This window comes from Pistacia vera, unplaced genomic scaffold (assembly GCF_008641045.1).
Source record: "Pistacia vera cultivar Batoury unplaced genomic scaffold, PisVer_v2 Contig1140, whole genome shotgun sequence".
NCBI lineage: Eukaryota > Viridiplantae > Streptophyta > Magnoliopsida > Sapindales > Anacardiaceae > Pistacia > Pistacia vera.
Genome location: NW_022195183.1, coordinates 145,380 through 217,468, shown reverse-complemented (window position 1 = coordinate 217,468; position 72,089 = coordinate 145,380). Strand labels below are relative to the sequence as shown.

At 35.0% G+C, this 72,089-nt stretch overlaps 3 protein-coding genes and 4 pseudogenes across 5 annotated transcripts; 2 read left to right on the top strand and 5 right to left on the bottom strand.

Moving 5' to 3' along the window:
- The first annotated feature begins 17,083 nt into the window (after nucleotides 1-17,083).
- On the top strand, nucleotides 17,084-23,470 carry LOC116144549 (hydroxyproline O-galactosyltransferase GALT2). Of its 3 annotated transcripts, none has more exons than XM_031430001.1 (8): nucleotides 17,086-17,355; nucleotides 17,517-18,500; nucleotides 19,087-19,319; nucleotides 20,085-20,375; nucleotides 21,322-21,450; nucleotides 21,610-21,783; nucleotides 22,778-22,885; nucleotides 22,968-23,468. In XM_031430001.1, the coding sequence occupies exons 2-8, from the start codon at nucleotides 17,597-17,599 to the stop codon at nucleotides 23,172-23,174; spliced, it is 2,046 nt and encodes a 681-aa protein (XP_031285861.1). In that variant the 5' UTR covers nucleotides 17,086-17,355; nucleotides 17,517-17,596; the 3' UTR covers nucleotides 23,175-23,468. The 3 variants fall into 3 exon arrangements, with proteins under 3 accessions (XP_031285869.1, XP_031285861.1, XP_031285856.1); XM_031429996.1 differs by having other exon boundaries at nucleotides 17,086-17,374; XM_031430009.1 differs by lacking the exon at nucleotides 21,322-21,450 and having other exon boundaries at nucleotides 17,084-17,374; nucleotides 22,968-23,470.
- A 4,429-nt stretch (nucleotides 23,471-27,899) lies between these two features.
- On the top strand, nucleotides 27,900-51,037 carry LOC116144504 (annotated as a pseudogene).
- On the bottom strand, nucleotides 38,037-39,256 carry LOC116144524 (annotated as a pseudogene).
- Nucleotides 43,940-45,385, bottom strand: LOC116144514 (annotated as a pseudogene).
- Nucleotides 46,847-48,900, bottom strand: LOC116144497 (annotated as a pseudogene).
- Nucleotides 51,038-53,962: 2,925 nt separating the features above from the next.
- On the bottom strand, nucleotides 53,963-55,540 carry LOC116144534 (phospholipase A1-Igamma1, chloroplastic-like). Its single transcript, XM_031429979.1, has one exon. It carries the CDS (start codon nucleotides 55,538-55,540, stop codon nucleotides 53,963-53,965), a length of 1,578 nt encoding a protein of 525 aa, XP_031285839.1.
- Nucleotides 55,541-56,873: 1,333 nt separating this feature from the next.
- On the bottom strand, nucleotides 56,874-58,581 carry LOC116144599 (phospholipase A1-Igamma1, chloroplastic-like). The gene has a single exon (XM_031430043.1). It carries the CDS (start codon nucleotides 58,498-58,500, stop codon nucleotides 56,926-56,928), a length of 1,575 nt encoding a protein of 524 aa, XP_031285903.1. The 5' UTR covers nucleotides 58,501-58,581; the 3' UTR covers nucleotides 56,874-56,925.
- Between the last annotated feature and the right edge of the window lie 13,508 nt (nucleotides 58,582-72,089).

Sequence of the window (72,089 nt, the reverse complement as noted above, 5' to 3'; positions counted from 1 at the left end):
CCTTAGAACTAACCGGGGAGAGATCACACCATGTTTGCCTCATGGAAAAACTAAACTTTTTCCCCTCTTTAGTTCTCCAAAAGACTACATCCCCAAACGGTAACTAAAACAAGGTGGGGTAAGGTGGACACATGAGGGAACCTTTCATGGATAACATGACCAATTCCATTGACCATTAAGGATGATATCACTGACTTTAGCTTATGGCCTAGTCTTGAAGCATAGATAGATCTATGAGGAATAAAATCAATAATGGACCCAAAGGGTGCCACGAGTTCAACCATAAGGAAGTGGACAGGCTATCTCACATTAATCCCAATATACCTCTAACTAAATCCCTTAATCCTAGAATCTTACACTAACGCAACTAATGTCCTAGGAAACTTTTGCACTCTAAAAACTTCACCACGAAGATGAGCTGAATGAATCCATTTGACTCAAAGCTAGTCCTTCCTAGAAACAATACTCCAAAAGTGATAGGTCATCAAAGAAAGGTTCCATCTTTTTAGCAGTCTAATCTCTAAAGCACCATCAGACTTTGGAATGTGAAATCCTTTTAGGCAATTTTAACTTTACCTTTAACCAGGTCATTCCCCGTCCATAAGAAGTTACGCATAAGGAATCCATAGCTTTAGTTATAGATTGAGGGAGAATGAACATGGATTCCCAAAAAACTTGCATGGACGTAAGAACTGAAATAACTAACTGGAGACGACTAGCATACGAGAGGCAACGATTAGTCCAAGAATGAAGTCGTTTCTCCACTTTATCAATAACAGGCAAGCAATCACATGGCGAAGCTGGACGAGATCAAGGGAACCCCAAGATATCGGACCAAATATGACCTTCCTCAAAACCCATGATATTCTCGATAAATAATCTCTAACATTAAGGCAAACATTGAGCTTCAATAGTTAGGGCATAGGCCCAACAACTCAGCAAACTCTTGAAGGGCTTCATGGATAACCTAGTCAACAAATCATCCCCATGACAGAATAAGAACAAATCATCAACAAAACAAAGGTGACTAATCTGTTAATTCTCATATCTATGACGAAACTTGAACTCAGGCTTTTAGCAATCCTCCTATAAAATATAAGAGAAGCACCTGCATCACAAGAGTGAACAAATAGGGGGAAATGGGTCACCCTATCTCAAACCTCTTTTCCTAGGGAAGAAGCCATGATCTCTCCATTAATAGCAACTGAGAAAGAAGGCGTAGTAATACACTCCTTAATCCAATCACCCATTGGTGGGAAAACCAATAATCTTAGACAATTTAAAAGGAAATTCCAATCAACACTATCATAGGCCTTCTGGATATCAACCTTGAATGCACATCTAGTTGGGCAAACATTTCTCTGATGGTTCTGAGATTTCCTAAGCCAAATCACATTATCGCTAATTCTTCTACTAGGAAAATGCAGATTGGTTGGGTCCATACATCCTTAAAGCAATCCTTCAATCGGTTAGAATAATCTTAGAGATACACTTGTACACCACGTTGCAGCCAGAGATAGGTCAGAAACATAGATTTGTAATTTATGTTATCTCATTAATAAAGTCTAAAACTTGACACCTAATTGATAATATCCCCATAAGTTAATTAAATATAACTATATCACTTCCCACATTACTCATCATTATCCCGATGTTAAATTCTATAAATAAATTTTGATATTATTTCATAAATGATAATATTATTGTATATATTATACAAATAGATAATTATATGATTTTTTCTCTATTGTATCCAATTAAGTTATAGTAGTATATGTCAAAATGTTGGGGAAACTTATATTATAGAGGACGTTTGGATCATATAATGTTTTATTATAGGGAGAGTTATATTAACAAAAGATAGATCACCTTGAAGATTATTGAGAATGTTTAAAAATGTGTTTGGTTGGATCGAATAAATTGATGAGTAATATGTTTGGTCGGGAGGAGAAAATAGGTGGGTATATATTAAGATTACAATTGTCCTCATTTTTAAATATTAATATAATATTATTTTTTATTATATTTTTGAATGATTTCGCTTAACCTCCTACATTTGAAATTTGCTAAAACAACCCAGCCACATAAAACTTTAATTTGTAGCAAAATCACCCTCACCACTGCCAACAGCCACCCCCCACGGTCGCCGCCGATAGCCAAAGGAATGGCGTAGACTAGTCGTATATGACGGCCATGCAACCGACAAAGCCATTTCCAGACATGAATCACAAATCCATGGCCGTTTCACGACCATAGATCTAGTCGTGAAAATGCCAGATTTATCGCCATGAAAAGGCATTCACGGCCAGATCTATGGTGGTTTCGCAACCAGATCTGTGGCCATTTCACGACCACATTTTTAGCGATGAAAAAGCCAGATTTGGCCGTTTCCGGCCATGGATCACAAATCTATGCCGAAAAAGGCCCTATCGGCGCATGACCAAATAGATCTCACTGGTGTACATTATAGCGACTGGCCCCAACAGCTATATATATGTGAAGCTTCCAAAGGTGTTTCACAAACATTTATCATTACTTATTTATATCAATATAAAAATGTCAAGATGACAATAAATCATCTCCCCTCACATGTAGCCTCGCTGCTCTAGCATCCTTCGCTTCTGGTCTACCTACAAAGACAACAATGAAATGGTGAGCGTAATCGCTAATAAGAAATGATCCATTGCATTCAAATGTGCTATTTGACCCTTATTTAAACATATTTGTTAACACACAACTTATCTTTTACATCTAGGGATACTTTCCCTTTTTTTTTTTTTTTTTTTTTTCTTTTTCCTTTCTATTTCATATGTCTTTCATCATTTTATCCCATGGCTATATAAACATCATGCATACACATACAAAAAAGTAGTAAACAAGTACACACACATACATGTCATGATAAACATCTAAATATCATCTAACATGAGTATAAATCATCTCATGATGTAAATAACATCATAACTCATGTAGTGCAACTAAATGCATATGAAGCATTTAACTGTAGTCAATGGACTTTTCTTAGCATCTAAGCACTTCATTCATCGGCCTCAAATTCATCTAGAGCTCATATCACGAGAGGCGTGCTTATGCGTTATTAACATCTAAAACATATATTATCTTTCTTCAATTGGTATACGAGGTATGCTTACGGTTTCCCATCATGTCTATATGCATCTAACATCTTATGGCATGTAATACATATTTTGGTGAGCTTAAACTTTTAATTCATCTATGGATTATCAATCCATTTACATACCTGTTGCTCACATACATCATCTTAAAATGTGTATTACATTGCATCTTCATGCCATTTCATAACATTATCATGCATTGACATCATGACCATGTATATCTTTCAAGTATCTCTAACTAATGGGTAAACATTAGTACATGGCATAACAATAATACATAATAATCAATCATAATCATAAGAATTGATCATGTTAAATCTTAAACTTAATAACCAGTTTATATAGGCAATTTTCCATCAATTTCTCAATCGAATTGGCTCTTGGCAAATATAAAAGTTATAGGGATATGTCTTAAGTTTCTAATTTCAAGAATCATCTCATTTGGATTTTAAATCAAGTTATGGTCAAAAACTAAAGCATGTTTAACTAAACCTAAGCTTACTAAATCCAAATTTTTCATATTAACTATGCCACATCAATTCCTATTGACAATTAACCAATAGGTCAACTTATGGACCAAATAAACCTCCCTTTAATAGTCTTTAACATCTAAAGGAAGTGTAAAATCATTCCCATAATCATCCATTATTGATATAACATTGTAAGCTAATGCAAACAACACCTCAACACTTCTAATAGCAACCATTCAACACCATGTGGCCTCCAATACTACAAGTTTTGCACAACCAGCATCCACACTTCATTTTCTTCAATCAAAACTAAAAACTCATAAAACATAAATAGCAATAACTCATGTATAATGAATAAGGCAATAAGTATAATAAATGAGTCAACCCTCCAAATTGAAGATCCAAGGCTTTCATCTGTTCTCCTTGAAAAATTATGCGAAACTCCTTTAAAACTTAGAGAAGAAAGCTTGTTCATGGAAGATTTGAGAGAAAATGGAAGAAATGTTGAAGAAATGCTCTCTCCCTTGGCTTGACGAATTTCATCTCATTTATAGGAAAAATTTCATTAGTTTTCCAAAATTATGCTATTGGCCCAATAATTTTAATTGTATAACTATAGTCCTTAATTCTTCAATAAGGGCATTTGGTCATTTCACACTAGACATAATTATTACTTAATTAATTCCATTAAATGAAATAAGCTCCTATTCCTTGACTTTTTCAATGCTTATCCATAGGCAAAACGACTATTTTGCCCTTAATACCTTTCTATAATAACGATTCATACCGTTCCAAATGAATGACTATTTAGCCCTTAGTTAGATTTTATGTTTTAACATAAAATTAACATCTAAAAGACTATTTTGAGTTAGGAACATACCTTTGACATCTTGGGTATTACATTTTCCTCCCTCTTACATAATTTGATCTCAAAATTATAGAAACAGCTTCAGGTATCGACTTCTCATATCTTGCTCCATTTCCCAAGTAGTTCTTCTATCTTGTGATCCTCCAAAGTACTTTAACTAGTGGAATTTTCTTGTTTCTGAGCTCTTTTACCTTTCTGTCAAGGATTTGAACTGGGCGTTCCTCATAAGCCAAATTATCTCTGTAATCCACTTCCTCCATCTGAAGCACATGTGAAGGATCACTAACATACTTACGCAACAAAGAGACATGGAAAACATTATGGACTCTTTCCATGCTCATTGGCAGCGCAAGTCTATAAGCTACTTTGCCTACCCTTTCCAATACTTCAAAGGGTCCAATGTAACGTGGAGTGAGCTTGCCCTTCTTTCCAAATCTCATAATATGTTTATAAGGCACGACTTTTACAAAAACCTTGTCACCCACTTGGAATTCCACTTCTTTTCTTTTTAGGTCGGCATAGCTCTTTTGTTGATCTTGGGCTAGCTTCATTCTTTCTCTAATAAGCTTAACATCTTCAATCATTTTCTGGGTCATCTCTGGTCCAACTGCTTGAATCAAGGAGTCTTTTTCTCCAATATTGTCCCAGTACAAAGGGGATCTGCACCTTCTTCCATATAATGCTTCATATGGGGCCATCTGAATAGTGGATGGGTAGCTGTTGTTATAGGCAAATTCTATTAGTGGAAGTACATCGCTCCATTTTGCCTTGTGATAATCATATTTTACACTATGATTTTACATTGAATTTTGATAGAATTTAGGATACTTTTCATACAATTTGGGTCATAATTGCTACCTAATTCTATTAATTTGTCTTTGCAGGCCTAAACGATGATTTTGAGCATAAATGACAGTTTTCAGCGTAAATTGTGTAACTTGAGCTTGGAAACTCGAAATGACCTGAATTTAGAAGCTTTGGAAAGCTAAGAAGAAGAGCTAAAACTTTTATGTTTGGGTTTTTCCTAATTCTGACTGGACAATGGTGAAAACGTGACTTGAAATCGTGAAAAGTACGCTAGGAACTGAAGAAAAATGTCTTTGGACGTGCTTCAGTATTTCTGCCATAACTTGAGCTATAGACCTCGGATTGTGCTGATTCAGGAATGACCAGAAATATAATGGAAAGGGCTACAATTAATAGGTTTAACACTTTTCCAGATTCAGAATCTATCATGCTAAAATTTGGCCCAAAAGTCCTCGCCGCGGCAAGGAAAAAGTTTCACCGTGGCAAAACCTGCATCAGATGTAAAAATAAAACGACACGTTTTGGCTTGCTAGAGCTTCATCCTTAAGTGAGAGAGGTATAAATTAGAGCGAAAAGGAAGAGAAAAGAGTCTTGGTTTGTCATTTGGAAGGCAGCTCTTGGAAGGAAAAGAGTATTGAAGATTTGGGCTTCAAATTAGAGAAGATTTCTCCATCTTTTGCTTGTTTTTCAATGATGAATCTTGATTCAGTTTGTTTTAGTTATTTTATTTCGTTTTTGAGTATGAACTGAGTTGTTTAGCTAGGGTTTGATGTAATCTTAATACAGTGATTCAACTTTATATGAATTGATTTACTTTGAGTTTTAATTTCATGATTGAGTGTTTATCTCTTCGCTTAATGACTTTTGGATGCTTGATCACCATTCAAATGTGTGTTGTTCACAATGAGACTGAGAAGTAATTTGTGATTGTGCCTTCATGGGATAAATACCATAGATTAAGCAAATGCTAGAGATAGGTTTAGCGATCTATGAAATCTAGATAGAATTCCATAAAGCTTAAAAGACTTTGAACTATTAATCTTCATTTTGTTGGGTGCGGAAGCTTATTAGGGATAAGTAGGGAAATGAAGCCTAAGAAGGTATGTTTTACAACTTAGGGAATTCGATTTTCAATCAAGGAATTAGAACTTGGGTAATAGATTCTATGAATTGGGTTAGCGTATCTAGGTGAAATCAACACCCTAGCATTTTTTTAGCATTATTTAATTAGTTAAGTTGTTGGGTTTTGCTTTAATTCCATTATCATTCATTTATATTTTGTTAATTTGTATTTAGTTTGTTAATTTTCCATCAATCCAATTTATTGTTGCTTCAATTAGGACTTAAACTAGAGAAATCGGTACTTAGTAACACTATCCTCGTGGGAACGATACTCACTCATCACTTTATTACTTTGTGCTACTAGTGCACTTGCTATTTATGCATGTTGTAGTAACAACGCATCACCTTGCGATCCATACAACAAGCTCTAAGCATGTCTTCAATCACCTGGTTAGTCCTTTCAGTTTGGCCATCAGTTTGAGGATGATAAGCCATACTGAAGGCTAACTTTGTACCCAATGCTCTCTGCATTCCAACCCAAAAAGCTGATATGAAGCTGGTATCTCTATCTGACACAATCGTCTTGGGTACTCCATGTAATCTCACAATCTCCCTAACATATAATTGCCCCAATTGAAATGCATCTATCTTATCTGTCATAGGTAGGAAATGAGTTGTCTTGGTCAATCTGTCAACCACCACCCAGATTGCATTATATCATTGCTAAACTTTAGGAAGTCTAACTATGGAGTCCATTAAGATATCCTCCTATTTCCATTTAGAAATCTTTAAGGGTTGGAGTAATCCTGATGGTCTCTGATGCTCTGCCTTTACTTGTTGACATGTTAAACATTTGGCAACATATTCGGCAATGTCTTTTTTCATACCTGACCACTAATAGCTTTTCTTCACATCTTGATACATCTTTACACTCCTAGGATGGGGTGTATAAAGTGTATTGTCTGCCTCACTAAGGATTTTATTCCTTAGTTCTTCATCTTGAGGTACACATATTCTATCTCTAAACATCAATGCTTCATTGACTATTTTAAAGTCTGTCTCTTTACCCTCTATTATCCATTGGCAGATTACCTTGCAGGTATCATCTTTACCCTGTTTCATCTTGATCTCCTCCACCAAAGTGGGTTTGATCTCCATTTAGGCCAATCCTCATTTGATCACAATTTCAATTCCTTCTTGGAGAATCTCCTACTGTAATTGCCCCTGTACAGTAATCTGAGATAAAGAGGTTTTTCTACTAAGGGCATCTGCTACTGCATTAACTTTCCTTGGATGGTATCTGATGTCATAGTCGTAGTCTATCACCAATTTTAACCATCTCTTTTGTCTCGTATTCAACTCTTTCTAAGTGAAGAAATACTTCAAACTCTTATGGTCAGTGTATATGTTTCATTTCACTCCATACAAGTAGTGTCACCATATCTTCAAAGCAAAAATCACTGCTGCTAATTCCAAGTCATGGGTAGGATATTTGCTTTCATAGTCTTTCAATTGTCTGGAGTCATAAGCAATGACTTTCACTTGCTGCATCAACACTGCTCCCAAACCATTGTGGGAGGCATCAACGTAAATATCATAATCAATGCCTACTTCTAGCAATGTAAGAATTGGAGCTGTAGTTAATCTTTTCTTCAACTCTTAAAAGCTTTGCTCGCCTGCCTCTGCCCATTCAAATGGTACTTCTTTCTTGGTGAGAGCTGTAAGTGGTCTAGCTTTCTTTGCAAATCCTTCCACGAACTTCCGATAGTACCCTGGTAAGCCTAGAAAACTTCTAACCTCTTTCACTGTCTTTAGCCTTTGCCACTCGAGCACTGCCTCTACTTTACTAGGATCCACTGATACACCGTCTTTAGAGATCACATGACCCAAAAAGGTAACCCAATCAACCAAAACTCACATTTTGAAAATTTGGCATATAGTTGTTTCTTTCTTAATCTTTGTAACACAAATCTCAAGTGTTCGGCATGTTCTTCTAAAGTCTTGGAATAAACTAGGATATCATCAATAAACACCACTATGAACTTGTCAAGGACATCATGAAAAACTCTGTTCATGAAGTCCATAAAAATTGCAGGTGCATTAATCAATCCGAATGGCATCACAACAAATTCATAATGCTCATACCTTGTTCGAAAAGTCATTTTCGGTATATCTTCCTTAGCCACTCTAACCAGTTGGGGCCATGCGATAAAGAGCCTTTGAAATAGGGGCTATACTGGGGGCTAGTTCGATACTAAACTCCTCTTCCCTCTCTGGAGGTAAACCTGGCAATTCATCTGGAAACACATCAATAAATTCATTTACCATAAGTACCTCATGTACACTTGGGCTCGAACTCTCTCCCTTACTTACTACATGTGCAATGTACCTAGAACACCCTTTTTTTAACATCTTCCTAGCTTTTGCTGCACTAATCATCATGTTAGTTGGGTGGCCTTCTCCAAAATGAAGTTTTCCCCGTGGTCTAGATTAAACTTGACTTTTTTCTTGCGATAGTCCATCTCTGTTCCATATTTACTAAGAAAGTTCATCCCGAGAATGATGTCAAAGTCTGGCATATTGAAGGCAATCAAATCTACCATCATATCTCGAACTCTAATAGTCACTAACTCCCCCATTAAGACTTCATTGGTCACTACACCCTCAACATCAAGCAATTCAATCCTAATGGCTTGTTCTACTCTAATATGCATTAACCCTAATCTCTTAATCAATAATCATACCATAGGAGATGAATGAATGAGCAGCACCAGAATCAATCAAGGCATACAAGGGAGTATCATGAAATAATAATTAACCAGTGATTGCTGAAGGGCTGGCATCTGCCTGCATCTAGGCCACATTATATACCTTGACTGTCGTGCCTCCAACTGCAAGTACTGAAGTTGTAAAACCAATGGGGCAATATCTAGCAATATGACCTGGTTGGCAGCAGCTGAAACAAACATTGGTCCCCACTAGACATTTACCCCTATGTCTTCTCCGACATTTCTTATAGTAACTGATCTCACGTTTCCTCTATTGGCCCTTTTTCTTCATGTCTTTCCTATTGGCTTCAGGTAGAACTCCTTTCTTGCTTTTACCTTTATCGTCTTTGCCAACAACTTGTTCTGCACTACTGGGCTAGCCAAGCTGGAGAGGACTACTTGCTACTATTGGGGGAATAGCTAATTTGGTCTCCTTCCTTAAGTACACCTCTGCTCTGATGGGTGGAATGAAGTCCACCTACAAATCTCTCCAATCGGGTCTGTGGTGTACTGACCAGTGTGGGTGCAAACTTAGCCAATGAGTTAAAGGATATCATGTCTGTCGTCCAGTACTATTCCTCAAACAATTCCTTGAACCTTGACCAAGTGAGAGTGGTGGTATCTTGAGTCTACTCCATAAGCTCCCACCATGTCATAGCATCTCTTCTCAATAGGTACGTAGCATACCGGATCTTCTCTTGATCTGTCATAGGAAATAGAGCAGTAGCTTTCTCCACCAACTTGATCCATTGTTCTGCTACTACTGGATCATTAGTGCCTCTAAATTCTGGGGGTTGATGTTTACTTGAGAGGCTATAAATCGGTTCAATCTGCTTTGAAGCAACCATTGCTTCTGGGGTACTCATCCCTATTGCTTGACTTGGTACCACATTGGTTGTCACTGTTGTCATCTAAGTACTTGTACCTTCCGGTGGGGTTCTCCTTAAAGCTCTATTAACAGCCTCCTGGATCATACGCTCTAATGTTGCAACATCTAAACCCAGAGCGCTTGAAGTAGCAGTTGCTGTGTAACGCCCCACTTGAGGTACATAGTTAAGATTCGCTGTATTGCTTAAATGTTCATTGATTCAGCTTCAATTAAGTTTATATGTTGTTATTTTTGGGTGGTTGGTCTTTAGTTGAATGGTATGTTGAGTAATTGCCTTGGAATTGCTTAAGATTTGAGGAAGTTTGGAGTTACAGGCTTCGCCAGGGCGAAGAGGTGCTACAACCCTTGGTGTAGCTGCTGTAAGTTTTCGCTGAGGCGAAGAAAGTTCTTCTCTACGGCGACGGGACAGCTAAAAAGTTTATTGAGTTTTAGATATTTTCTTCCCTAGGGGCTATTTGACCATTCTACCCCTAATTAGCAGGAAAAGTGGGGAGTAAAATGTAAGAAAATTTCGGGGAGAATATGTTAGTATGAGGGTGTATTTGTAATGAATCAAAGGATATAGAAGGAATTTCTAAGAAAGAGCAAGGGCAAAATGGGAAGAATGAGTATGTTATGAGATATTTAGGGGGATTAGTCTTATAAAGCCCTTCATTTCCCATTTCCACCGCCTCTTCCATTCTCCATTTTCTCTTAAGTTTCCTTCAATCTTTCAAAAATTCAAGAGGGCTTTTTGAGTAGTTTTTGGTAGAGAATTAATCTAAAGCATCTTAAGGTAAGGATTCTTGCTTTAGATGAGAATTTTCTTTGTTTTGGTTAAAGTCTTATGCTGTTGTTGTTGTGGTTTAAAGTTGTAGAGAGAAATCAAGCTACAAAAGGGAAGGAAAAGTGCTAGAGAAGTCACTTGTTCACAAGGTAAGTAAATCCAACTTAAGTTGAGGTTTAAGAATTCATTTGAGCTTTAGGAATTCATTTGAGTAGAGATTGTGTATGTTTTATGTTGTTGAGATGAGATGAGATGAGATTAGTAGTTATTTCTTATTGATTATGTTGAGTATGAGAAGTGTTGAGCTTCTATGATGTTGAGTTGGGTTGATAGAAGAAGTTGGAGAGAGTTTTTTAGTAAACCTATTTGGAAGTGTTTTCCTTGACAGGGTTTATGGTTAATTGAGGGAGTTTTCTCCCAATTTGGATGGTTAGAGAATGTAGTAAAGTAGTAATTATAGTAGAGATTTTGTATGCACATGAGTTGTTTGATGAAATGCCTAAAAGAAACATGAGCATGAATTGTGAACCTTAATTCTTGTAACATTGCATATTGGCATTTCCTAATTACATTAATGAGCATGAACCATCCATACGTAGTAATTGTGCGTTGAGAAATAGCTTGAGAAAGAGTTGAGAATTGGAGTGTGAGTTACTCCAAGAGTAGAGTAAAAGAGAGAATGAGCACTAGAGAATAAAAGCTAGAGTAGTGCTAAACAAGAGAATAGAGTAGGTTGTGTGATGGGGAACCTGTGGGTATGGGTAGAGTATTCCCGCATGTACGCCGCATTGAGAGAACGGCATGAGTATAAGAGAGAGAAGTGGTGTAGCCCGTGAGAGTGCATGCGGATGAGGGCTATACCCGAGAGTACCCGAGAGAGAGTTATACACTCACATGGCCAAAGGTTCTGAATCCATGCATAACCGAGTCTGATCGGCTAGAATGAGTAGAAGTCACGGAGAGCGGGAGCGAGTCCTGGCTGTGCCTCCGGTAAGATGGGGCCGTGACTTACTGAGCATTGTTTTGTGCTCACCCCCTTATTCCCTATGTTTTTGCAGGACCTAGGTGAGGACACAGTCGAATGGATGTCAGCACGCGAGGAGAAATGGCTACACTGTCCACCTTGTTTTTGATAGGTTTGTACATGATACAACTTTTTGTATAAAGAATGTATATGTTTAACAAAAGAAAATTTTGGGCCCAACTTTTTATGTTATTTTATATGTATTTTTACTATGCATAGTTTATGAGTATTTGAGTAGAATGGAGTCGTTAAATGCTGGGTTAGGAGCTTCAGGTGCAATTGGAACGTCTTGTGCATTCAAAGCATCACTGTGACCTGGATCTGTTCTCCTGGTTTTCCCCACATTTATTCCCTATCACAGTCACACATATAACGTTAATCATCTAATCAATCCTTACATAAAATCAGGTAAACATATACTTACAGCAATTCGACAACTTGAGCAGCAGAACTTTACATGAGGGATACTGTCATCAACTCTCATAAATGTTTGACTCCGCAATAGAAAACGTCTTAAAACACCCCTTTTTAAAGTAACAAAATACTAGCTCTGATACCAAATGTAAAACCCCTTCTCCAGTCAGGTATCCTCTGAATATCCCTTAATGAGAATCTCAGTGATACATGTCCGGAGAACGAGTTGTATTTAGAAAAAATCTGTGTAAGGACAATAATAATAATATCCAAAACATGCATATAAAATGTCACACAGGATCCAAACTTATAATTCAGAAACTTTAAGAATTTATCCGGAAATTACACAATCAAAACATATTTATCGGGTGGAAGCTTCCAAAGGTGTTTCACAAACATTTATCATTTACATTATTTACATCAAGATGACAATAAATCATCTCCCCTCAGGTGTAGCCCCGCTGTCTCTAGCATCCTTCGCTTCTGGTCTACCTACAAAACAATCAACAATGAAAGAGTGAGCGCTAATCGCTCAGTAAGCAATGATCTATTGCATTCTAAATATGCTATTTGACCCTCATTTAAACATATTTGTTAACACACCACTTATCTTTTACATCTAGGGATACTTTCCTTTTTCTTTTTTTTTTTTCCTTTATATTTCATATGTCTTTCATCATTTTATCCCATAGCTATATAAACATCAATGCATACACATACAAATAAGTATGTAAACATAGTACACACACATTACATGTCATGATATAATATCTAAACAGCATCTAACATGATTATAAATCATCTCTTGATGTAAATAACATCATAACTCATGTAATGCAACTAAATGCATATGAAACATTTAACGTCTAGCCGATCGGACCTTTCTTAGCATCTTAAGCACTTCATATCATCTAGCCTCAAATTTCATCTAGAGCTCATATCATCGGGAGGCGTGCTTACGCGTTATTTAGCATCTAAAGCATATATTCATCTTTCCTCAACCGGTATACGAGGATATGCTTACGCGTTTTCCATCATGTCTATATGCATCTCTATCATGTCTATTTGCATCTCTAACATCTTATGGCATGTAAATACATATTTTGGTGAGCTTAATACTTTTAATTCATCTATGGATTATCAATCCATTTACATTACCTCTTGCTCACATACATCATCTTAAAACATGTATTATATTGCATCTTCATGCCATTTCATAACATTAATCATGTATTGACATCATGACCATGTATATCTTTCAAAGATCATCTAACTAATGGGTAAACATTAGTACATGGCATAATTACAATAATACATTAATAATCAATTCATAATCATAAGAATTGATCATGTTAAATCTTAAACTTTAATAACTATTTTATATTTCATGCCATTTTCCATCCATTTATCAATCGAATTGGCTCTTGGTATAAATATAAAAGTTATAGGGCTATGTCTTAACTTTCTAATGCTTCAAGAATCATCTCATTTTGATTTTTATAACTCAAGTTATGATCAAAATACTGAAGCATATTTAACATAACCACTAAGCTTACTAAATCCGAATTTTTCATATTAATTATGCCACATCAATTCCTATTGACAATTAACCAATAGGTCAACTTATGGATCAAATAAACCTCCTCTTAATAGTTTTTAACATCTTAAAGGAAGTGTCAAATCTCACTCCCATAATCATGCATTATTGATATAACATTGTAAGCTAATGCAAACAACACCTCAACACTTCTAATAGCAACCATTCAACACCATGTGGCCTCCAATACTATAAGTTTTGCCACAATCAGCATCCACACTTCATTTTCTCCAATTAAACATAATAACTCATAAAACATAAATAGCAATAACTTCATGTATAATGAATTCAAGGCAATAAGTATAATAAATGAGTCCAACCCTTCAAATTGGAGATCTAAGGCTCCTATCTTGTTCTTCTTGAAAAATTATGCAAAAGTCCCTTAAAACTTAGAGCAAGAAAACTTGCTTCATGGAAGATTTGAGAGAAAATGGAAGAAATATTGAAGAAATGCTCTCTCCCTTAGCTTGAACAAATTTCATCTCATTTATAGGAAAATATTTCATTAGTTTTCCAAAACTATCTATTGGCCCAATAATTTTAATTGTATAACTCATAAGTCCTTAATTCTTCATATAAGGGCATTTTGGTCATTTCACACTAGACATAATTATTACTTAATTAATTCCATTAAATGCAATTAAGCCTACTCATCCTTGACTTTTTTAATGCTTATCCATAGGCAAAACGACTATTTTGCCCTTAATACCTTTCTATGGATAATTGATTCATACCATTCCAAATGAATTGACTATTTTGCCCTTAGTTAGATTTTATGCTTTTTAACATAAAATTAACATCTAAATGACTATTTTGAGTTAGGAACATACCTTTGATATCTTGGGACTATTTTGAGTTAGGAACATACCTTTGATATCTTGGGTATTACAAGTTGGCGGTGGTCTTGGGTGGCTATGGATATTTTGTTAACTTTTAAACTTTTTTGTGGCTGGGGCGTTTTAGCTAATTTCTCAAATGTAGGGGGCTAGGTAATTGTTATTTGGTAGACATTTGAAAGCAATTGTGTTTGAAATGTTATTTAATTAAGGGTAAAATAGGTATAAAAATTAGATTACCTGGTAATCTTTTAATCCCAAGGGTGGGGGCATTACCCTCTACATTACCAACAGTAAACACTATTTGCAATAAAAGATTCCTGTAATATTTTATTACTTGCAAACCAAAAACCAAATTCTTGTAAAATAAACGAAGATTATCCTGTCATCTTATATGTCCCGATCCAAACGCACCCATAAAGATATAAATATTAAATTTATCTTTTATCTCATCCATTTTTGTCTTAAGTCAATATGTAGCTTATATAAAAGGTTTGATAAAAGTTATCTACGTACATAGAGTAAGAGAGAGTACGTTCCATATATATATACACAACAGAATAGAAGTGTTTTTCCTTTTAATTATTAATGATGTCATTTTCTTTTTTTTTTTTAAATAAAATTTTTTCAGTCCTTGTCTAAATTTATATTAGAAAGAAAAGGTAATAATCCCAAAAATAAAGGGTTAATACCAATTTCACCCCGTGAAACTAACAAAACTAACACATGTATTCTAAAAAGTCCAGAAAGGCAGAAACTCTACTACAGTAAAACCTCTCTATAGTAATACTCTATATAGAAATAAACTTTACATAGTCATAAAAAATTTTAGTCCCAATTTAGGATAGTTGTAAATAAAAATAAACTCCACATTGTAATAAGCTATAATTTTTCTAATTCCTGTCTTAAGGAAAGTTGCCTCCACATAATAATAATTATCTTTATATTGCAAAAAAAAATATGCTACGCTACATTAAAGGTTTAAAATGAAATAAAATATTTATCTAAAGTTGTTTGGGGCAATGATTTATGCTTTAAAGTTGTTACGACACTTTTTAACCCGTAGGTATGTAATAATTCGTTAGCATAGACATCTTATTAAAACCACAATATTTCTAGCTTTTCAAGTATGTTTAGAGCTTCATGGTACGAAACTTTTTGTATTTCTATACTATCATCCTTGGGATTATTTCATTTCTCTTATTGTCTAATTGCAGCAATGATTTCTTCTTCAGTTAAAGCATATACGACTTGTTGCTCATTTGGATGATCGAGGAAGACATTATTATGCATTTGATTAATGTAGTGAAGTTGTCGAATCTGATCACTCAATTCTGCAATGAATCTTTTATTTTCCACATCCACTTCATTTGTAACTTGCAATTCATCGACACCGGGGGTCCTAATTGTGCAATGCTTAAAACAATTGACAATTGTCTATGGTTTCACATCAATTGATCATGCAGCAACTGCATTTACAATTTAATTAAGGATACTTTTCTTTTTTGGTTCTAATACATGATCTTCTATCCGTTTCAAAAATAGGCGATTAAAACGCTGACTATAATAACCTTTGAAATTTCTAATGATGCCTACATCACACAGCTGAATTTTGGAAGTACTCGCTGGTGGTAGGAACAGAACAGTTGTGTGATACTAATACTAATATCAATACTACTAAAGCAATTAATTGAAATCCTAATACACACTATTAAAATATGAATTATAAAATAAGAAATCAAAATATTAATTTTTGTAACTATACCTCTATTTAGTTATAACCTCCTTATAGTAATAAATTAGTTTGATCCCACTATTATGACTATAGAGAAATTTTACTGTATATAAAACTTTTGTCGTAAATTTTGGCTATTAACTTAGATGTTGACTTTGTTTGACCGTGAAATGCCCTAATTATTAACAGCAAAAATTAACAGCAGAGGCTCTGTATGGTAGTTTTTGGACTTTTTGGGGTGTTTCAGTTTCTTGAATTTCAGGAGTGAAAAAATATTAACCCAAAATAAAAGCGTGCTGCCACTCCAAGTCCAATTAATTTGGACACCCTACAGCCTATTTCGCACTCAGCCAATCCACAAATTATAAACGAAAACAAAAACAAAATTAATGCTCTAATTAAGGTTATGGGATAGAATTGAGTTTTCTATGGCTTTAGATTTACCTCTATTTTCTGTTAAGTCTACCCGTTTCATTGATTTTTACAACCTTTATCCTGTATCGCCATGTACTTATTCTAAACCGTAGGGTGTCATAAAATTTATCCCTAAAAACAATAATATAAATAAATGAGCAGCCATTCTAAGTCTTTAACTTGCATTCAGTCGACCCATTTTCCTTTACTTTTTCATTCCCATAAATCACGCTAAAATTTCTTTTTATTTTCAACAGTCCCTCTATTTTTACGTTATTATTTTCCTACGCGTGCTTGTTGCTTTACCTTACAAATACACGCTTTACATAGATTTTTGTGTTAATTCCATGTCTCCATCTCCGTATCTTCACCCACCTACCACATTCCAAATTCTGCTTCTTGATTTGCTCAACTCAATTCGGTTTGCGCTCAAATTCAACTACTCTTCGTTTCTATGTTGGGGTTTGTTTTGTTTTTGTGATCAAGTTTTGGAAGAATGCTTGTGAAATGGTAACCGATTTGGGGTTTTTTGTCGAGGATTTTAATGGGTTTTACTCATTTGGCGATATCGGTTGATCACTAAACTCAAGGTTTGAGCTTTCGTTTTATATTATGTGCTTAACTCAGTTCTTTAGGGTTTTCTGTACTGCAATTGGTTTTGTTCTGAAGAATTGGGTACATTTGGTTTTACTTTGTTTTGGGATTTATTTATTTTTATTTTTCTTTGTGTAGGTTTTGTTGTTGAAGGAATGTATTTGAGAGAATTTTGGTTCTTGTAAAGTATATTGTGTTGTTTTGTTGGATTTTGCAAGATGAAGAGAAGTAAAAGTGAGGCCAGTAGTGCTAGGAGGTTTAGGTTGTCACATTTGTTGTTTGCTATAGGCATATTATACTTAGTTTTTATAGCGTTTAAATTCCCACATTTTTTGGAGATTGCGGCTATGTTGAGTGGAGATGATAATTATGGTGGTTTGGATGGAAACATGGGGGATAATGTGGATTCGGATTTGGGTAAGCCTTTTTTTAGTTCTGTTTATAAAGATGCATTTCACCGGAAACTAGAAGATAATGAAAATCAAGAGGCACCGCTGATGCCAAGGGAAGTGCTTCTGGAGAAGGGAAAAGGTGGGTCGAAACCTATAAAGCCACTTCAGTTTCGATATGGTCGAATAACGGGTGAGATTATGAAGCGAAGGAATAAGACTAGTGAGTTGTCAGTGCTTGAGAGAATGGCAGATGAGGCATGGACAATAGGACTGAAGGCTTGGGAAGAAGTGAATAAGGTTGATGTGAAGGGGATTGTTAAGAGTGATGTTTATGAGGGAAAGCCTGAGTCTTGTCCTTCTTGGATATCTATGAGTGGAGAAGAGTTGGCAAGTGGGGATAGGTTAATGTTTCTTCCTTGTGGGCTTGCTGCTGGATCTTCTATTACAGTGGTGGGAACACCTCACTATGCTCATCAAGAGTTTGTGCCCAAGCTTACAAGGATGAGGAATGGTGATGGGATGGTTAAGGTTTCGCAATTCATGTTTGAATTGCAAGGATTGAAGTCGGTTGATGGGGAGGATCCACCAAAGATTCTACATTTGAATCCTCGACTAAAAGGAGATTGGAGCCGTCGGCCAGTCATTGAGCACAATACATGCTATAGGATGCAATGGGGGGCAGCTCAGAGATGTGATGGTTTACCGTCCAAGAAAGATGATGACTTGCTTGGTAAGATTTATCATGCTCTAAATGGCTTCCACCTTCTGTTTTTCTACTTCCCTTTGGTTTCCTTTGCAACCTTCACCAACTGTATCATAGGTGTAAAAGTTAATGAGAATATATGTGATTGACGGTACAGTGTAAAAATTTAACAAAAATAGATAAATATATGTACAGTTTTATATAGGAAAATAATTGCTGACTTTGTTTTTGGTATAAAATGATAATGATTTTAGAAGAATAATCTTTGTATGGATTCTAATAAACAAGAGGAGGGACATGATTTCCTGAATATAAAAGAGGGGTGGCTTTCGTAGTTGTTAAGTTAGCTATGCATTTATAGGATTGACAAGCGAGCTCACTCTTTATTCATTTATATTTTCATATTTTGGTATGATGTTAATTTCAAGCTGATTTTTGCTGAATAATACTGTGTGCTTTTATTGTGGGAAGTATGTCTGCTGTTGCATGGTCATTAGAAACTATGCAGTTGTTTATGATGCAGCTTAACTTGTGTCTTTTCTTTCCTTTTCTCCTTGGAGCTCTCCTAATTCCAATTTGAGTGTAACAGTTTCTTGATGCATATGTTTGGCAGTTGATGGACATGTAAGGTGTGAGAAGTGGATGCGGAATGATATTGTAGACTCAAAAGACTCCAAAACAGCCTCTTGGTTCAAACGATTTATAGGGCGTGAGCAGAAACCAGAAGTTACCTGGCCATTTCCTTTTTCTGAGGGTCGACTCTTTATCCTGACGGTGCGAGCTGGTATTGATGGATTCCATATTAGTGTTGGGGGATGGCATGTGACTTCTTTCCCTTATCGAACGGTATGTTGCTGATGATGAGTAAGAAGAGATGCTTACCCTGTAACAGTTCTTTTTAATGGGTCTAATTGATGTTGATCTATCGGACGACTAGTTTTCCAGTTCTTAAACCACTCTGTATGACTGGATAAACAGTTTTATTTCTTTCAGGGCTTTATCCTTTATACTTTGTCTATTCTAGGTGTCGCCCTCCCCTTGCTTTATTTTGGCAGTATTTTTTGTTATCAGAAAGTATTTGCTTTTTGAATAGGCTATCATCATTACCTTAATTTTTTTGTCACTGATAATTTCTATAGCACCCTCTGTACTTCTGCTGGTCAAACTTGAGAATGTGTAGATTTTCTGTTGGGGTGTGTTCTCATAGTCACCCCATCATAATGGTCATATCTTTTGTTCAATTTGGTACCTGAAAATGTATGAGCTTCAGTATCTTCTGAATTCTGAAATGTGGGTTTTCTTAGGTCATCTTACTTGGGAGATGGGAGTCCCTTTATAGACATTTTCCGATATATATTTGTTGACCTTGGCGCCCTTTTAAATGTCTTATTAGTCACTTGTTTTTGAGTGCTTTGACCTATTCTTGTATAGTCTGCTTGTGGACAGCTCCTTCACCTTTTTGTGAATCTTTATATATATGAATATGTTTTAGTCCGTATCTTATAAAAAAATGATATCTCAATATGTGGTGTTTTAAATCTTACTCTATCTTTTTTATTCTGTTGAGCTGGAAATTACCTTTTCTGATCTTACTTTCTACTCTGCCTTCAGGGATTTACACTTGAAGATGCAACTGGTCTAGCAATTAAAGGAGATTTGGATGTTCATTCAGTTTATGCAACCAATCTTCCAGCCTCTCATCCAAGTTTCTCACCTCAAAGAGTTCTGGAAATGTCACCGAAGTGGAAAGCGGATCCTTTACCTAAAACTCCTCTTCATCTCTTTATCGGTGTTCTGTCTGCTACTAATCACTTTGCAGAACGCATGGCAATTAGGAAAACTTGGATGCAGTCTTCAGCAATCAAACATTCAAATGTTGCTGCCCGTTTCTTTGTTGCACTGGTATGAATTTCTTCTTATTAAGAATCAAACATGGTTAGATTCCAAAGTTGATGAATACCAGGATCAATTGAGGTTGAAACTATCATTTATCCACATTTATAGTGATGTCTTGATTCTGATAGCAAAGATTTGTTCATGGAGATGGAGATAGAGATATTGATATCAGTACACTGATTTAAAAGTACACCGAAAAGATAGTAGTGAAGCTTGATTTCTGCTAGATCTATGGGTAATCCATTGTAAAAAGGTGCATGCATGACAATATTGTGATGTCTAGTGTACATAAAGTGCTTTCTTGTAATAGTACATAAGCTAAATACATTCTGAAAACTAGTATATGAATTGCTATTGTAGCACAACCTCGTATTCTGGGTGAAAAAACAAAGTGAATTTTTCGCCAAACTGTATGATCAAAACGTTACATAGGCATGATATGTCATTCAACCTTAAATCAATAAATCATCTTTACTGATATAAAATTGGAAAAGTTAAGTTTTTTTTATCCCAATTCTGGCATTGAGATTAAATCAGTAACCTCACTTGAATAAAATGATCGTTTCAAACATAACTACATAAGGGGCCATTGTTTCTAATTACAGTATTTTTTCCATCTGGATAGAGACCATGATGTCAGGTTGCATAGTTATCTCTACTTCACTCTCGTCCTTCATGTCCTTAACTTTCAATTCTCCTTGATATTGTATCACCCTAAAAGTGAAAGCAATCTATCATTCTGGGGACAAACAATAGGCCCCTGTGGTGACAAAAATTTATTACTACTGTTATAGCTGGATTGACCGCAATTGTATCACTTTTTTACTAATTTAGTGCTAAGTTTATAGTTTCTTATCTAAAAGAATGAAAAGGAAAAAGAGAACAATGACATATGTACTAACATGGATTGTGTTAAACATCATTTCCATTAACTCATAAAAGCAACTTGTAGAATCCAAGAAAGGAGGTGAATGCCATGCTGAAGAAGGAAGCTGCATACTTTGGTGACATTATCATATTGCCTTTTATGGATCGATATGAACTTGTGGTTCTTAAAACCATTGCCATTTGTGAGTTTGGGGTGAGTCTAATTTTTATGTTTAGTCTTTATTAATTGCACCTCTTTTAAGTGTCTTTCTTTTATACTCTTTTCATTATTATTTTTAACTCTGGATTATATTGTTCTGCTCTGTGCTGAGTTTGAATTATAGTTGTTGAATTGCATGATTCTCCCATGCAGATTCAGAATGTGACAGCTGCATACATCATGAAATGTGATGATGACACGTTTGTTAGGGTGGATACTGTCTTGAAAGAAATTGATGGCATCTCTCGAAAGAGGTCCCTTTATATGGGCAATCTCAACCTCTTACATCGTCCTTTGCGAAATGGGAAATGGGCAGTCACTTACGAGGTATGCAAGTCTGCATGCTTTTTTGTAAATTCGACTTTACCTGTTACAGTCCATCATTTGTTTGCTCCTTTATACAATGTCTTTGTCTTCTTTCTATGTGGATGATACTAATTATGAAACATACATCCAACAGTGCATAAATATCAACAATTTTGCCCTCTAGGATCATAAAGCGCTAGTAATTTCTGACCCTATATATTTACAAATTGTGCAAAGTTGTGTTGAAACTGATTATACAGAAGTGCAAGTTTAAGCTCTTGAAATTCAATAGTCCTTTGCCAACTTCTTTGTCATACATGTAGTGTTTAAGTAGCACTAATTACACTGTAATGTTGTTTGAATCAGTAACTCTGTCAAGATCTGCTAGCGCTGGTTTTTATAAGTACAATCCTCGAGATAAGTAGCATTAGTTACATTTCTAGCCTTACTTGAAGCAATCGCTTTTAGGATTTGTTATTGTCTTCATTATGTAAGAGGGTATTCTCAGAAGAATTAGGTACACTTTTTGTATCACTTGAATCCTTTCTCTCTTTGCTTCACTGATGCTACTTTCCCTATGCCATTTCAACCGTTAAGTGGTTTCCAAACAATTCATGAAAAATCATGGATTTAGGAAGAAGCATAGAGGAGCACCATTTCCATTTTTTTATCATGGCTCCGATCAATGTCTTCAATATCAATAATTCACACTTAAACAGACTATATCATGAATGGGGTTTCGGACTGTCATAACTTGTCCGTTTATTTTTGGTTGCTTTCATCAGAGTCCTGTAAGTTTTGATGCATTGGGATGCTTGGCAGTAGGATTATATAAGAGTTATGAAAATTAATTTTGTTAGAAGTTTTGTCCAAGATGGTTTTCGTGATGGTTATTATTTGGCTTTCCTTGTTGGGTGCATAGAACTTAAAGAGGGTGTTTCTATCATGTTCGTGTTTGTCATATTTCCTCTGTGCGCTTCCTCATCTCAAAGATTGTTGTCTAATAATGTTACAGGAGTGGCCAGAAGAAGTATACCCTCCCTATGCCAATGGGCCTGGATACGTTATTTCCAGTGATATTGCCAAGTTTATCGTGTCCAAACACGGCAATCAGAGCCTAAGGGTAGGTAACACCAAGTGTTTTTATTATCTAAATCCTTTCATTTGGTTGTGTTTCGATAAAGTAGTTTTTGTTTTGGTGGCAGCTGTTCAAGATGGAGGATGTGAGTATGGGAATGTGGGTTGAACAATTTAATAGTACGAAGCCTGTACAATACTCACACAACTGGAAGTTTTGTCAATATGGATGCATGGAAGGTTATTACACTGCTCATTACCAATCGCCGAGGCAGATGATATGTCTATGGGACAAGTTGGTTCGAGGTCGGGCACAATGCTGCAACTTCAGATGACAAGGCAAGTCTTTATTGCTTAATTCATTGTGACCATAATTCCTATATTTTTCCCCTTGATGAATGAAAATATTGGATCTGGAAATGGGTGTTTTGGGGGATACTGACACACGTTCATTTTTGCCACTAGTAGTAGTATTCTTTAGATTGAGGAAGTATAATTGTATATGCAAATGCTTATCACACATTTGGAAATATCAAATTTTAGTGGATGCAAATGCTTAGAAGCTTCCTCATTCTTGTGTTATTTGCTTCTATGTTTCAATTTATATAAGCACATCAAAGATTTTTGCTATTTCATTTATTAATTTATTAAATAAAGGAAGAATCTTATGGACAATCAAACTGAGAATGAATAAGAAAGGAGATTGGGCCCAGTTGTCCATTGTTAATGTTTCCACTTTCCACATGTTTGATGGATTATATCTTCAATTATTTTTTAATAATACTACACCAACAATCATTTTTCACTAACTTTCTCTCATAACCTTGATGTGACAGTTCGCAATTGATTAATTTACAACGGGTCTTACATGGATCCTATATGGGGATCCTATATGGGTTTTATTAATTAATTACAAGTTATCACATAAAAATTGTGAGAAATAGTGGTTGGTGTACTATTAATTTATTTTATCAACTTACTCAACTTTAAAACATCAATAATTTATGATATATAGTCAAACTTTAAGTGTCCTTTTGATATTGTATTATTTATTATTCAACTTCTTCTTTTTTTAATTCTTTTTGGGCTTTTCTAATTAATTAGTGTTATAATAAAACTCTTTTTTTGGCACTTAAAAGTAGTTTCTATATTTACAGAACCAAAGAGTTTTTATTTGATTAAGTTACCATTGGGATCATTCCAAAGTAAAGTTGGAAAGCATTTGAAAGCAATTCCTTTTGGTATATATTCCAAGTGATGTTGTTGTCATATCTTTGATTCACATTCTCCAATCTTATACAATCTCAACAAATTTCTTACTATAAAATTCTCAGCATAACCATTAATTATCAATATAGTTTTTGTACAACATATAGTCTATCAGAACAAGTTTTCCGAGTAATGTTATAGACTCTATAAAATTCTCAATATAGTTTTTGTACAACATATAGTTTATCAAACAAGTTTCCCGAGTAATGTTAGATTTATAATGTTTTTTCATCATCTTTGATGTAGTAGTTTATTACTGGGTAACTCGCAAATAGATAGAGAGACTTATACAAGCAAGCAAGATTTATTTTATGAGATAGTCGACAATAAACTGTCAGCTCTATAGATGGGAGAGAAAATTATATGATTAGATTATACGGTAGTATTACGTCAAACTTCCCTGTTATTCACGTTAATGCATTATACTTCAACTAACATTCTTAACCGCCAATGCATATCTTTAAAGCTGGGACCCACACCCCTCTTCTTTCACAATTATCAACCACCCACGTGCTTATAGGTCCTACATCTACGTTGGATCAACTTATCCGTCCTCCTGTCGGCACCACCTTGATCCTGCCACGTTGCATCTCGGCATGGAATGATGACACCTGGTAGATTAGACTGAGGGAAAATCTGAGTCTTGGCTGTGACTGAGATGATATTGTTTGGTGGAGGAAAGTATAAACTTTACTTTTCTTTTTGTTTCCTTCAAAGCTCGAACCAAACTAAACAATACTATTCAATATTCACGACGCCCCCTCAACCCCTCAGGTCTTACTTTTAGTCACTTACACCCCAATGCTGTAAGAAATTACTCTCACCTCCCTTCACAACTTTTGTTGACAACAAAGGTTCATATGAAACATAATATTACATGTGTGTCCTTGTTAACCTTCAAAAGATTGAAATTACCATTGACCTTAAGAACTTACTCATTTGGGTTAACATAATATTACATGTGTCCCTTGTTAACCTCAAAAGTTGAAATTACCATTGACTCTTAAGAACTTACTCATTTGGGTTAAACTAATATTACATGTGTGCCCTTGTTAACCTCAAAAGATTGAAATTACCATTGACTCTTAAGAACTTCTCTTTGGGTTACCCACAAAGATGATCAATAGCTCTTTAAATGGTGAAATTGGCTCCATTCGATAAATTTGAAGGATTGCTTTGAAGCCGATGGTGGGGCCACTGTGACTTGTTGACATTTCCAACGAAATTCTATCCTTATTCATTTGTAAATGTTGCAGTACAGTTTCAGTGGTGAAAGTAGCATTGATCAATAGATCGGAAGTAACATAATCGTCAGTTGCCTTGCAAGTTCTGGATGTTCCCTATAATTCAACGCATCAACTTTTATCTAATCATAATTTTCACCAATAATGGTACTACTTGATCTTGCAACATGGATGATGGCATGAAGGCACTCCTAATTGTGGGTAGATGAATTGTGACAAGAAGTATAATGAACCACCACTAGGTGGTTCAATAGCAAAAATTCAAAGAAGGATCTGAGTTTACATGATTTTTCGAGTTTGAATTCTATAGTTTTTATAGAGGTGACCAATGAGCTTGTACTCAATCGATAGTTCTAGGGTTTTGAAAAATTAGTTGAGATATCAAATTAACTCGGATACCCCTGGTCATCACCCAAAAAAAAATGTAGCAAAGCACCATGACTTGTAGTAATGCAATACAATGCTTGTATTTCTTATGGATGCTTTAGACTTTGTATTTTGTCACATTTAACCCTGGTCAATGTCATTTGACCGTCACTTAAGGCTCTAAGGGAGGCTTTAGACAAATTCTTAAATGCAAAGAGGTTAGGCTGAAACTCAGACCTCAGGAGAGCGGAGGTAGTAACCCTATTTTATATTAAAAAAAAAAAAAAAAAAACAAAAAAAATATTGTGTTAAAGATTGGTTGTGGACTGGTGGTGGCGTGTGCAATACTTATGGGGGACATTGGGTATTTGAAAGATAGTATGCTAGCTTTAGAGACATATAAAGAGTTATAAAGAGTTAAATTTAGTCCTGTAAATCTATGATTGTCGCTTCATACAAATACATACAAGCCATGTGGCGGATCTATACTACTACGAGTGAACTCTCTCTATCCCTTTGTAATGAAGAATTTCCAATGCCTGTGGTGTGCCAGTCTGGCATGGAATTCTGGAAGGCATGGACTTAGATAGCATGTGTTTGCTTTATTGAGGCATATGTGGGATGTTCGAAGACTATCAAGAAGCCCTTTCTCTCTCTCTCTTTTTTTTTTTAAGGTCTAAATTTAACTCTTTGTATGATTCTTTTATGTATTTTTGTAAGCTAGTATTACCCGTGAAGAAGATTTAACACATAACGGTATTTGTCCAGGTGAAGATTGTATTGAGGTGGGTAGTAACTGGATTGAATCATAGTTAGGGGGGGTCCAGGGGACGAATTCATTTAATAGAATGACGTGCGTTTTCAGAATCACATATACATTTTCTTTGTTGGATAAGGATAAGGTGTGCTTATTACAAAACTTAAATTGCATTTTTATTTGCCTATAAACTTTTCATTAATTGCAATCAACCATTAAAAAAAATAATAAAACTTGTAATAGTATGAAATCTGGTAAGTTTTTCTCTCCTACAAATTTTTCATTTATTCATTAATAATTTCTCACATGTGTATGACAACATGCATGCATTGTCGTTTCAATTTTTCTGTTATAATCAAAAATTATATAACAGTCCACATGTTATTTAGAAATAATTTATCAATTATAGAAGGGTAATAGGACCAAATTATGTTAATAAATTAATTCATTTTATGTGGAATAAAGGTACCAAAAAAAATATAATAAAGGAAAATAAATACAATTGTCCCACCCCAGGCTTAATCTAACCGCTAAGATTAGAATTTAAAACACATTCGTTGAATTCATGTATTAATAAACGACATACGTTGAATACGCGCAGATTATACGTTTTTTTTACCTCCACGTGAACTGCAAAAATTGAATTTGATGGATCTCACGTTCTTTTTGTCGTTCACATTCCGTTACTTTTGCATTAATATCCTTACTCTTTCATTAAATATACAAATACTTTAAAAATATTATAGAATGTCTCTTGTTTGAGAGTCTTTAAATTTATCAAAAATATCATTTTATAATAAATCAAATAAAACATTATAAATGTGATAACTTAATATAAAAATAATCATTAATATAGTTTCTAAACCTGGATAATGGGTATCTAAAAATGGGATGTAAAATGGAAATAGTAATTCTATAAGTAGATAAAATGTTTCCGTCATCGACAATTGCAACATTATTGTCCTGAACAGTTACAAAGTCCTGTTAACATTAAATTAAAAAACTTTAAAATAAAAAATGTGGCTTGTATTAAAAAAACTATTTATTAAGTTCACTCACTTTAGCTGAGGTTTTTGGACAACCCTGAAGTTTAGCGAATCCATCGAAAACCCATAATTTTCGAAATAAAAAAATATACCCTTATGATTGACAGATATTTGAGAAAAAAAAAAAGTTAATTCTACTAAAATCTTAGGTAATGATTAATATACCTTATTTTGTCTATTTTAAGTTTTGTGATAGGGTTTCTGTTCAGAAATATATTGGATTATAAGGGTGTAAGTGTTAAATTCTAAAACTCAGGGGTATTTGAGAAAACCTCCACTTTATCCCTCAATCTCATCACCTTTTCTCTGTCTCCCACTCTCCCTTAAAATCCGCTCTCTTTCTCACTTTGAAAAACTCCGAAAAAAATAAAATCAGAACAAAGAAATAGGAAAAAAAAAATACAGCAAATAAATAATCAAACACTTGAGATATTTTCCTGCGCGTTTCTTCAGTGTTGGCATTGTCACATTTAAAGCACAACCGGGCCACTCCAATTCATTTGTTCATTTGTTTTAAATCCCCGTAACCATTACCATTTTAATTTACCTCTTCAATGTCTCCTCAACGGCTACTTTGACTGCTCTTTCCATACAAATAACTCAAAGCTAAGCAGCAAAGCAAAGCCACTGAGCAGAGAGCTGAAGGAGAGAGATGGATTTCAGTTCGTTCTTGACGTCCTTGGGGACTTCCTTTATATTTTCGTATTGATGCTCCTTTTCACGTGGCTCTCCAGGAAACAGGAAACGTCGTCGTTTATTCCCAATCGGATCTTGAAGGTTTGGATCCTGGGAGGTTTCCGCTTCCCGAATCCCTTCGCTTGGATCCGGGAGTCATGTCTTCTTCCGAGCAAGATGTTATTGACATATCTGGCTTTGACACTGCTGTCTACTTTGTTTTTTTGAGCACTGGTTTGTCTCCTCTCTCTCTCTCTCTCTCTCTTTTAAATTAATTATGATTTTTTTAATTTTGTGATTTCTTAAGATATTAGTTTACTTTGGGAGGAAAATTGACTATTTCAGCGTGTTTCTGATTTACTTAATGGAATTTGAACTTTTCAGGGGATTTATTGTCTCTATTTCATGAATTATTTTATTTTATTTGGTCTTCTTCTTCCTTTGCTATACAAAAGCAGTTATAACATCTGTGAAAATGCTTAGCTTGAAGATGAGAACAAAGAGCCCTAAGACTATTAGGCCAAGGAAATTTTTAGTTTTTATGTTTTCCCTTGCAACTTATCCTGCTTAAGTATTTGTTACCTTTCATTGCCTACCATTTTTAACGTTTTCTCTTTCTGTCTTTTTCTGTTTTATGTGTGCAAATTTTTTAGCTTTTGAATTTTCTAATATAACCCATCTTTGGACATACAATTTAAAGCAAGGCTTCTCTAATACTTAAATTGTAGCACGGGTAAATCTATCCATCCCATGGTTTGGGACGAGAATGATAAATTGATTTTTAATTGTTTTTTCAGTTGAGCCAAGAATTAGTCTTAACCTTACATATTGGAATCCATTTTTGTTTGAGTTGATGTTTTTTTTTTTTTTTAACAAGTTTGTGGAGGATAGATAGATAAATGCGTTGTCCATTTATAGAATCGCTATTAAATCCAATCAAGAAGTGTTCAACTATATGTTCATGTTGTGCTATGTCTCTCCGAAAAAAGAAAAAAAATTGCCATACGGTATCTTCATGAAACTTTTGATGTAAATAGTCAAACAGTAAAGTCATCATTATGAAATTGCATTGTTTGACTTTGAACTTTACAAGAATATATACATTCAGATAGGTAGCATTCTAATTTCTTATTTCATGTGTCAGTGTTGGGGATATTTGTTTTGTCTGGCATTATTCTGCTACCAGTTCTTCTACCAGTTGCTGCAACTGATGACAGTATAAGGAGACGCCGCAGCTAAAGCAATGGGACTACCACAGCAACGGGACTTTTAGCAATCTTGAAATTGTCCATGGGAAATGTCCAAGTAACGTTCAACTTCTTCATGAGCTAGTGTTAATTGGTTTCTTCTCTTTGTTGTTTTTTTGTGAGTTATTGACATAATGGGCTAAGATCATTATTACTGAGAATGATATTGGTACTCAAAATTGGTTTTCTTGTTTTATGTGCAGGAGAATAGTTCAAGGTTGTGGGATTCCTTTATCTGTTTACTGGGTTTCTTTTGTTTCCTATTACCTGTTATGGAAAGCATACAAACATGTTTTTGTTCTGAGAGCGAACGCTTGATGTCCCCTGGGAGACCTCAGCAATTTGCTGTTCTGTTAGAGACTTACCTCCTGTTCCTAAGGTCAATCCATAAAGGAACAGTGTGATTCGTATTTTAAAGCTATCTATCCTGATACATTTTACAGATCAATGGTGGTCACAAACAACAAAGAGGTGTGGTATTAACTTCCTTATTGTCCCAACATGTGCTTGAATACATCTGCTTTCGTACTGTTTTTATTGAGCATCATTTCAAGTTTCCATACATGTGCTTGAATCAGTTGTTTTTGTATGTGATTTTTCGTATTTCTACCATTGGATTTACTTCTTTATTGTTGTTTCTGTTTTCAGTCTTTTGAATTACTATATTCATTCTAGATATGAATATAATAACATTTTTACAGGGAATAATATTCTAGATGCCATAAAAGAAAAAAGTTGATTATGTAGATTAGATGATTATTTCCCTTAGTCATGTGAACTGTACTATATGTTGTTCTCTTTTCTGTAGATTGATGATTATTTTCCTTAGTCATGTGAACTGTACATATGTTGTTTCTCTTTTCTGTTGCTCATTTTAAGTTTACATTGGTGCGTTCCACTTAGGTTAACAAAATTTATGAGGAGTTGGAAGTTACAAAAAGAAGCTTGCACCACAGAAGCAATATATGCAGTCGCGAAAAACTGGCAAGCTAGAAGACAATACCAACCACCAGAACAGGCTGCCTTGGTCTCATTGGTAAAAAGGTTGATGCAATAGAATACTATAAGGAGAAGATAGTGAATTAACTCCGAAACTGGAAGCCGAACAAAAGGTCACTCTCCGAGAGAAGCAGCTGAGTGCTGCTCTAGTCTTCTTCACCAGTAGGGTTTCTGCAGCCTCTGCAGCTCAGAGTCTTCATGCCCAAATAGTTCACACATGGACCGTCACGGATGCACCTGAAGCCCGTGAAATCTTGTGGACTAACCTAAAAATCAAGTATTTTGAAAGGCAGACAGGCAATTTTTGATTTACTTTATCGTGACCCTGACCATCTTTTTTACATGATTCCAATTGGTTTTATTCTGCATTGACAACCCTGGATAATCTAAAGAAAATTCTTCCATTTGTAAAGCCAGTTGTGAAATTACATGCAATTAAGACAGTTTTGGAAGCTTATCTCCCCCGATTGCACTTATAGTGTTTTTGGCTCTGTTACCCAAGTTTCTATTGTTTCTATCAAGGCTGAGGGGATTCCTTCCGAGATCATGCGTAAGGGCTACATCAGGAAAATTTTCTATTTTGTTGTGCTCAATGTTTTATCGGCATCACTGTGGGTGGGACACTGTTCAATACTTTCAAGAGCCTTGAGGGGGATCCGAACTCCATCATTGACGTACTAGCAAATGGCCTTCCTTTGAATGCAACCTTCTTTCTGACCTTTGTGGCTCTGAAGTAAGATTAAATCTTTATATTATCATTTTATTTTTTAAGTGCATATTTTTCCTTTTAGATTTTTCTAAAGACATGAAAATCGAGTTAGGTTCTTTTTAGCACACTGACCTCCAAGAATCATATAGCACTTCAATCCTGCAACGCTAGTTAGTTTAAATAAAAAATTTCTCTTCATGTCCTGTTTCTTCTTTTCTTGATTTGTTTCATCTTTTGTATAACTTATGATCAACTTATTTCTTGCATGTGTCCATTCTAGTACCAGAGTATTTTTTGCATTAATTTATTTACTAGGAGTGTTTTTAACTTTTCCATGTGTGACGGTCTCAGGTTTTTTGTGGCTATGGGCTTGAATTATCTCGAATGGTTCCTCTCATTATATTCATCTGAAAAGGAAGTATCTTTGCAAGACTGAAGCGGAGGTGAAAGAAGCTTGGCTTCCCGAGATCTTAGTTATGGAACTAGAATTCCTAGTGACATGCTTGTCGTCACACTTGTCCTCTGCTACTCTGTCTAGCTCTATGATTATCCCTTTGGTGTTTGGTACTTTGCCCTGGGATGGCTATCCTTAGGAATCAGGTAATTCTCATTCTCTGTTAGTTTTATTTTTCTAGTTTCTTGTGGATGACTTTTTTATTCTGTGTTGTCATACTTGTTTCCTTGTCGAAGGGAAAATGATGAACTAGTTCTCCTTTTCCCCCCTAAACAATCACACTGAAATCTTTCTATCTATTTTTGTTGTTTAACAAACAGCACTCAAAGTAATGTTCCATCAATGAGAGCTATGGAAGGATTTGGCCACACATTTTGCGCGAGTTGTTGCCTCGCTGCTACTCTACACAGGTTACCATGTTCGGTTACTTGGGGTGAAGAAATTCCATTTTACTCCACTTATAATTCCACTTCCGATATGTCCTTGCTCTTTGCCTATGTTTGTAGCAAGAAATTCTATAGATCTTTCAGCAACACGGCCCTTGAGTTGCTTGCCACGAACTGAAGGAAACCCTAACATGGAGCAGGTGTTCAGGTCCTACATTCCCACCAAGCTTGAGCTATGAAAAGGGATGATGAGCAGTTTGAAGACGCATTATCTCAAGTTTCACGGTCAGGGTCGTTTGTTTGATGTAAAGGTAGCTGAACTTGTGTGAACTTATTAATTATTGTTGATAGAGCCCATGTCGCTGAGTTGTAATATTATTTTGTGTTGGGGGAAGCTACGAACAACTTTGATTTCTGTACAAATTATTGGCTTGTATAGTGTCATTTCCTAAATATTAATTGCCTTACCTAATTATTGCCAACCAGCCCAGCTCCTACTTAATTAATCAGCAAGTTGATAATTTTTTATCTTTATCAATATAATTTATGGATGTAGTAGTTATGAATTATGTTGAAGAAGAATCCTATGAATGTCACTTAGATTTATTTTTGATCTTTGTTTACGAGTAATGTATCTTTGTTTTACGAGTAATGTTACTTTAAACCACTTTTTATATCATTTTTATTATATCACGATGTGGTATATGTTACAATAACATAAATTTTTAATTATTTTGAATTTTTAATATTATAATAGGATTATTATTAGTAAATGGTTTGGTATAAAAGTGGTGTAATATAATATTGCTCTTGTTTTTGGTATGGAATAACTAAACCAATATCTGAATTATTAAGGGCTTTTGTATTTAGGCTTACATTTGTGGCCGATGGCCAAATTATTGGGGAAATTAAAGAATATTTTTTTAGGCATGGCAATGGGGCGGGATCTCATTCCCATACCCATCCCTGCCCTCAAAATCATTCCCCACCCCCAATGACAGAATTCCTCTTTCACGCCCCAAGGGGAATGTTGGAGGACATAATTAATTTACACTTTACCAAGCACAATAATTATTCTTTCCATATGACAAACACTTAAATTAATCGTTTAGATATAATTAATTACACATAATATGGGTCGGGGTTTGTTCTTGTTCAATTGTTTAGGATGAGGAAATTGGTAAATATGGGTTATATATGTAGGATAATTGTTATAGGGGAAATATAAGGATATTGTGAAAAGTAAATATATATACAGTAAACCTCTTTAAGTGATACTTTATATGAAATAAACTCTACTAGTCTAAAAAATTAGCCCCAATTCGGGATAGTTATAATAGAATAAACTCTACATTGTAATAAGTTATAATTTTCATAATTCTCGTCTTAAGGAAAGTTGCCTCTACATATTAATAATTATCTGTATATTACCAAAAAAAAAATATATATATATGTTATGTAAAATTAAAGGTTAAAATGAAATAAATATTTATTTAAATTATTTGGGACAATGATTTATGCTTTGGAGTTGTTATCATATCTTTTACCTTATAAGTACGTAATAGCTCTTTACAGGGATATTTTCTTGTTGAAGTCAAAATATTTTTAGTTTTCTCAAGCTGTTTAGAGTTCATGCGCACAGACTTTTTGTATTCCATACTATTATCCTTAGGATTATTTCTTTTTCTTTTTGTCTAATGCAACAATGATTTCTCCTTTGGTTAAAACATACACAATTTGTTGCTCATTTGGATAATCGAAAAACATTAATATTCATTCGATTAGTATAGTGAGTTGTCGAATCTGATCACTCAATCCTATATGACTCTTTTATTCTCCTCATCCACTTCTTTGTACCTTACAATTCATTGACATTAGTGTCTTAATTTTGCAGTGCTTAAAACTGACAATTGTCTGTACTTTACATCAATTGACCATGCATCAACTGCATTTAGTTCCATCTAACACTTATTTTTTGCTGGTTATAAGAAACGATCTTTTATCCGTTTCAAAAGTAGGCAATTGAAGCGCTGAATTAAAATCTTAATATTACTAAAATATGAATTGAAATTCAAATACTGTACTACTAAAACATGAATATAAAATAAGAAATCAAAACTATAATTTTTGTAACTACACATCCATTAAGTTATAACCTCCTTATAGTAATAAATTAGTTAGTCCACTATTATGACTATAAAAGTTTTTACTGTATATATATATTAATTTTATATATTATATACGGGATGGGGGCGGGGAAAGACATCCCCCACCCCCGCCCCATCCCAAGGATAGGGATTAAAACACCCCCCACCCCCACCCTATTCCCAAAAAAAAAACCGGGGCTTCCTCCCCTATATGGGGTTGGGCGGGACAGGTCCCGAAATCCCGAAACATTGCCATGCCAAATATTTTTTGATCGATATGTATCATATATTTTTCTTTCTTTATGAAGATTTAAGGTTTGGCTTAAAACATGGATTCCATTTTTCTTACTATTAGCTATGATTTTTTTAACATTCTATCCTCCATAATATTGTTAGCCAATTGCAATATAACATTACCAAATTTCATTTTTCCTTGTTATATTTTCTTTTCTAAAACCATCATTTGTGATTGAGTGGTTAATTCAAATTTTTGGTGTATTTTTAGAGGTTATTGTCGTTTACCTCAACCCTTGATAGGAGAGGCCACTAGAAGCTCTCCATTGTTACTTCATGGCCTTAAGAAATTAGTTGAGATACGTGTAAGTTGGCTTGGATATCCTCGATTAAAAAAAAAAATAAAAAACTTGAAGTTGGCTAGTTTTTCAAAATAATAATAATTCATTTATTTTATATGGTATATGGGATTTGACATTTGTAAATGTTCTATTTGTAGGTTATACTATATTATGTGGCAAGTGGACTATGGTCACATTCGTGGCTCTTAACTCTTATATTTATAAAGAATAAGATCCAGTCACATTTGACACGTCAAAAGCACAGATCACATCAATTCCATTATCTAGTTTTATTTTTACTTGATTATATGAACATCGACCCTCAATATAATTTGCTGCATCCAGTCTTGATAATTTAAGAATTAAAATTTTTACTCATTTATAAACAATTCTGGTAGAAATACAAATCAAATGAAGAATAAACTAAAGTAAAAAATCTGTTAAAATTCAGCTTTTAATTTAGAAAGATTTCCTCAAGCAGATACAGCTAAGACACGAGTTGATGCTTCAATGGAAATGGAGAAGGAATACTTCAGGTTGTCTTCCGGTTTCACCCATCTTCCATGCTTGTTCAACACAAGTCCTTTATGAGGCAATTGGTACCAAAACTCTGGAATTCTCAACTCCTCTATCAACATATCACCACTCTTATTCACCAATGCAATATCTCTCCTTGATCCATCTGAACTTTGATTTATTGCTCAAATACCCATCTAAAACATGAAGATAAAGTTCCAAATTATGACTCCCTGATAAGTCTGAATCTTGCTTCAAATAGGCGATATCACCTTGTCATCTTCAATTGCACTCCAACATGCCTGTAAACCCAGTTCAATCTCTCTGTTATCGGATTCGCTTCCGAAGAATTTTGTTGAACACAAGTCCTGGCAGTTTCGGACAATATCTTGTTTCACAACACTCGAAGCGTCTTCACTCCCAATTCACTCAGCTTTTCTTTGAAGAAGATGTTGCCAACTCTTGGCGCCCCGAATGAATGACGCTAATGAATAAATTAGGAAACGTATGTGCAGCTTCATATGCATTGAGCAGTGCAATGCGCCTCCGAGGCTGTGGCCTGTAATCGTTAAGCTCACTTCTTCGCCTCTTTCTGAAAAATTTACTAGTCTGTTCAGCTCTTCCATCACTTGCTCCGACGCGCTAACTTGTTATATCTTGTTTCTCTCGCTCTTGGATTTGTAATACTGAGGAACCCGTGTTGGACATGGATTCTTGATTTTTTTACTTCCGAATTTATCTAGCTTTGTTTTGAGATCCATGAACCATTCGCTTGGCGCCACAGTGCCGCCCACGCACACTATGTCTCTCCTGCCAATTCTTTCGGTTTCTATGTCGCTGCTCACTGCGACATAGCCCTCCAATTTGAATCTTTGCTCCAAGTTCGGCCAATTCGGACCTCTCAAACCATTTAGGCACATCGACATAGACATGGCGTATATGTACTTGGTAACTTTGTAACCATTCCCATAAGGCCTAATTCTTCAAAAAGCTTATGGCGATTATATCTACAACTTCCACAAAATTCTGATAGGGATCGAAATCGAAGGCATCGTAAGTTGCTTCCACAATTCTCCATTTGATTATCTCTCGTCGGAGTGAGGATAGAGTGGTTCAAGAAGACCGTCCCAGTTTGTTGGCCGTGGATTTCACGCCAGTTTGTTGAGATATTTTCTCTAGGGGATTTAGTCGGATCATGTTGTCGCCATAGTCGATAAAATCAGAACGAATACGCTTAAGAAAGGCGGCCAGAGTTTTGTGGGGCTTTTCTTTGTGCGATTAGGCGCGTTAATGGCGTCTTTATGGACTCGGATGTTGGAGAGTTTGTTTGATGCTTGGGCCGCAGCTCAGATGAAATGGGTGAGGCTTAAGCTCCCCATTACTGCCTTCTTGATGGCACTCCAACTGGACTAATCTTCAATTTCCATACCCTCCTTCTGCTTCTTCTTACACTTGATTCTTATCCCTTTATACTTTCTCATAGGTGACATTTCCATCTGATAGTTATGTGATAAACAGGAGATGATTCAAGAAGAAAGAGATTGGGAAAGCGTTTTGAGTTTGAATAAAAAAGAAACTGAAGTTTTTGGATTTCGTTGTGCAATGATAATAATGATGGGTTTATATTATATCTATGAGGGATGGTTTATAATGCTACAATTCTGGAGCTTCTACTTCCTGGCATGTCTTCACAGAGTTCTGGGAAGTTTCTGATAAATTCAACCTTGAATAATTCATTCAATAGTCATAGGGCCAGAAATTAAAAAAATTATTTAATTAGTAAAATATTGGAGAATGGACCAATGGTGGCTCATGTTTATCATATTATTGTTTTAATTTTGGAATTATTTAAGCTTATTTATCAGTGTTAGGATTGTCTATTGCAATTGTCTTGGATTAATTAGAATATAAATATGATGCAGCTATTATCTCATGGGTAAATATAAATTTATAATTATCTCTTATCCATGACTCATCTAATAAGTCCTGGTTAATTTGACTGGTCAAAGTAGAAGGCTCCTGTTAATTTCCACATCTATGAGAGAAGGCTGCTGGCAATTTTTCAGATTAAAAATTAGTTTTATTTATTCTATACGTCGCTTATCTGCATGCATGTGCTACAGACGGAAAGTTCTTTAAAACGCTTTTTTAATTAATTTATGATAAATTAACCCATGGAGTTAAGCGACATTTATTTGGTGCAATTGAACAAAGCTTTTTTTTTTGACTTTATTTGTGTTTTGCCAGTTACCTTCGTTTGAATGACTATGGAGAATAAGTGTGTATTACCTGGCAATACTATAACAATCCCATCTTCTTCATTTTAAAATTTGACGTACAATTATTCATAATGTATAGTATTTTACAACAGGATTAGAAGGAATAGACTGAATAAAATAAAAATAAAAGGAAAGGAAGAATATGTATGTCAGCAAGAAGCCACTTGTTTGAAAAAAATGAATTGCCAGCAGTGAACATTGGGAAATAAATTTGATTGATGTTGTAAAATAAAATTTAATATAGATGTACCCAGCTCCTTTGTTTCATTGCTAGAAATGAATTTGAAGAAAAACAACTATTGGCCTTGGTCCAACCACTGCCGTAGCAGACATGAGAACTTGCCTGACTTCAGAATTTAATATTCATAATTTGTAAATTATAAATTTGAATAATGTTTACTCAACTATATATGAGTAAGATAAATAAATAAATAGTTGAAATGTAGTTGTTCATATATTCTATATATATATATAAATTTCCCATCTATCTACACCTAACATTACAAATGGTAAAAATCTGTTCAAAATTCAGAGCTTCATTAAGAAAGATTTAAGTAATATAGCTAAGATATGAGTTGATGCATCGTTGGGACATGGAGAAGGAATATCTTCAGGCTGTCTTCCAGGTTTCACCCATCTTCCATGCTTGTTTAACACAAGTCCTTTATGAGGCAATTGATACCAAAACTCTGGAATTCTCAACTCTTCAATCAACATATCACTACTCTTATTCACCAATGCAATATCCCTTCTTGCATTCCATCTAAACTTTGATTTCTTGCTCAAATACCCTCTAATAAATGAAGATAAAGTTCCAAATTATGACTCCCTGTAATCCGAATCTTGCTTCAAATAAGGCGATTTCATCTTATCAATCTTCAATTGTACCCAACTGCCTGTAAACCCAGTTCAATCTCTCTGTTATGGGATTCAGCTTCCGGAGAATTTTGTTGAAACAATTCCAGGAAGTTTCGGAACAATATCTTGTTTCACAACAACTCGAAGCGTCTTCACTCCCAATACTCTCAGCTTTTCTTGAAGAAGATGTTGCCGACTCTTGGCGCCCCGAATGAAATGACTACTGAATGAATTAGAAAAATGTAGTTTGCAGCTTCATATGCATTGAGCATGACAATGCGCCTCCGAGGCGTGGCCTGTAATCGTTAAGCTCACTTCTTCCCCTCTTTCTTGGAAAAAATTACTAGTCGGTTCAGCTTCTTCCATCACTTGCTCCGACGCGCTTAACTTGTGGTATCTCGTTTCCTCGCTCTTGGATTTGTAAATACTGAGGAATCCATGTTGACCTGGATTCTTGATTGTTTACTTCCGAATCGATCTAGCTTTGTTTTGGATCCATGAACCATTCGCTTGGTGCCACAGTGCCACCACGCACGCCACGACTATGTCTCTCCTGCCAATTCTTTCGGTTTCTATGTCGCTGCTCACCGCGACATAGCCCATCCAATTTGAATCTTTGCTCCAAGTTCGCCCATTTCCGACCTCTCAAGCCATTTAGGGACATCTACATGAGACATGGCGTAAATGTACTTGGTCACTTTGTATCCATTTCCAGTAACCTAATTCCTTCAAAAAGTTTTGGCGGTTGTATCTGCAGCTTCCACAAAAACTCCGAAAAGGGATTGAAGTCGAGGCGTCATAAGTGCTTCCACGAATTCTCCATATTTATTATTTCTCGCGGAGTGAGGGATGGAGTGGTTCGAGAAGGCCATCCCATTTTTGTTGCCGTGATTTCACGCCATTTTGTTGAGATATTGTCCTCTTGGTGATTTAGTTGGAGTCATATGATCACAAATCGATAAAATCAGAAGCTGAATTGGCTTAAGGAGGAGGGCTGCGAGTGGTTTGGTGGGTTTTTCTTTGCACGATGAGGTGCTATATTAATGGCGTTTGATGGACTCGTGTCTGGAGAATGTTTGAGGCTTGGCCCGCAGCTTAGATGAAAATGATGAGCTTGAAGCTGCCCTTTACTGCCTTCCTGATGGCACTCCAAGTGAGACAATTTTCAACTCATACCCTTCTTCTGCTTCTTCTTGCACTTATTTCTGATCCTTTTTAATGTTTCTCATAGGTGACATTCCATGCGGTGAACTAATATTCAAGAAAGACAGACTTGTGATTATTTAAAAGAAGGAAAGCCTTGGAAGTTTGAAGAGAAAAAAGAAGCTGGAGTTTTTGTATCGAGTGTACGTAAATGATGAATAAATGATGGGTTTATATTCTGTGAGGGGTTTGGTTTATTCGAGTGAATGACTTAATCCACCCTAAGTTTTTGATCTAATTCTTAAGGTCCTAGCCTTTCAAATACTAGGAAACACCCTTCTCAAACTAAAAATCACAATTAATTCATAACCTTTAACTCTTAAGCAACACATATTTACATAGAGACAGGTGAATTAATAAAATTTTTCCACTCTGCCCTGACATGGTTAACATCTTTTAGAATGGGAGGGTTCACGGTTTACTGGACCAACTCTAGGGGGTCTAAATTTTAATATCTCGGTTCATACTAGCTATAATTTTGGACCTTCTAGTTCCAGGCATGTCTTTAGAGTTTTTGGGAAGTTCCTGAAAAAAATGACCTACCTTTTTCACCATTGAATAAATCAATAGTCAATAGAGGCAGAAATTAAAAAAAAAAAAAAAAAAAGAAAAAATTAGGGGAGGTCTGGTCGTGTATGTTTATAGTATTTTATAGTAAAATATTAGAGGATGGACCAATGGCTGCTAAATTTGTTAATTTTGAAAAAATATAAGCTTAATTTTTAATGTCAGATTGTCGATTAGCATTGTCTTGAGATTAATTAGAACATAGTTATTGTTATTGATGCAAGTCATGGTTTATTTGATATGGTCAAAGTAAAGGCTCCTGTTAATTTCCAACTTTAGAGAAGGCTGCTGACATTTTTTATATTAAGAATTTGTTTACTTTATTCTATACGTCTCATCTGCATGTGCTACAGGGCACAGTTCTTAATATATTTAAAACGCTTTTTTAATTAATTTATATGAAATACAGACTTAAAAAGACTTTATTGGCGTATTTTCTTAATATTATTTAAAACGCTTTTTGATTAATTTATGAGGAAATACATGGAGTTAAGAAGACCTTAATTTCGTGTAGTTTTCAAAATCATTTAATTAATTTGATGAAAATTAATACATAATTTGGTTAATGAAGTAGACACATATATAATTAAACTTATTTTGTTTTTGCGTTGATACTATAGAATGAAAGTCAATTTGTTCTATGATTGTTATTATTTATCATTATAGTATTACGGTGCAATAATATAAGAACCCCATCTTCCTTTTAAACTTTGACGTATAATTATTTACAATGTATTGTCAGCTTTACTTAATAATTTTACAGTAGGGTTAGAAGGATTAAATTGAATAAATTGGAGAATATGTATTTCATCCACAAATGTTTTCAAAAACATTTTACTTATATATTTAATAAATTCAAGAATGTTTTTCTTCATAAATACTAAGGGGGCGTTTGGTTCAGAGAATGTTAGATTGTTGGGAATGTTGGATTACTGGAAAGTTAAATTACCTTGAAGATTACTGGGAATCTTTAGGAAAATGTGTTTGGTTAATTGGTGGGTATGTTATATTAATATGTTTGATTGGAAGGAATAAATTGGTGGGTATGTTATTTAAATTACTGAATTGTCCTCTAATTAAATATTATTATTATATTATTTTTTAATATTGATTATTATAACCCTCTCTACATTTAAAAACTTAGCAAAAACAACCCCATAATAAAAGTTTGGAAAATCAACAAAGCACCCCCATCAACTCAACCACTGCCAACCGCTGGCAACATAGCAGCGCACGAAAGGCAGGAAATGGCCTCCGTGCGCCATATGGCCATTTTCGGCCAGTGATCTGGTCGGAAATGGCTAGACTTGACAAATCTGGCCGTCGACCGACAGATCGATGACCATTAACGACCATAAACAATTTGGCCGTTAACGGTTGTCAACGACCAGATCGATGGCCGTTGATGGCCACAGACTGGCCGTCAACGGCCAGATATCTGGCCGAAAATGGCCATATCGGCACATGGCTGCCATTTTCGGCCTTCCGTGCACTGTTCCGGCGGCGGTTACCGGTGGCCGGTGGCTGGGGGTGGTGGCTTGGGTGGGCTATAATTTGTTTTGAATTCAAGGGTAATTTTGTCCAAAAAGTTAATTAATTGGGGTTGAAATAGTAAAAGCCATATTCATGTAAATAAATTTAAAAATAAGGGCATTATTGTCCTAAAATTTTATTAACCCCCCCAACACGCCAATACTCGCAACTGGTCGCACTAAGGAACAATGACTACTGACTCATTTGGCTTAAGGCTAAGGGATAGAATTATAATAACAAAAGATAACCCTGATAATCTTAGAATACTTAAGAAAATGGAGGTAATCAGATTACCTCCAATATTACCAATAGTAACTACTATTGGTATTGTCAACTAATATAAGATGACTTAACCCTAGTAATCTCCAATACCCCCCAACCAAACGCCCCTAATAAGCAAATGTATGACTGTTGTGGTCTTAAGAGTCAAGACTCCTTCAATCAACTCATTTTAATAAAGATGCCTACTTAATTCTCGTCTTAAGGAAAGTTGCCTACATGTAAAATTACTTGTATATTACCAAAAAAAAAAAAAAATTATATATTATGTTATGTAAAATTAAAGGTTTAAATGAAATAAAATATTATTTAAAATTATGGGACAATGATTTATGCTTTGGAGTTGTATCATATCTTTTACCTTATAAGTACGTAATAGCTCGTTAGCATGGATATTTCTTGTTGAAGTCAAAATATTTTTAGTTTCTCAAGCATGTTTAGGTTATGGACAAGACTTTTTGTATTTCCATACTATATCCTTAGGATTATTTCCTTTTCTTTTTGTCTATTGCAACAATGATTTCTCCTTTGGTTAAAACCTACACAATTTGTTGCTCATTTGGAAATCGAAGAAAACATTAATATTCATTCGATTAGTATAGTGAAGTTGTCGAATCTGATCACTCAATCCTATAGTGACTCTTTTATTCTCCTCATCCATTCATTTGTAACTTACAATTCATTGACATAGTGGTCTTAATTTTGCAGTGCTTAAAATTGACAATTGTCTGTAGCTTTACATCAATTGACCATGCATCAACTGCATTTACAGTTCCATCAATAACACTTATTTTTGCTGGTTATAAGAAACGATTTTTTATCGTTCAAAGTAGGCAATTGAAGCGCTGAATTAAAATCTTAATATTACTAAAATATGAATTGAAATTCAAATACTGTACTACTAAAACATGAATTATAAAATAGAAATCAAAACTATAATTTGTAACTACACATCCATTAAGTTATAACTCCTCTATAGTAATAAAATTAGTTAGTCCCACTATTATGACTATAAAAAGGTTTTATGTATATATATATTAATTTTATATATTATATACGGGATGGGGCGGGGAAAGACATCACCCACCCCGCCCATCCCAAGGATAGGGATTAAAACACCCCCCACCCCCACCCTATTCCCAAAAAAACCGGGGCTTCCTCGCCCTATAGGGGTTGGGCGGGACAGGTCCCCGAAATCCGGGAACATTGCCATGCCTAAATATTTTTTGGCGTAGTATCATATATTTTTCTTTCTTTATGAAGATTTAAGGTTTGGCTTAAAAACATGGATTCCATTTTTCTACTATTTAGCTATGATTTTTTTAACATTCTATCCTCCATAAATTGTTAGCCAATTGCAATATAACAACCAAATTCATTTTTCCTTGTTATATTTTTTCTTTCTAAAAACCATCATTGGTGATTGAGTGGTTAATTCAAATTTTTGGGTGTATTATTTAAGAGGTTGAGTTCGTTTACCTCAACCCTTGATAGGAGAGGCATAGAAGCTCATCCGATTGTTAACTTCATGGCCTTAAGAAATTAGTTGAGATACGTGTAAGTTGGCTTGGATATCCTCGATTAAAAAAAAATAAAAAAAACTTGAAGTTGGCTAGTTTTTCAAAATAATAATAATAATTCATTTATTTTATATGGTATTAGGGATTTGACATTTGTAATATGTTCTATTTGTAGGTTATACATATATTATTGTGGCAAGTGGACTATGGTACCATCGTGGCTAACTCTTATAATTATAAGAAAATAAGATCCAGTCACATTTGACACGTCAAAAGCAGATCACACAATTCCATTATTAGTTTATTTTACTTGATTATATGAACATCGACCCTCAATATAAATTTGCTGCCTCAGTCTTGTAAATTTAAGAAATTAAAATTAATTACTCATTTATAACAATTCGTGAGAAATACAATCAAATGAAGAATAAACTAAAGTAAAAAATCTGTTAAAAATTCAGACTTGTTAATTTAGAAAGATTTCCTCAGCAGATAAAGTAAGACACGAGTTGATGCTTCAATGGGAAATGGAGAAGGAATATCTTCAGGTTGTCTTCCAGGTTTCAACATCTTCCATGCTGTTCAACACAAGTCCTTTATGAGGCAATTGGTACAAAACTCTGGAATTCTCAATCCCTCTATCAACATTCACCACTTTATTCACCAATGCAATATCTCTCCTTGCATTCCATCTGAACTTTGATTTATTGCTCAAATACCCATCTAAAACATGAAGATAAAGTTCCAATATGACTCCCTGATAAGTCTGAATCTTGCTCAAATAAGGCGAATATCACCTTGTCAATTTCAATGCACTCCAACATGCCTGTAAACCCAGTTCAATCTCTCTGTTATCGGATTCAGCTTCCGAAGAATTTTGTTGAACACAAGTCCTGGCAGTTTCGGAACAATATCTTGTTTCACAACAACTCGAAGCGTTTCACTCCCAATTCACTCAGCTTTTCTTTGAAGAAGATGTTGCCAACTCTTGGCGCCCCGAATAAATGACGCTAATGAATAAATTAGGAAACGTAGTTGCAGCTTCATGCATTGAGCAGTGACAATGCGCCTCCGAGGCTGTGGCCTGTAATCGTTAAGCTCACTTCTTCGCCCTCTTCTTGGAAAAAATTTACTAGTCTGTTCAGCTCTTCCATCACTTGCTCCGACGCGCTTAATTGTTATATCTTGTTTTCTCGCTCTTGGATTTGTAGATACTGAGGAACCGTGTTGGACATGGATTCTTGATTTTTTACTTCCGAATTATATAGCTTTGTTTTGAGATCCATGAACCATTCGCTTGGCGCCACAGTGCCGCCGCGCCCGCCACGACTATGTCTCTCCTGCCAATTCTTTCGGTTCTATGTCGCTGCTCACTGCGACATAGCCCATCAATGTATCTTTGCTCCAAGTTCGGCCCAATTCGGACCTCTCAAACCATTTAGGCACATCGACATGAGACATGGGTATATGTACTTGGTAACTTTGTAACCATTCCCAGTAAGGCCAATTCTTCAAAAAGCTTATGGCGATTATATCTACAACTTCCACAAAATTCTGATAGGGGATCGAAATCGAAGGCATCGTAAGTTGCTTCCACAAATTCTCCATATTTGTTATCTCTCGTCGGAGTGAGGGATAGAGTGGTTCAAGAAGACCGTCCCAGTTTTGTTGGCCGGATTTCACGCCAGTTTGTTGAGATATTTTCTCTAGGGGTTTAGTCGGAGTCATGTGGTCGCCATAGTCGATAAAATCAGAAGCAGAATACGGCTTAAGAAGGGGGCGGCCAGAGGTTTGGGGGCTTTTCTTTGTGCGATTAGGCGCGTTAATGGCGTCTTTATGGACTCGGATGTTGGAGAGTTGTTTGATGCTTGGGCCGCAGCTCAGATGAAAATGGTGAGGCTGAAGCTCCCCATTCATGCCTTCTTGATGGCACTCCAACTGAGACTAATCTTCAATTTCCATACCCTCCTTCTGCTTCTTCTTACACTTGATTCTTATCCCTTTACATTTCTCATAGGTGACATTTCCATTCTGATAGTTATGTGATAACAGGAGATGATTCAAGAAGAAGAAAGGATTGGGAAAGCGTTTTGAGTTGAAGATAAAAAGAAACTGAAGTTTTTGGATTTCGTGTGCAAATGGTAATAAATGATGGGTTTATATTATATCTATGAGGGGATTGGTTATAATGGCTACAATTCTGGAGCTTCTATCCTGGCATGTCTTCACAGAGTTCTGGGAAGTTTCTGATAAAATTAACCGAATTAATTCAGATTCAATAGTCAATAGGGCCAGAAATTAAAAAAATTATTTAATTAGTAAAAATTGGAGAAAGGACACCATGGTGGCTCATGTTTATCATATATTTGTTAATTTTGGAATTATTTAAGCTTATTTTATCAGTGTTAGGATTGTCTATTTGCAATTGTCTTGGGATTAATTAGAATATAAATTATTGATGCAAGATTATCTCATGGGTAAATATAAATTATAATTATCTCTTATCTCATGACTCATCTAATAAGTCCTGGGTTAATTTGACTGGTCAGTCAAAGTAGAAGGCTCCTGTTAATTTCCACATCTATGAGAGAAGGCTGCTGGCAATTTTTCAGATTTAAAAATTAGTTTTATTTTATTCTATACGTCGCTTATCTGCATGCATGTGCTACAGACAGGAAAGTTCTTTAAAACGCTTTTTTAATTAATTTATGATAAAATTAACCCATGGAGTTAAGCAGACATTTATTTGGTGCAATTGAACAAAGCCTTTTTTTTGACTTTATTTTGTTTTTGCCAGTTACCTTCGTTTGAATGACTATGGAGAATATAGTGTTTATTACTGGCAATCTATAACAATCCCATCTTCTTCATTTTAAAATTTGACGTACAATTATTCATAATGTATAGTAATTTTACAACAGGATTAGAAGGAATAGACTGAATAAAAATAAAATAAAAGGAAAGGAAGAATATGTATGGAGCAAGAAGCCACTTGTTTGAAAAAAAATGAATTGCCAGCAGTGAACATTGTGAGAATAAATTTGATTGAGTGTGTAAAAATAAAATTTAATATAGATGTACCCAGCTCCTTGTTTCTCATTGCTAGAAATGAATTGAAAAAACAACTATTGGCCTTGGTCCAACCACTGCCGTAGAGACATGAGAACTTGCCTGACTTCAGAATTTAATATTCATTAATTTGTAAATTATAAAATTTGAATAATGTTTACTCAACTATATATGAGTAAGATAAATAAAAAAATAGTTGAAATGTAGTTGTTATATATATATATATATATATATAATTTCCCATCTATCTACACCTAACATTACAATGGTAAAAAATCTGTTCAAAATTCAGAGCCAATTAAGAAAAGTTTAAGTAGATATAGCTAAGATATGAGTTGATGCATCGTTGGGACATGGAGAAGGAATATCTTCAGGTGTCTTCCAGGTTTCACCCATCTTCCATGCTTGTTTACACAAGTCTTTATGAGAATTGATACCAAAACTCTGGAATTCTCAACTCCTCAATCAACATATCACTACTCTTATCACCAATGCATATCCCTTCTTGCATCCATCTAAACTTTGATTTTGCTCAAATACCCATCTAAAATGAAGATAAAGTTCCAAATTATGACTCCCTGATAAATCCGAATCTTGCTTCAAAATAGGCGATTTCATCTTATCAATCTTCAATTGTACCCCAACATGCCTGTAAACCAGTTCAATCTCTCTGTTATGGGATTCAGCTTCGGAGAATTTTGTTGAATACAATTCCAGGAAGTTTCGGAACAATATCTTGTTTCACAACAACTCGAAGCGTCTTCACTCCCAATACTTCAGCTTTTCTTTGAAGAAGATGTTGCCGACTCTTGGCGCCCCGAATGAAATGACACTAATGAATAAATTAGGAAATGTAGTTGCAGCTCATATGCATTGAGCAGTGACAATGCGCCTCCGAGGCTGTGGCCTGTAATCGTTAAGCTCACTTCTTCCCCTCTTTTTTGGAAAAAAATACTAGTCGGTTAGTCTTCCATCACTTGCTCCGACGCGCTTAACTTGTTGTATCTCGTTTCCTCGCTCTTGGATTGTAAATACTGAGGAATCCATGTTGGACCTGGATTCTTGATTGTTTCTTCCGAATCGATCTAGCTTTGTTTTGAGATCATGAACCATTCGCTTGGTGCCACAGTGCCACGCCACGCCACGACTATGTCTCTCCGCAATTCTTTCGGTTTCTATGTCGCTGCTCACCGGACATAGCCCATCCAATTTGAATCTTTGCTCCAAGTTCGGCCCATTTCCGACCTCTCAAGCATTTAGGGACATCTACATGAGACATGGCGTAAATGTACTTGGTCACTTTGTATCCATTTCCAGTAAGGCCTAATTCTTCAAAAAGTTTGTGGCGGTTGTATCTGCAGCTTCACAAAACTCCGAAAAGGGATTGAAGTCGAAGGCGTCATAAGTTGCTTCACGAATTCTCCATATTTGATTATTCTTCGGCGGAGTGAGGGATGGAGTGGGTCGAGAAGGCCATCCCAGTTTGTTGGCGCGGATTTCACGCAGTTTGTTGAGATATTGTCTCTTGGTGATTTAGTTGGAGTCATATGATCACCATAATCGATAAAATCAGAAGCTGAATATGGCTTAAGGAGGAGGGCTGCGAGTGGTTTGGTGGGATTTTTCTTTGCACGATGAGGCTATATTAATGGGTGTTGATGGACTCGTGTGCTGGAGAGATGTTTGAGGCTTGGCCCGCAGCTTAGATGAAAATGATGAGGCTTGAAGCTGCCCTTTACTGCCTTCCTGATGGCACTCCAAGTGAGACTAATTTTCAACTTCCACCTTCTTCTGCTTCTCTTGCACTTGATTCTGATCCTTTTTAATGTTTCTCATAGGTGACATTCATGGCGGTGAACTATAAATTCAAGAAGAGACAGACTTGTGATTAATTTCAAGAAGGAAAGCCTTGGAGTTTGAAGAGAAAAAGAAGCTGGAGTTTTTGTATCGAGTGTACGTAAATGATGATAAATGATGGGTTTATATCTGTGAGGGGTTTGGTTTATTCGAGTGAATGACTTAATCCACCCTAAGTTTTTGATCTAATTCTTAAGGTCTAGCCTTTCAAATACTAGGAAACACCCTTCTCAAACTAAAAATCACTAATTAATTCATAACTCTTTAACTCTTAAGCAACATATTTTACATGAGACAGGTGAATTAATAATAATTTTTCCACTCTGCCCTGACATGGTTAACATCTTTTAGAATGGGAGGGGTCACGGTTTACTGGACCAAACTCAGGGGGTCTAAATTTTAATTATCTCGGTTCATACTAGCATAATTTGGACCTTCTAGTTCAGGCATGTCTTTTTAGAGTTTTTGGGAAGTTCCTGAAAAAAATGACCTACCTTTTTCACCATTGAATAAATCAATAGTCAATAGAGGCAGAAATTAAAAAAAAAAAAAAAAAAAAAAAAAAAAGAAAAATTAGGGGAGGTCTGGTCGTGTAATAGTTTATAGTATTTTTATAGTAAAATATTAGAGGATGGACCAATGGCTGCTAAATTTGTTAAATTTTGAAAAAATATAAGCTTAATTTTTAATGTCAGGATTGTCGATTAGCAATTGTCTTGAGATTAATTAGAACATAAGTATTGTTATTGATGCAAAGTCATGGTTTATTTGATATGGTCAAAGTAGAAGGCTCCTGTTAATTTCCACATCTATGAGAGAAGGCTGCTGACATTTTTTATATTAAGAATTTGTTTACTTTATTCTATACGTGACTCATCTGCATGTGTACAGGGCACAGTTCTTAATATATTTAAAACGCTTTTTTAATTAATTTAGATGAAATACAGACTTAAAAAGACTTTAATTTGGCGTAGTTCTAATATTATTTAAAACGCTTTTTTATAATTATGAGGAAATACAGGAGTTAAGAAGACCTTAATTTCGTGTAGTTTTCAAAATCATTTAATTAAATATGATGAAATTAATACATAATTGGTTAATGAAGAAGACACATAATAATTACAACTTATTTTGTTTTTGCGTTGATAATATAGAATGAAAGTCCAAATTTGTTCTATGTTGTTATATTTATTGTTTCTATCAAAGGCTGAGGGGATTCCTTCCGAGAGTCATGCAGTAAGGGCTACATCAGGAAAATATTTCTATTTTGTTGTGCTCAATGTTTTTATCGGCATCACTGTGGGTGGGACACTGTTCAATACTTTCAAGAGCCTTGAGGGGGATCCGAACTCCATCATTGACGTACTAGCAAATGGCCTTCCTTTGAATGCAACCTTCTTTCTGACCTTTGTGGCTCTGAAGTAAGATTAAATCTTATATATTATCATTTTATTTTTTTAAGTGCATATTTTTCCTTTTAGATTTTTCTAAAGACATGGAAAATCGAGTTAGGTTACTTTTTAGCACACTGACCTCCAAGAATCATATAGCACTTCAATCCTGCAACGCTAGTTAGTTTAAATAAAAAAATTTCTCTTCATGTCCTGTTTCTTCTTTTCTTGATTTGTTTCATCTTTTGTATAACTTATGATCAATCTTATTTCTTGCATGTGTCATCATTTCTAGTACCAGAGTATTTTTTGCATTAATTTTATTTACTAGGAGTGTTTTTAACTTTTCCATGTGTGACGGGTCTCAGGTTTTTTGTTGGCTATGGGCTTGAATTATCTCGAATTGTTCCTCTCATTATATTTCATCTGAAAAGGAAGTATCTTTGCAAGACTGAAGCTGAGGTGAAAGAAGCTTGGCTTCCCGGAGATCTTAGTTATGGAACTAGAATTCCTAGTGACATGCTTGTCGTCACACTTGTCCTCTGCTACTCTGTCATAGCTCCTATGATTATCCCATTTGGTGTTGTGTACTTTGCCCTGGGATGGCTTATCCTTAGGAATCAGGTAATTCTCATTCTCTGTTAGTTTTATTTTTCTAGTTTCTTGTGGGGATGAACTTTTTTATTCTTGTTTGTCATACTTGTTTCCTTGTCGAAGGGAAAATGATGAATTCTAGTTCTCCTTTTCCCACCTAAACAATCACACTGAAATCTTTCTATCTATTTTTGTTGTTTAACAAACAGGCACTCAAAGTATATGTTCCATCATATGAGAGCTATGGAAGGATTTGGCCACACATTTTTGCGCGAGTTGTTGCCTCGCTGCTACTCTACCAGGTTACCATGTTCGGTTACTTTGGGGTGAAGAAATTCCCTTTTACTCCACTTATAATTCCACTTCCGATATTGTCCTTGCTCTTTGCCTATGTTTGTAGCAAGAAATTCTATAGATCTTTCAGCAACACGGCCCTTGAAGTTGCTTGCCACGAACTGAAGGAAACGCCTAACATGGAGCAGGTGTTCAGGTCCTACATTCCACCAAGCTTGAGCTATGAAAAGGCTGATGATGAGCAGTTTGAAGACGCATTATCTCAAGTTTCACGGTCAGGGTCGTTTGTTTGATGTAAAGGTAGTAGCTGAACTTGTGTGAACTTAAGATTAATTATTTGTTGATAGAGACCATGTCGCTGAGTTTGTAATATTATTTTGTGTTGGGGGAATGCTACGAACAACTTTGATTTCTGTACAAATTATTGGCTTGTATAGTGTCATTTCCTAAATATTAATTGCCTTACCTAATTATTGCCAACCAGGCCCAGCTACCTACTTAATTAATCAGCAAGTTGATAATTTTTTATCTTTATCAATAGTAATTTATGGATGTAGTAGTTATGAATTATGATTGAAGAAGAATCCTATGAATGTCACTTAGATTTATTTTTTGATCTTTGTTTTACGAGTAATGTATCTTTGTTTTACGAGTAATGTTATCTTTACACCACTTTTTATATCATTTTTATTATATCACGATGTGGTATATGTTACAATCACATAAATTTTTAATTATTTTGAATTTTTAATATTATAATAGGATTATTATTAGTAAAATGGTTATGGTATAAAGAGTGGTGTAAATATAATATTGCTCTTGTTTTGTATGGGAATAACTAAACCAATATCTGAATTATTAAGGGCTTTTGGTATTTAGGCCTTACATTTGTGGCCGATGGCCAAAATTATTGGGGAAATTAAAGAATATTTTTTTAGGCATGGCAATGGGGCGGGGATCTCATTCACCATACCCATCCCTGCCCTCAAAATCATTCCCCACCCCCAATGACAGGAATTCCTCTTTCACGCCCCAAAGGGGAATGTTGGAGGACATAAATTAATTTAAACATTACCAAGCACAATAATTAATTCTTATCCATATGACAAACACTTAAATTAATCGTTTAGATATAATTAATTACACATAAATATGGGTCGGGGTTTGTTCTTGTTCAATTGTTTAGGATGAGGGAAATTGGTAAAATATGGGTTTATATAGGTAGGATAATTGTGTAGGTAGGTGAAATATAAGGATATTAGTGAAAAGTAAATATATATACAGTAAAACCTCTTTATAGTGATACTTTATATAGAAATAAACTCTACATAGTCATAAAAAATTTTAGCCCCAATTCGGGATAGTTATAAATAAGAATAAACTCTACATTGTAATAAGTTATAATTTTCATAATTCTCGTCTTAAGGAAAGTTGCCTCTACATAGTAATAATTATCTGTATATTACCAAAAAAAAAATATATATATATATATGTTATGTAAAATTAAAGGTTTAAAATGAAATAAAATATTTATTTAAAATTATTTGGGACAATGATTTATGCTTTGGAGTTGTTATCATATCTTTTACCTTATAAGTACGTAATAGCTCGTTAGCATGGATATTTTCTTGTTGAAGTCAAAATATTTTTAGTTTCTCAAGCATGTTTAGAGCTTCATGGCACAAGACTTTTTGTATTTCCATACTATTATCCTTAGGATTATTTCCTTTTTCTTTTTGTCTAATTGCAACAATGATTTCTCCTTTGGTTAAAACATACACAATTTGTTGCTCATTTGGATAATCGAAGAAAACATTAATATTCATTCGATTAGTATAGTGAAGTTGTCGAATCTGATCACTCAATCCTATAGTGACTCTTTTATTCTCCTCATCCACTTCATTTGTAACTTACAATTCATTGACATTAGTGGTCTTAATTTTGCAGTGCTTAAAACTATTGACAATTGTCTGTAGCTTTACATCAATTGACCATGCATCAACTGCATTTACAGTTCCATCAATAACACTTATTTTTGCTGGTTATAAGAAACGATCTTTTATCCGTTTCAAAAGTAGGCAATTGAAGCGCTGAATTAAAATCTTAATATTACTAAAATATGAATTGAAATTCAAATACTGTACTACTAAAACATGAATTATAAAATAAGAAATCAAAACTATAATTTTTGTAACTACACATCCATTAAGTTATAACCTCCTTATAGTAATAAAATTAGTTAGTCCCACTATTATGACTATAAAAAGGTTTTACTGTATATATATATTAATTTTATATATTATATACGGGATGGGGCGGGGGAAAGACATCACCCACCCCCGCCCCATCCCAAGGATAGGGATTAAAACACCCCCCACCCCCACCCCTATTCCCAAAAAAACCGGGGCTTCCTCGCCCTATATGGGGTTGGGCGGGACAGGTCCCCGAAATCCCGGGAAACATTGCCATGCCTAAATATTTTTTGATCGATATGTATCATATATTTTTCTTTCTTTATGAAGATTTAAGGTTTGGCTTAAAAACATGGATTCCATTTTTCTTACTATTTAGCTATGATTTTTTTAACATTCTATCCTCCATAATATTGTTAGCCAATTGCAATATAACATTACCAAATTTCATTTTTCCTTGTTATATTTTTCTTTTCTAAAAACCATCATTTGGTGATTGAGTGGTTAATTCAAATTTTTGGGTGTATTATTTAAGAGGTTGAGTTCGTTTACCTCAACCCTTGATAGGAGAGGCCACTAGAAGCTCATCCGATTGTTAACTTCATGGCCTTAAGAAATTAGTTGAGATACGTGTAAGTTGGCTTGGATATCCTCGATTAAAAAAAAAATAAAAAAACTTGAAGTTGGCTAGTTTTTCAAAATAATAATAATAATTCATTTATTTTATATGGTATTATGGGATTTGACATTTGTAATATGTTCTATTTGTAGGTTATACATATATTATTGTGGCAAGTGGACTATGGTCACATTCGTGGCTCTTAACTCTTATAATTTATAAAGAATAAGATCCAGTCACATTTGACACGTCAAAAGCACAGATCACATCAATTCCATTATCTAGTTTTATTTTTACTTGATTATATGAACATCGACCCTCAATATAAATTTGCTGCATCCAGTCTTGATAAATTTAAGAAATTAAAATTAATTACTCATTTATAAACAATTCTGGTAGAAATACAAATCAAATGAAGAATAAAACTAAAGTAAAAAATCTGTTAAAAATTCAGACTTGTTAATTTAGAAAGATTTCCTCAAGCAGATACAGCTAAGACACGAGTTGATGCTTCAATGGGAAATGGAGAAGGAATATCTTCAGGTTGTCTTCCAGGTTTCACCCATCTTCCATGCTTGTTCAACACAAGTCCTTTATGAGGCAATTGGTACCAAAACTCTGGAATTCTCAACTCCTCTATCAACATATCACCACTCTTATTCACCAATGCAATATCTCTCCTTGCATTCCATCTGAACTTTGATTTATTGCTCAAATACCCATCTAAAACATGAAGATAAAGTTCCAAATTATGACTCCCTGATAAGTCTGAATCTTGCTTCAAATAAGGCGATATCACCTTGTCAATCTTCAATTGCACTCCAACATGCCTGTAAACCCAGTTCAATCTCTCTGTTATCGGATTCAGCTTCCGAAGAATTTTGTTGAACACAAGTCCTGGCAGTTTCGGAACAATATCTTGTTTCACAACAACTCGAAGCGTCTTCACTCCCAATTCACTCAGCTTTTCTTTGAAGAAGATGTTGCCAACTCTTGGCGCCCCGAATGAAATGACGCTAATGAATAAATTAGGAAACGTAGTTGCAGCTTCATATGCATTGAGCAGTGACAATGCGCCTCCGAGGCTGTGGCCTGTAATCGTTAAGCTCACTTCTTCGCCTCTTTCTTGGAAAAAATTTACTAGTCTGTTCAGCTCTTCCATCACTTGCTCCGACGCGCTTAACTTGTTATATCTTGTTTTCTCGCTCTTGGATTTGTAGATACTGAGGAACCCGTGTTGGACATGGATTCTTGATTTTTTACTTCCGAATTTATCTAGCTTTGTTTTGAGATCCATGAACCATTCGCTTGGCGCCACAGTGCCGCGCCACGCCACGACTATGTCTCTCCTGCCAATTCTTTCGGTTTCTATGTCGCTGCTCACTGCGACATAGCCCATCCAATTTGAATCTTTGCTCCAAGTTCGGCCCAATTCGGACCTCTCAAACCATTTAGGCACATCGACATGAGACATGGCGTATATGTACTTGGTAACTTTGTAACCATTCCCAGTAAGGCCTAATTCTTCAAAAAGCTTATGGCGATTATATCTACAACTTCCACAAAATTCTGATAGGGGATCGAAATCGAAGGCATCGTAAGTTGCTTCCACAAATTCTCCATATTTGATTATCTCTCGTCGGAGTGAGGGATAGAGTGGTTCAAGAAGACCGTCCCAGTTTTGTTGGCCGTGGATTTCACGCCAGTTTGTTGAGATATTTTCTCTAGGGGATTTAGTCGGAGTCATGTGGTCGCCATAGTCGATAAAATCAGAAGCAGAATACGGCTTAAGAAGGAGGGCGGCCAGAGGTTTGGTGGGGCTTTTCTTTGTGCGATTAGGCGCGTTAATGGCGTCTTTATGGACTCGGATGTTGGAGAGTTGTTTGATGCTTGGGCCGCAGCTCAGATGAAAATGGTGAGGCTTGAAGCTCCCCATTACTGCCTTCTTGATGGCACTCCAACTGAGACTAATCTTCAATTTCCATACCCTCCTTCTGCTTCTTCTTACACTTGATTTCTTATCCCTTTTAACATTTCTCATAGGTGACATTTCCATTCTGATAGTTATGTGATAAACAGGAGATGATTCAAGAAGAAGAAAGAGATTGGGAAAGCGTTTTGAGTTTGAAGATAAAAAAGAAACTGAAGTTTTTGGATTTCGTGTGCAAATGATAATAAATGATGGGTTTATATTATATCTATGAGGGGATTGGTTTATAATGGCTACAATTCTGGAGCTTCTACTTCCTGGCATGTCTTCACAGAGTTCTGGGAAGTTTCTGATAAAATTCAACCTTGAATTAATTCAGATTCAATAGTCAATAGGGCCAGAAATTAAAAAAATTATTTAATTAGTAAAATATTGGAGAATGGACCAATGGTGGCTCATGTTTATCATATTATTTGTTAATTTTGGAATTATTTAAGCTTATTTTATCAGTGTTAGGATTGTCTATTTGCAATTGTCTTGGGATTAATTAGAATATAAATTATTGATGCAAGCTATTATCTCATGGGTAAATATAAATTTATAATTATCTCTTATCTCATGACTCATCTAATAAGTCCTGGGTTAATTTGACTGGTCAAAGTAGAAGGCTCCTGTTAATTTCCACATCTATGAGAGAAGGCTGCTGGCAATTTTTCAGATTAAAAAATTAGTTTTATTTTATTCTATACGTCGCTTATCTGCATGCATGTGCTACAGACAGGAAAGTTCTTTAAAACGCTTTTTTAATTAATTTATGATAAAATTAACCCATGGAGTTAAGCAGACATTTATTTGGTGCAATTGAACAAAGCCTTTTTTTTGACTTTATTTTGTTTTTGCCAGTTACCTTCGTTTGAATGACTATGGAGAATATAAGTGTTGTATTACCTGGCAATACTATAACAATCCCATCTTCTTCATTTTAAAATTTGACGTACAATTATTCATAATGTATAGTAATTTTACAACAGGATTAGAAGGAATAGACTGAATAAAAAAAAAAAAATAAATAAAAAAAAAAAAGGAAAGGAAGAATATTTATGTCAGCACGAAGCCACTTGTTTGAAAAAAAATGAATTGCCAGCAGTGAACATTGTGAGAATAAATTTGATTGATGTTGTAAAAATAAAATTTAATATAGATGTACCCAGCTCCTTTGTTTCATTGCTAGAAATGAATTTGAAGAAAACAACTATTGGCCTTGGTCCAACCACTGCCGTAGCAGACATGAGAACTTGCCTGACTTCAGAATTTAATATTCATTAATTTGTAAATTATAAAATTTGAATAATGTTTACTCAACTATATATGAGTAAGATAAATAAATAAAATAGTTGAAATGTAGTTGTTCATATATATATATATATATATATAATTTCCCATCTATCTACACCTAACATTACAAATGGTAAAAAATCTGTTCAAAATTCAGAGCTTCAATTAAGAAAGATTTAAGTAGATATAGCATGAGTTGATGCATCGTTGGGACATGGAGAAGGAATATCTTCAGGCTGTCTTCCAGGTTTCACCCATCTTCCATGCTTGTTTAACACAAGTCCTTTATGAGGCAATTGATACCAAAACTCTGGAATTCTCAACTCCTCTATCAACATATCACTACTCTTATTCACCAATGCAATATCCCTTCTTGCATTCCATCTAAACTTTGATTTCTTGCTCAAATACCCATCTAATAAATGAAGATAAAGTTCCAAATTATGACTCCCTGATAAATCCGAATCTTGCTTCAAATAAGGCGATTTCATCTTATCAATCTTCAATTGTACCCCAACATGCCTGTAAACCCAGTTCAATCTCTCTGTTATGGGATTCAGCTTCCGGAGAATTTTGTTGAATACAATTCCAGGAAGTTTCGGAACAATATCTTGTTTCACAACAACTCGAAGCGTCTTCACTCCCAATACTCTCAGCTTTTCTTTGAAGAAGATGTTGCCGACTCTTGGCGCCCCGAATGAAATGACACTAATGAATAAATTAGGAAATGTAGTTGCAGCTTCATATGCATTGAGCAGTGACAATGCGCCTCCGAGGCTGTGGCCTGTAATCGTTAAGCTCACTTCTTCCCCTCTTTCTTGGAAAAAAATTACTAGTCGGTTCAGCTCTTCCATCACTTGCTCCGACGCGCTTAACTTGTTGTATCTCGTTTCCTCGCTCTTGGATTTGTAAATACTGAGGAATCCATGTTGGACCTGGATTCTTGATTGTTTACTTCCGAATCGATCTAGCTTTGTTTTGAGATCCATGAACCATTCGCTTGGTGCCACAGTGCCACGCCACGCCACGACTATGTCTCTCCTGCCAATTCTTTCGGTTTCTATGTCGCTGCTCACCGCGACATAGCCCATCCAATTTGAATCTTTGCTCCAAGTTCGGCCCATTTCCGACCTCTCAAACCATTTAGGGACATCTACATGAGACATGGCGTAAATGTACTTGGTCACTTTGTATCCATTTCCAGTAAGGCCTAATTCTTCAAAAAGTTTGTGGCGGTTGTATCTGCAGCTTCCACAAAACTCCGACAAGGGATTGAAGTCGAAGGCGTCGTAAGTTGCTTCCACGAATTCTCCATATTTGATTATTTCTCGGCGGAGTGAGGGATGGAGTGGTTCGAGAAGGCCATCCCAGTTTTGTTGGCCGTGGATTTCACGCCAGTTTGTTGGGATATTGTCTCTTGGTGATTTAGTTGGAGTCATGTGATCACCATAATCGATAAAATCAGAAGCTGAATATGGCTTAAGGAGGAGGGCTGCGAGTGGTTTGGTGGGATTTTTCTTTGCACGATGAGGTGCTATATTAATGTCGTGTTGATGGACTCGTGTGCTGGAGAGATGTTTGAGGCTTGGCCCGCAGCTTAGATGAAAATGATGAGGCTTGAAGCTGCCCTTTACTGCCTTCTTGATGGCACTCCAAGTGAGACTAATTTTCAACTTCCATACCCTTCTTCTGCTTCTTCTTGCACTTGATTTCTGATCCTTTTTAATGTTTCTCATAGGTGACATCTCCATGGCGGTGAACTAATAATTCAAGAAGAAGAAAGACTTGTAATTAATTTCAAGAAGCAAAGCCTTGGAAGTTTGAAGAGAAAAAGAAGCTGGAGTTTTTGCATCGAGTGTAGGTAAATGATAAATGATGGGTTTATATATCTGTGAGGGGTTTGGTTTATTCGAGTGAATGACTTAATCCACCCTAAGTTTTTGATCTAATTCTTAAGGTCCTAGCCTTTCAAATACTAGGAAACACCCTTCTCAAACTAAAAATCACTAATTAATTCATAACTCTTTAACTCTTAAGCAACATATTTTACATAGAGACAGGTGAATTAATAATAATTTTTCCACTCTGCCCTGACATGGTTAACATCTTTTAGAATTAGAGGGGTCACGGTTACTGGACCCAAACTCCAGGGGGTGTAAATTTTAATTATCTCGGTTCATACTAGCTATAATTTTGGACCTTCTAGTTACAGGCATGTCTTTTAAGAGTTTCTGGGAAGTTCCTGAAAAAATTGACCTACGTTTTTCTCCATCGAATAAATTCAATAGTCAATACAGGCAGAAATAAAAATTAAAAAAAAAAAAAAAATTAGGGGAGGTCTGGTCGTGTAATAGTTTATAGTATTTTTAATAGTAAAATATTAGAGGATGGACCAATGGCTGCTAAATTTGTTAAATTTTGAGAAAATATAAGCTTAATTTATTAATGTCAGGATTGTCGATTAGCAATTGTCTTGAGATTAGTTAGAACATAAGTGATTGTTATTGATGCAAGGTCATGGTTGATTTGATATGGTCAAAGTAGAAGGCTCCTGTTAATTTCCACATCTATGAGAGAAGGCTGCTGACAATTTTGTATATTAAGAATTTGTTTATTTTATTCTATTCGTGTCACATCTGCATGTCCTACAAGGCACAGTTCTTAATATTATTTAGAAAGCTTTTTTAATTAATTTATGATGAAATACATAGACTTAAAAAGACGTTAATTTGGCGTAGTTCTTAGTATTATTTAAAACGTTTTTTGATTAATTTATGAGGAAATACATGGAGTTAAGAAGACCATAATTTGGTGTAGTTTTCAAAATCATTTTAAGTAATTTATGATGAAATTAATACATTAATTTGGTTAATGAAGATAGACACATAATTAATTACAACTTATTTTGTTTTTGCGTTGATACTATAGAATGAAAGTCAAATTTGTTCTATGATTGTTATTATTTATCATTATAGTATTACGTGGCAATAATATAACAACCCCATCTTCCTTTTAAATTTTGACGTATAATTATTTACAATGTATTGTCAGCTTTACTTAATAATTTTACAGTAGGATTAGAAGGATTAAATTGAGTAAATTGGAGAATATGTATTTCATCCGCAAATGTTTTCAAAAACATTTTAATTATATATTTAATAAATTCAAACATGTTTTTCTTCGTCAATACTAATAAGCAAATGTGTGACTGCTGTGGTCTCAAGAGTCAATCAACTCATTTTAATAAAGATGTCCACTGAGAAATATTAATCCACATATAAGTATTTTAAATGTATAGACATTCATCTGTCTATTAATGCATTTCCATGGAGTTGTTAATAAATAAATATATTATTTCCCATCTAATCTACACCCAACGTTACACATGGTAGGAGTTTATAGAAACGTTTAATTTTTATTCACTTTCACTTTGATTATAGACTGTGAGACATGTATTTTTTATATATAAATGAAGAAAAGTAAAACAGATATTACTCAGTCATCTAGGAATAAAGATGATAACATAAGTAGGTTACTACGTTTTATTATAATAAATTAAATATTGCAAATATACAAATAATTAAAACAAATAAAAGAACTAAGTCATATCTTACCACAAAAGGTTGAAGAGGAAGGAAAGAATATCTTTGTGTTTATGTGTTTGGTATACAATCATGAATGATAACAGTAGACAGTAAGATCTACTCGAAAGTCCTTTGGATTTGATTGCGTGAGGAATGAGCCACTGACAATCTCGTAGACCTGTAGAGACAAAGAAGAGTGAATGTGAAGCACTAAGGGACACCAGTGTGGCATCGGCAGTAGGCACTCTGATGCTTAAGTTAGTACGGTTGTGTGATATTTAGTAAGGCTGAGAAAGAGAAAGAGTTTACTGGAAGTGTGACGCTAAGGCACGACTTATTGGCGTAGAGTGGTCAAAACTTGGCTCTACGACGATTATCGGCGTAAAGTGGTCAAAACTTAACTCTATAGTGGGGAAAGACGATGGTTCTTGGGAGTAAGAATTTTGTAAGTTAAAAAGAAGGGTTGTGATCTCCATGCATAATGAAAGGGCTAACCTTTATTTATATAGTAAGCCAAGGAAACTTGAGTCATTGCAGAACTAGGTGTTCTCACAATATAGGAGTTTGAGTAAACAGGAAACTCATAGTATTAATCCATGTAGAAGTAAGAGTACTAGTTCATGTAAGACTAGGAGTCTTGGATGTACTAGGATATGTATGGGACTTAGTGTCCTGTTGTAGGATAAGTGTATACTGATGGGCTAGAGCCTGGGGTCACTTATCCTATAGAAAGGCCTAACTCATGGAGTGGCCTAAAATATAGGTTGGCCCAATTCGTAGGGTGGCCTTGATCGTAGGGTGATCTAACTTGTGGAGTAGGTTAACTTTGTTAGAGTATGTGCCCTTGAGCCAATCATATTGTTGTATGTTGACTCTGTGGATCATGAATATTCAATATATAGAAGGCATTGATTATATTATGTAAAACATATTTCATATGTATGTATTGATATATACCCTTAGAGTAGTTGAACCATGATGAGGGAATCAAATAGTGATAAGTCTTGATTGTGATATCCCTATGACCACTTATGGTGGCTATTCTAAAAATGTCCATAGCCGAAGTATTATCCTGACCTACGCACATATATTACGGTAAGCTATCATAGTATTGAACGACCCTACCGGAAGGAAGTGACTGATCTCACATGTCAAGATTGTTTGTTGAAAACTTGTTGCGGCGCATGGGTGCTTGTGATTCACGAGTTCATCAGACTGACCCATCAGAGGATTCCATATGGATAGTAACACCAGTGTCCATGGAATACATCCTCTAACAGATGGTGGTGCATGTGGTCCTTAGACTTGAGATCATCAGAGTGTCGTGTGTTCCTATTGGTGTAGTTTAACACTTACCAAACGTAATCTTGAGAGGGTTATCAGTACGAGAGTGATTGACTATATTGGAAAATACATCACGACTATGGCGGATTGACAAAGGATTCATCACTCTTATGCACAGGAGATATTATCTCGGTGAGATTCCGGTGAAGGACAACGACCTTGGAATTTGTGGCCATAGTGGAATCAGTCGATTTATCCGATAACCGAATCTGAATAGGTCAAGGTGGTTTATATTTGAAGTCGACATTACTTCTATGCTTCAAACCTTGATGAGATAATAGATGATGAAGGGATTTAATTGCACGGTAACCATACTGTTGACAGGTAGCGAATTACGTTGAATCCGATTATGTCGGGTGGCCTTGATGCTTTACTAGGGGCCAATATTAGTCTATATGTAATGAGACGATTGATTAGGTGTCGATTGCGATATTACACACTATTGGCATGATGAGGAGCCTTGGGGTCACACACATAAAAGGCAATCTAAAGAAGAGAATATGTGAGGGGCATTTTTTGTCATCTATTGACAAAGGGGTATTTTGGTAAATCTTATGGAGCAATTAAATTTGCTGGAAAGGTTGTTGTCTGGATCCAATAAACCATCAATATATATATATATATATATATATATATATATCTGTGTGTGTGTGTTTTAATTATTAAAAGAACATTATTAATGGATAAAAATAATAACAGGAAAATACCCGATATATGATTTTGTTTCGGAATCATAGACACTAATGAATTAATTAATGGAAGGGTATTTTTGTAAATGCACCTTCAAGGATTTTTAGGGCAACCCGATAAAAGGGCACTTTTCCCTAAAAATCAAATATTCATTCTCTCATTCCTCTCTTGGCCGTGGATAGCATAGGTTTATTGAGAGAAATTTTTTCTCTCAACCCTAATCTCACTCATCTTCTTTAGTCTGCACATCAAGATCTAGTAAATCTCTTGTGTTGATCCTTGCCTTTGTGTGGATAACGGTGGTTTGATCTTACTCTTGGATCGTGAGCCTTTTTCATCCAGATCCTAAAAAAGAGGTGGAGCCTCCAAACGTGGGTAAGGTTCTGAATCATTCATGGGTCTTATTTATTTTATAGTATATGAACATCGTCATACTCATATTTGGATTTCGAGGCTTACTAGTGTTTAATCGGTAAATTTTTGTTTTCCATTGCATTGTTCTCTCGATTAAAACACTAACATACTCATGGTGTGGACCAGCTCGTAGAATAGGCCGACCCATAGAACGGTCTTTCGTACAGAATAGGCCATCTTGATGGATGGTCCTCTCACAGGATGGGTTTTAATATGGGCCCAACCGAAGTTGGGTCGTGGCTTGAAGCCATCTGCTATTGGATCAACCAAAGTTAGGCCTTGGCATGGATCCTTTGGCTATTGGGCCAACAGGATTTGGGCCTTGGCACGGAGCCTTTTGCTATTAGGCCAACCAGAGTTGGGCCTTTGGCACAGAGCCTTTTGCTATTGGATCTGTCATGGGTCCAATATAGATTGTGCATCTACAATAACTATAATACTTACAAAAGATATCAACACAAAGGATAAAATACAAATATTAGATTAACACGGAGAAATTGTTATCAGATAAGAGGGATATTTGGTATATATCATGCTGCATTATAACGCGAACATACATGCTGCTTTATAATATGAATAAGCTCATCATTTCTTTATTCATGCATTTGCAAGGAGTTTACTTTTGGTAGTCGTAGACATGTTAAAATTTCATTCGTTTTTATAGAATGTGACATATTAATTGTGGTATCAAAATTACTTAAGGGTCAAATTACAAACTGACCAACTTTTTAATTTTAATTTATTTTAATTTGCAATATATATATATATAAACTTGAATGTATATATTCTAGTCCAAAAATCATAAATTTTATTATACTCCATCAACGTTTCTTGTTACAAGTAAATAATGTAATTCTATTCCTTCATACATTTTCCATTCAAATTCCTTTCTCATTTTCATCCAATCCATGAAGTAAACACTACCCAGTGGCCAAGCAAGCACTAGCCTAGAGTGGGCGATTGCCCTCCCTGAAAATTTAAAAAACCAATAAGGTTTTATAAGTTTGTAACTACACCCTAATCAATTTATAAATAAATAAATTATTAATCCAATCATCATATTAAAAAACAAGATAAATGAAATACAGTAGAACCTCTCTATAGTGATACTCTATGTAAGAATAACCCTCATATAGTCATAAAAAATTCTAGCCCCAACTTGGGCTAGTTATAAATAAGAATAAATTTCGCATTGTAATAAGTTATAATTTCTCTAGGTCCCGTCTTAAGGAACTTGCCTTTGCATAGTAATAATTATATGTTTATTGCAAAAAATATATGTTTATTGTAAAAAATATATGTTATATTACATTAAAAGTTTAAGATGAATAAAATATTTATCTAAAGTTGTTTGAGACAATAATTTATATTTTAGAGTTGTTATCACATCTTTTATCTTGTGAGTAGGGCTGCAAAAAACCGGTTAACCGAATCGGATACATGCTTTTTGTAACCGAACCGGTTTTTCGGTTCAAGCCATATTGCGAACCGAAACAGATCCGGTTTTTGCATAAACCAGTTTGCAAACCGAACCGAATTTTTAGTTTGCAATTCGGTTAACCGGTTTGCAAACCAGTTTTATTAATAAATTTTTTTTTGCCTTTTTTTTATATGTTATGATAAAAAAAATTCCTATTTTTGGATGACAATTTCATGAAACCAAAAAACCAAAAGATCCACAACAATTTGGCCAATTAATCACCAATTAATGCTACTGAATTCTTCTCATCCAAGCATAATAACTAATAATCACCAATTACATTATCATAAAATACAAACTGTTCCTTTAAATTTTAATGGTCAAGTACAAAAGTGATTAAGAAATAACAAGTGAAGGTTGTAAACAGGCATCTCCCCTCCACTTTAAGGCTCAAGCATTCTTCAATTGGTCAAATGCAATCATGGAATCACCTATAAGAGGAATGAAATCAACTTTAATATTTTCTAAATAAAGAGAATGCATTTCGTTTTCAGCAAATGTCACTGCAGAAAAATAAAATAAACACATAAATAATATGATACAGTGAATGATTCCATAGGATTCTTGTTTATGGTATCTTAAAGTTATAAACTAATTTGTACTCAACCCATTTAACTTTTAGAGTAATGCTACAGCCACCGAAGGTTGTGTACCGAATCTGTGCATCGAATAACGTGACAAAATCCTGATCATTGATTTATTATCAGTTATTATCAATAAACGGTTAGGATTTTACCACGTCATTCGGTGCACAGATTCAGTGCGCAACCTTCGGTGGCTGTAGCATTTTCCTAACTTTTATTGTTATAGCCTTATAGGTAGCCATTGGCGAGGTGACTTAATTTCACCAAACTAATTTCAAGACATTGCACATTGCCTCATTTTCTGCCCCTTAACAGTAATCACAAATGACAAAATTAATCTTAATCCTCTCTCTCTCTCTTTCTCTGTCACAGTCTTTAATACAGAAAAATTATTAAATTTTATGAGTCCCAAAGTCGTGTCAATTACTCAACAAATCAAACATGTCAAACTAAATACTTATTGATCAACCAATCTTAACAAACCAGCTTATAAAATAATTAAGAAATGAGATCATAAGTTTGTTTACTTTTCTTACGTATATCGCCCATTGACATACAAGATAAAAAATCAAAAGTAATATACCTCATATATTGGGTTGTCATTCAATCATCCATATGACTTGTGCTTTCCAATCCAAAACGTGCAATTTCTACAAATAATTGGACAAGCACATTAGATAGGTTATATTTGCAAAATATATTTAACAAAAACAAGAAATAAATAACCAAAAAATTAAAAGTAAATGAACAATTTTACCCATGTCAAGTTTTGATATTTCGTCCAAGCTCTCCTCTATGATGAATGGTACATGCGAAGCCCGAACCCAATTCTGTGTACAAATAAGAGCCTCCACCATCTTGGGAGTGAGGGAGCTACGAAATGGATCCACTACATGACCCCCCGTACTGAAAGCCAACTCAGATGCAACGGTAGAGACAGGCATAGCCAATACACCTTGTGCTGTCATAGACAGAGCTCCATATTTTGTTGAATTGAACTTCCACCATTGCAAGATATCAAAACTCTTGTTGTCATCTTCACAATCGTCCGCTAAATATTTGTCCAACTCTGTTTTGTCATTCACAACTTTTTGTCCAGCATGTTTCTCTTTATACATAACCTTCATAAACTCCTTAGTATCAAGATCTACATCATCAACATCAATCTCCATTGCAACTCGAGTCTGCTCACTTGGTTGCACACTAAGGACCACCTTAAACGAACTATATTGCTCAAATAAAGCCACCAAAACTTCTTTCACTTTTGTCTTCAACCTCTCAGCAAGATCCGTATCAAAAGACTCATTAATAACCCAATTCGCATATTCTAACTTGTGTCTCGGATCTAGTACCTCTGCAATGAATAACATGAGGTTGATATTATTAATATTTGATCAATATTTATCATATTTCCCCTTCATCCTTAGAGCCATAGCACGTAACCTAGAATCTATACTTCTACACCATTTTCAAATCTTCAATCCAATGCCAAAAATGTCCCGCATGTAAAAATTACTCGTGACATAAAGTGAGCCAAAGACATGTAGAGTTGCATCATAAAAGACTTTCAAAAAAGGCAAGAAGTATCGTGCATACTCCCAATCAATGCATGTAGGCAAACCTTTAAACCTTTCCCCACTGCTAAGCTCATCTGAATATTACTATCCTCTATTTCCAACAACTCAAAAGCTTTATGAAATTTTACCGCCGCCTCCAACATCAAGTATGTGGAATTCCACCTTGTTTCAACATCAAGAACCAACTGAGCTTTACTTTCAATTTTTTCTTTTGTCACACATTCTTTAAATTTCTGTAACCTTGCCGGAGAAGACCTCACGTACCTCACTGCCGAACGAATTCGGAATATGGAGTCCTCCATATCTTTTAATCCCTCTTTTACAACTAAACTCAATATATGAGCACAACATCTCATGTGGAGGAAGTCACCATCCAAGACACTCCCCTTCCAACTTCCCAACCGAGTCTTTAGATAACTTATTCCAACATCATTAGAGCTTGCATTATCAATAGTGATTGTAAAAACTTTAGAAATACCCCAATCAAGCAAACACTTCTCCACAGCCTTGCCAATCGCTAAGCCTTTATGACTAATAATGGGGCAGAAGTTTATAATCCTTTTTTGTAAAACCCAGTTTTCATCGATGAAGTGAGCTGTCAGACACATATAATTGAGGTTCTGACAATTTGCCATGTATCAGTGGTGAGAGAAACTCTTTGTGAAAACTTAGCAAAAAACTTCTTCATCTTTTGGCACTCGTCATTATATATTTTAATACAATCTGAAGTAACCGTTGTTCGACTAGGAATTTGAAACCTTGGCTGAGCCATACTCATGAACTCCCGAAACCCCTCACGCTCAACAAACCTAAAAGGTAACTCATACCATTTTAGCTAAAGCCCGTCTAAGCCCATCTTGGTCAAATTTCCAAGTCAAAAGTGATCAAGAATGTGGAACGTTACTTGACTGATCACGTGCCTATTGTGCTTGTTGAAACACTAATGTCTTTTGCTTCTTATCCACCATATTGAAGGGATACTTTTTACACCTACTTAAATGATTACGCAAACAACTTGTACTGCTCTTACTTGGACAAGCTAGAACATTCTCACAGTAATTACATGATGCAGTGGCATTATCCTTATTCTCAGAATTAATCTTGGTAAAGTGATCCCACATTTCCGAAGTGTTCTTCCTTTGAGTAATAGAAGTCCCACGTTTTTCGGTTGGACATGGCACTAGTGCCGTGCAAGTAGTTTGATTTGTGGCCACATTTGCAGGTGTCGGATTCGGTGAATGAATGTCACTTGAAGTTTGACAAGGATGAGTATTGTCTCCAGTCGACGACATCTACAAAATTCGAAAAGAATTTAAACTGAGAAATTGCACTTAATTAAAAAAATATACAGGTAGATGAATTCATGTTAGTTTCACATCGTGCAATACTTAAAAATGAAGAACAATCCGGAAAGAAAATTAATTGATAGAGAAAGAGGTAATGCAAAGTGGTATCAGACAGCAAGAAGTCAACAACATTTTTTTTTTATATTTGTTTAGTTTGTCTTTTTCTCTTCCTTTATTTGTAATTTTTTGACTACATGGAAGACTCCCATTACTGACCATGAGAATTTTATAAAGAAATAAAAAAGAACATGTGGTGGGTATAGCTCAGAACTTTGACATCCTAAATTCCCAACTTGTATCTTTTTCTTTTTTATCTTTTCCAACTTTTTTCCCATAATATAATGTTATTGAGAAGATGACTAGGAGATGTTACAAGGATTGCTCAAGATGCTAAAGGATTTCAAATTATTGGCAAAATTTTATTAGTACAAACAAAGCATTAAAGAGTCAACATTCATACAGATAGACCAAGTGCTGTAGACTAATTTCTAATTGCTAGTGTGTATTCTAATTTCTGATTGCTTAATGCTTATAGCAGTGAGGCTGCATTTTGGCTTGTGTATCTATGCAAAGATGGACAGATAGATTAGTCTCGTGTTTTCAAAGCCATCTTCATCTAAAAATAATTGCTTTTCTAGGTTTAAATTATAGTATCGGGTATCCTAATGTGGTTACAAACAACTTTAGAGTTTAGACCATTGCTTATTTCCACCATAATATGACTTCAATTACCTACTACTGAAAAATGAGTCTTATTGAAAAGGGCAACAAAAAGAAGCCTTAGTGCTTCCTGGTTACAAGAAACTATAAACCAACAGAAGTTATGCAAATTTCCTGCAAAGGGTCCTCTGTTTTCCGACAAATGTGTCAAGATATGATATATGCCCATTCATAATTTGCAGAAAAAAAAGAAGACTAATTAAAGTCTTTAACATTTACTCGACCAAAAAGTGCGTAGAAATGAAAAGGATCTTTTACATTCACTCCACCAAAAAATGCACAAAAATGAAAAAGGACTTTTACATTTACTCAAAAAGTCTTTTATATTTATTCCACCAAACACAACACTGCATATATAATTATCTCACAACAACATAAGCATAAAAAAATATGAGGAAACACCAAAGTCAAAACAGAAAGTCAGAAACCTCCTGTAGTTTAAAGAGCAGATATTTAGGAAGAAGATGTTACACCTTTGGAGACTGGAGAGGGCAGCGGTGGCGACTGGAGTCTCGGAGAATGGAGATGGCAGCGGCGGCCGACGAGTTTGAGAGGAGAGGACGGGAGGAGGAGAGACAAGTTTGAGAAGAAGATGTTACACCTTTGGAGACTGGAGAAGGCAGCAGTGACTGGAGTCTGGAGTCTTGGAGACAATGGAGAGTGGAGAGGGCAGCGACGGGCCATCGACCGGCGAGTTTGAGATGAGGAGATGAGGTATACATCGTCGAGTGTGTACTGTGTAGTTGTTAGGGATTTCAAAGTTCAAACTAATATTAGATTTAGATTTGGGTATTTAGGATTTTAGATAATAAAGGATTTTTAAAAATTAAAAATTAAAATAATATTATTATATTAAATTTATAAGAAAACTGGTTTATTAAACAGGTTTTAGTTAACCGATTTAGAAAATGATATAAACCGTAAACCGAACTGAAAAACTGGTTTTTTCATTTTTTGAAACCGCCGAAACTGGTTAACCGGTTTTTTGGACCGGTTTCGATTCGGTTTTCTGGTTCGGTTTCCGGTTTTTTTTTTTTAGCCCTACTTGTGAGTACGTAATAAGTCGCTAGCATGTACACCTTTTTGTTAAAGCCAAAATATTTCTAGCTTCTCAAGCATGTTTAAAGCTTATTGGCATGAAAGTTTTGGTATTTCCGTACTACCATCCTCAGGATTATCTCATTCCTCTTCTTATCTAATTTCAGTAATGATTTCTTCTTCAGTTAAAGCATACACAACTTGTTGCTTATTTAGATGATCGAAGAAGACATTAATAACCATTTGATTAGTGTAGTGAAGTTATCGAATTTTACCACTCAAATCTACAATGACTCTTTGATTTTCCTCATCTACTTCATTTGTAACTTGCAATTCATCGACATCAGGGGTCCTAATTTTACAATGTTTAAAACAATTGACAATTGTCATTAGCTTCATATCAATTGACCATGCAATAACTGCATTTACAATTCCATCAAAGACATTTATCTTTTCTGGTTCCAAGACACGATCTTCTATCTGTTTCAAAAGTAGGCGATTAAGGCACTGATGATAATAACCTTTGAAATTACTAATGATGCCTGCATCATATGGTTGGATTTTGGAAGTGCTAGTTGGTGATAGGATCAAAACAAAAAAATCCTAATGCTACTAAAACAATTAATTGAAATCCTAATACTACTAAAACATGAATTATAAAATAATAAATCAAGTAATATTCCTACATCATGAAAAGTAAATAAGAAATCCTAATACAGTAAAACCTCTCTATAGTGATACTCTATGTAGGAATAAACTCTATATAGTCATAAAAAATTCTATTCCCAATTTGAGATAGTTATAAATAAGAATAAACTCTATATTGTAATAAGTTATAATTTTTTTAATTCCCGTCTTAAGGAAAGTTACCTCGACATAGTAATAATTATTTGTATATTGCAAAAAAAAAAAAAAAAATATGCTATGTTACCTTAAAAGTTTATGATGAAATAAAATATTTATCTAAAGTTGTTTGGGACAATGATTTATGCTTTAGAGTTGTTACTAAATCTTCTGACTTGCGAGTATGTAATAACTCGCTAACATGGACACCTTTTTATTGAATGAAAATATTTCTAGCTTCTCAAGCATGTTTAGAGCTTCATGGCACGAAACTTTTTGCATTTCTATACTATCATCCTCAGGATTATTTCATTTCTCTTCTTGTCTAATTGCAGCAATGATTTCTTCTTTAGTTAAAGTATATACAACTTGTTGCTCATTTGAATGATTGAGGAAGACATTAATATCCATTCAATTAGTGTAGTGAACTTGTCAAATCTTATCACTCAATTCTGCAATGACTCTTCTATTCTCATCATCCACTTCATTTGTAGCTTGCAATTAATCGACATCAGGGGCCCTAATTTTGCAGTGCTTAAAACAATTGATAATTGTCTGTGGCTTTACATCAATTGACCATGTAGCAACTACATTTACAATTCCATCAAGGATACTTATCTTTTTTGGTTCCAATACATGATCTTCTATCCGTTTCAAAAGTAAGCGATTAAAGCGCTGCTGATAATAACCTTTGAAATTTCTAATAATGCTTGCATCACATGGCTGGATTTTGGAAGTGCTAGCTGGTGGTAGGAACATAACAATTGTGTCATGAAGTGGGGGGAGATTCTCCTTTTTCCATGTGCAGTACAATTATCCAATATAAGCAAGACATTTCTATCCAAACGACTATCAAACCACTTAAGCCATTCCATAAAACAAAGATGTCATCCATGCATTTGAATTCGCTCGATACTTGCAATTGAGATTATCACAGTTAACATTATTATAACATCTTGGATTAAGAAACTTATCGATGACCCAAAGTAGAAGTTTGTCAAAGCCATCGCCATTGCAACAAATAACAATTGTAATCCTCTCTTTGTTTTGCTTTCGGTCCTCCAACTGCTTTGTTACAGGAGAGTTATCGACTTGTATTCGATAAAATAAGCCAGTTTCATCCATATTATAAATTTCCTTCCAAGCCTATTTGTCTAATTTCTCTCTTATTTATGGAAAACTAGCTTCAATTTTCTCTATATTAACTGACCCACTTTCCCCAAAATGATGAAAGGAATGAATTGTATATCGTTGCTTAAACTTTTCCAACCATCCATTTGAAAATTCAAACGAGGTAGCTTCGGGATAGAGTTTCCTTAGAAAAATATTTCCCTTCTCTTTTAACAATTCACCATTCATATTAACATGCTCTTGATGGCATACAAACCATTCATAGAGGGCAGACTCCATTGTTGGGTACTTTACCATCTTTGAACGTTTTGTGTTTGGGTTCAACAATCCTTCTTCTTGAAGGAGGTCAGTTGATCATTTGAGTGTCTTAGATATTGTTGCTTGTGATACCTTAAGATCCTGAGTATCTTCTAACCACTTCAAAAGATCTTTATGCTTCCAACTAGGGCTTGATTCTTTCATTTTGCACAACTCAACACGAATACTTTCGGTCAATTGAGTTCGTGTATTAACTTTGGGCGGCATGATTGATTTGCTAGAGGAAGAAGAAAGGTATCACTTGAATTGGTGGAAGATTTTATTGAAAACT

Coding starts and splice junctions, on each gene's coding strand:
- LOC116144599 (XM_031430043.1), bottom strand. CDS start 58,500: ATGGAGATGTCACCTATGAGAAACATTAAAAAGGATCAGAAATCAAGT.
- LOC116144534 (XM_031429979.1), bottom strand. CDS start 55,540: ATGGAAATGTCACCTATGAGAAATGTTAAAAGGGATAAGAAATCAAGT.
- LOC116144549 (XM_031430001.1), top strand. CDS start 17,597: ATGAAGAGAAGTAAAAGTGAGGCCAGTAGTGCTAGGAGGTTTAGGTTG. Junction 18,501..19,086: donor GAAAGATGATGACTTGCTTG/GTAAGATTTATC, acceptor TATGTTTGGCAG/TTGATGGACATGTAAGGTGT. Junction 19,320..20,084: donor CTTCTTTCCCTTATCGAACG/GTATGTTGCTGA, acceptor CTCTGCCTTCAG/GGATTTACACTTGAAGATGC.